Source organism: Lactuca sativa, chromosome 8 (genome assembly GCF_002870075.4).
Source record: "Lactuca sativa cultivar Salinas chromosome 8, Lsat_Salinas_v11, whole genome shotgun sequence".
Taxonomy (NCBI): Eukaryota; Viridiplantae; Streptophyta; class Magnoliopsida; order Asterales; family Asteraceae; genus Lactuca; species Lactuca sativa.
Genome location: NC_056630.2, coordinates 10,489,814 through 10,561,902, shown reverse-complemented (window position 1 = coordinate 10,561,902; position 72,089 = coordinate 10,489,814). Strand labels below are relative to the sequence as shown.

Here is a 72,089-nt window from a genome sequence, read left to right as displayed (position 1 = left end):
CTAAGCAAACTAATCCTCCTCCAATGAACTCTTCTTCTTCAAGATACACTAAACACACACTAAAACACACACAATGATCAAATCTCTCTAAAATGGATTAGGGTTTTGAGACAATGCTTTTAGGGACAATGGGACTGGTAATAAGAGAACCTTGGGGCATAAGGTGCTTAAATAGGATCCCAACCCTAAAATTTAGGGTTTACCCATGGCTTAAGTACGCCCAACGTGCCATATGTACGCCCAACATACTAGGGGGAAATTCATGTGTCCAAGTTTCGCCATGGTACTCCCAACGTTCCATGATTACACCCAACGTACTCGACCTATGCACAAAGTCAATATCCATATAGAATTGAAGGAAATTTACCTAAAGACCAGGTGTTATAGTAGATCATCTACTAAATCTGAATATCGTGCTTTGGGTTCTATTATATCGTGCTTTAGTTATTATGCAGAGTGTATTGTGTATTTATTTCTGGAGCAAGAGCACGAATCCTCCTATCCATGGATCGTTCATGACTCAGTTTATATATTTTGTTTCCAGTCTGTATCGTTCATTATTCTCTCCTAACACTCTTAGTTTTCTCTCAGTTGTAAACACGATGAGGGGTTTCTATTGTAGGACGGGGAGAATGAAACCCTATTTTTCAGGGTTTTGCACCCTATTTAAACACCTTAACCTCCATAGACTGGCCTCATTTACAGCCTCCAAGTCCCAAACCCAAAATCTCGAAACCCTAATGCATTGTGTGAGTTTATGATCCATCCTTGAGAGATTTTTGTGTGTTTAAAGCTTGTAGAAGAAGAAGCTTGAGGACTCAAGAAGGAGTTTGTAGATCCAAAAGCTTCACCCCATCCTCGTCACTTTTTGGTAAGCAAGTATAAAACTTGCCAAATGATTGCTTAGATCTCTTTCTTAACACTTTTATTGGGTTTTTGGTCCAAATATCTTGATCCTTGGGAAATGAACGTCCCAAGTGAATACCCTTTCAGATCTAGGGTCTTGAAGGGCTTTCATGGCATAAAGGTGCAAACTTTATGGCCATAGAAGTCCCATGCAACCTTTAGACTACCATTTTGGCCTTCTAAGCTCCAAAGGGACATGCATAAAGAGAAATTTGAAGGCTTTATGTGTTCATCTAGTCTCTAATGTCCAGATCTCTGTTTGTACACTCTATCTTGAAGTATTGATGGCTTTTGGTTCGATCTATATCTTTTAGAGTTAGGGTTTGAGATAAATATCTTGGGGAAGGGTATTAACGGGAAAAGTTGGAAACTCTACCCTTCTAAGGACATTTCCAGTCTATATCTGAAGTATGGAGCTTAGATCTGAAGATTAGTGACTTAATCCATTAAGAAAGCTTACCAGACTGAAGAAGTCGATGAGTTCATATAGGAACTTGACGAGCTGGGTCGAAGTGTCCCGATTCTGTAAAAGGAAGGACTGGACGAGTTCAAGGCGGACTCAACAAGCTGAGTGGGAAAGTTCCCATTCTGTTGAAAGGAGGAACTCAACAAGTTGTGAAAGAACTGGACGAGTTGGATCGCGATTTCAGGGTTTTCTGATTTATGGAACTCGACGAGTTAATGGGCCAACTTGGCGAGTTGAGTCAACCCAGAAGGTTGACTTTGACCAGGGTGTTGAATTTGACTTTAACTTTGACCAAAGTTGACTCTTAAGGGGTTATGAATATGAAAGGGATATTTGAAGGGAAATCTTTTATGTGTAGGAGTTTGTGTGGGGTTGATTTCAGAGTCGAGAATAGTTTAGCTGCTTTACAACATTTGAGGTGAGTTACATTCTAGTAGAAGTGGGTCGAAGGCACCAATGTCGGCCCACTAGTAGTTGATTATAGTTAAGATGATTGTCTTTGTGATAATGTTTTGTTATGCCACTATCTGTTATGCTTTATGTGCTAGTATGCTATGATAGTATGTGATAGTGGTAGGAAGGGTGAGATAGATCCCGTTACCGATCGAAAGGACCGAAGGGGTAGGCCAGCACCCATATATGCTAGGAATTATGTGACTTTTGTGTTTATGTACTAGGTGATATATGGTAGTGGTAGGGGTGAAATAGTTGATGGGTTTTATACAAACAATCCTATGTGTGCATGCAACCCTAGATTTGGATCTATATTTTCACTATTAGATACACAACATTATGAACACAAGAAGAACCCTAGCATGCATCTAGGTATTTCTAAATTTAGATGGTAGAAAGAATTACATACCTCTTGTTGTTATACTGTAATAACAACTCAAATCTTCAATCTCCTTGTCTATGAAAACAAGTACCACAAGTGTAGTACCTCTAATGGCTCACAAACACCAAGAGCAAATGGAGAGGAGAGAGAGAGAGAGAGAGAGAAAGGAGAGGTAGAAAATCGACTCTAGGTCTTCTAAGGATCAAGTGGCCGATTTCCCTTACCCAAGGGGTCCTTAAATAGGGTGGAGATTAGGGTTTCATTCCTTATCCTTATCTGGTTGCTTGCCCATCAAGTAGTCCATAAGATAAGTCTAGAAGCCTTATCCTTGGACGAATTCTAGGGCCTTATCCCCTTGAATTCGTCCACCCTATCCATAGGGCATCCATTGCCCTAATTTGCAACTATCACATAATTACAATTCAGCCCCTCTAGTTTAATTAATTACTTTTGATCACATAATTAATTCTCAATTAATTATTGACCAATATGAATTAAACAAATATGATTTATCTTTTAATATATCATTCTTATAATATTTTAATAAATCATAATAACCTCTTTCTCTATTATTTCTCCAGTCAAGTTGCGTTGGTGAAGGCAACCCAAAAGGATCATGCACAACTGGGTCAAGTACTTACCAAATATGGTTACGGGCTTAGACACTAATCCAACAATAGTCCCCGTTACCGATCGAAAGGACCGAAGGGGTAGGCCAGCACCTATATATGCTAGACATTTACTGGTTGAAAGAGACCGAAGGGGTAGGCCAGCACCCTGATATGCTAGGCAGTTACCGGTTGAAAGAGACCGAAGGGGTAGGCCAACACCCGGATATGCTAAACAGTATGTTATTGTATGGTATATGGTATGATGGGGGAACTCACTAAGCTTTGTGCTTATGGTTTTTAGTTTTGGTTTCATGTACTTCCTCTTCAAAAGGAAATAAGCCGGCATGATCGCAGCGCATCACACTATATTTTATGCACCGGAGATCTTTGGGATTTATACTCTGATGATGTTTTATAATGCCATGTTTTGACTATCGATACATTGACTTTTGATATGAGTGATACTATGATTGTTTTCAGACAAATGGTTTTATAATTATTTAATTTAAAATGAAATTTTTTGACTTAAATTTTGGGATGTTACAAATCAACTGTTCAGGTTGGGTAATTATCTTGTCTTTTTTACAGGACAAAAATAGGTCGGTTTGGATTGGTTTTGGCTAAAACCAAATTCACCCCACAATCAGTTTTTTCGGCTGCTAAACATGTATGGGTTCGGTTTTCCAGTTTCACTTCACATATTCTAGTTTACACTTAAATATCCAAATGATGTTGTACATGGCTTTTGGGTTGATGGTTCATGGTTTTTGGCCTTGTGGGTTCGTGGTTGGTTTGGGTGTTTGTTTGTTTGTTTTTTTTTTTTTTTTTTTTTTTTTTTTTTTTTTTTTTTTTTTTTTGATTTTATATGAATATTGGGTCTGTTCGGTCTATTTGGATCGACTATTCTTACAAAACCAAACCGAACCGATAAATTTGATTTGAATGAATATTCAAACTGACTTCGTCGATTATTTGTTTGTTTGTTTTTTCGGTTTTTGTTCACGCACAATTTTATACAACTTAAGCAAAATTTTCCTAAAATCGTTAAAATCTATAAATTTAATAGAACATATATTTGATTATGAAAGTTTCATTTTTTCTATTCCATAGGTCAATTCATATCAATTGAATGTAAAATAACATCTCATCATATTTTGTCATATTATAGTTTAATCTATTAAATATTTCAATTAAACTTTTCCTCTTATCCTATCACATCAAACTATACACTCACATTAAAATATACATGTGTAAATATCAATGACACTTATGTTTGGAAAGATGGTCATATAGATTATGTCAACAAAACAAGTAAAAACTATATTTAAAGGATATTCACAAAAAAACACTATTCTTATTTACATTTAATAATTTAGCCACCCCTTTTGGGAAACTATAAATTGACTACAATGTTTGCAATCCGATCAATTACGAGTTAAGAAAGTTTTCCAGACTGAAGAAGCCGACGAGTTCATATAGGAACTCGACGAGTTAGGTCGAAGTGTCTCGATTCTGGAAAAGGAAGGAATCGACGAGTTCAAGGCAGAATCGATGAGCTGAGTGGGAAAGTCCCCATTCTGTTGAAAGGAGGAACTCAACAAGTTGTGAAAGAACTTGACGAGTTGGATCGTGATTTCAGGGTTTTCTGATTTATGGAACTCGACGAGTTAATGGGCCAACTTGGCGAGTTGAGTCAACCCAGAAGGTTGACTTTGACCAGGGTGTTGACTTTGACTTTAAGTTTGACCAAAGTTGACTTTAAAGGGTTATGAATATGAAAGGGATATTTGAAGGGAAATCTTTTATGTGTAGGATTTCGTCTTTTTTTTGCTCGTATTATAAACCAAAAGAAAATATTGGGAATTTGGCCCATTTGACACCATAAGACCATTTTTGAAGACCATTCGATTTGTTCAAACTGTTGATACCATAAAGGTAATTTGGCCCATTTGACACCATAAGACAATTTTTAAGCCGCACAACATTTAGTTTGAAGTTTTACTTCTTTAATATCCCTCTTACCCTCTATAATTTCAGATAGACTCTTATTTGAACAAAGTATCAATCTGTTTCGTTATTTAACTATAAAAAACAAATGTGTTTTATTTTTAAGAATATAAGGAGGAATTTTTGCATACCACATGGACCATTTTAGCAGTTTTATCTATCTTTTATAAACTTTCAAGTATCATATTTGTCCAAATCTTTTTTACAATATTTTTAATAGTTCATAATATTTTTTATATCTTACAAAATTATAATAATTAAAAAATTTAACAATATTTATCACTACATTTATAATAAAATATTTACTTCTAAATTATTATAATATTCGCTTAGCAAACAAAACATTTCAATCTTCAACCCTCTCCATAAATATTTGCTTTAGTTTTTATTATTATTGAATATTTTTCATTTATAAAATGTATATTTGCTTTAGTTTTTATTATTATTGAATATTTTTCATGTTATAGATAAAAAATATTTTCAATATTACTATTAATATTTTGATACTTAAAAATATATATGACATTTTAATTTTGATATTTAAAACATATATAATATTTTGATATATTATATTTTGATATATAAAAAGATCATATATTATATTTTAATATTTAAAAATAATATTATATGATATTTCAAAATTTGATAAAAAATAAATTTAATATTTAAAAATTAAATTAAACAAATATAATATCTTAATGTTTAATAAAAATATATTAAATTAAAAGTTAAGTTTAACATATATCAGATTCTCTTTAAGTTTGGAGGGGAACTACGTCAAGTCCTGTATACATCCTCATAACTAGAAATCAGCCACTCTTCTTGCACATAAGACATCCATACGGCATATTTAGTAACAAAACAAAAAGTAGGAGTTTAGCATATTTAGTAACAAAAAGTAGGATTTAAATTTCTCTTATGGATATTATTAAACACACATACAAATACAGACAAAGTCTTGCGATTATGCATAGACACCATCGATCATTCATACCAACACTCGCCTCGTATAATTATCAACCAACACTTTCTTTTTTCTCAGGTTGCATAAATACAGAAACCCAAAAACTTCGACACGCCCCACTTCATTACCCTATCTTAAAAACCCATTAGCACGAAATTAAACGCAGAAAATATATATATATATATATATATATATATATATATATATATATATATATATATATATATATATATATATATATATATATATATATATATATATATATATATATATATATATATATATATATATATATATATATATATATATCCATTTCAGTTGCTTGAATCATGAAGTCTTCTTTCCCCTTCATCTCTCACTGAAACACACAACATAATTAAAGAAACACTATATCATCAACTCATACCAAAGAAATTAGCATCATTTGCAGCGACAAAAATATAAAAATGAACGATATTAATTTACCATCAGAAGAGGTCTCTTGGGGTGCATTCCCTTTTCCCCGGTGGAAAGCATTTGTTATCACCTCCGATAACACTTTATCTTCATCCCCAGGCCTAAATGTATCCACCAAGTATTCCCTTACCGTAACTTTCTTGCTCTCCGGTGAACTCGACGCCGGAATTCCGCCGTCGTCATCTTCTCCTGACCCTTGGATTTTGGACATTACCGTGCTTTTGACGCTCACCACTTTGTCATAAACCGGAACCAACGTCCCCGTCATTGTATCTGCAACTTTATGAGCGAAATCCGTTGAGAATGATGAATTCTTGTTCGTTTTATTTGATCCAGTAGTAGTCGTCTCGCTTTTGTCTTCACCGGAGAAACCCAGTTTAGAAACGATCGTTTCTTTTGCTGCAGCCGCCTTATCGGCGATAGCCGTAGTGGCTGAAGTTACTTTTTGAGCGTAACTGCTTCTCGGGTTAGACGGGTCTGCGGCGATAGTGTCTAGTGGTGGATTTTGAACCGGTTCCGGAGCAAATTGATCATGGGATCCTGTGTAAACTTTCGGTTCATCTTGATCGGATTTTGAGGATTTGGAGTAGGGTTCGTCGTAGACACCCATTTTGTTAAACGATTTCAAGACATCTGTGATCCCTACTGCTTCCCTTCCACCTGTCAGATCGCCATAAAAAAATTGATCTTTAGCAATTTTACAGAACAGTGTACCTTGTGCTTTGTGGATAGGATACCTACCAGTATTCGTCGGATCAGTCACTTTGGTCTGGTAGTTCGCCGGGGGAACTGTGGTTGTTAGGTCAGGGGCACTTGGATCCTCCTCCATGCCGGTTGATTCTCGAATACCACCCGTTAATTGCTCAATTTGCTCTGTATTCACATCTTGACTATAGACATGATCATGGCCAACCTGAGAGAAATCAGTCAGATGAGTTCCATACATTCCGGTGGAAAGTGGCGGTGGTGCACCATGTCTCTCCTCCTCCTCCCACTGCGCGAACGACCTCACCGGAGGGTCTACAATATCGGAATGAGTAGCATACAGATCCTCTGCTAACACCGGTGTTCCCATAACAGTGGGTTCCATCAGCCCACTTCTAACCGGCGGCGAATCATTTACTACTCATCATACGTAAAACCAGTTAGTTCGATGGGTTTTCGACTTTTAAAGAATATCAATTCAAACAGAAAGAAACTCACCGGATTTTGCTTCATCGTGGTGGCCTTCTCCCTCATGATGGCCATGGCCATGCTTGATTGTATCCTTCAACCTATCCATCTTTTCCTTCACCTTCTTCATCGCAGATTTCGTCTCTCCGTCATGTTCGTGTTCATCATGAACATGAACATCAGTACCTTTAATCGTGCACTTCAAACGTATTAATTAAAAAGAAAAACATTAAACGCTTGTATTGCTATGAAGTATTTACGAAGGTGGATATTGATATTGTTACCGGCGGGGTGGAGGGAGTCGCCGTAGTGACGGCCATAGTCAGTGCGGTGCAACTGTGATTCCATAATGGCAGAAAATGTAGATTGTAGAGGATAGAGGGGGTGTTTTGTATAATATTTTTGTGATGAGAGCAGAGGGAAAAGTGAGGGGTTTTTAAGAAGAAAAAGGAAACGATAAGGATTAAGGATACGCTGTTAAGCCAGCTCGGCTAAGCGCGAGATGAGTAATGAGCCGACACGTATCACATCTTGGACACGTGGCGTGATTCTTTCGTTGATGCGGCTTCATCACCGTATATGCGTAATGCCTTTAGCTGAAAATTGATTGTTTAATTTAACATGTAAGTTTAAATACAATATATGTAGCACATGATTTTTTTTATATTTTTTTATATTTTTTTTCTATTAAGTGATGATTAACTTCGACTTACCCCGGAAAATATAATAAAAATAAATACTTTTTTTTTTTAAATTAATTTATCTTTAATCAGTTGAGTTCTGTATCAAATCTTAGTATTGACTGATATTTTTGAATAGATTTCTCGTACTACTATTGGGCATTGGTTTTTGGTTTTGAATAAGATGTTCTGGTTGAGATGAAATAGGTTTGATACATTGTTGCTTGCTTTTCGATGATGTGGTGGTGGTAGGCTAGTGGCGATAAAGGGGTGTTCAATGAAGAGGGAATATGTAAATCGGGTTATTCGATTATGTAAAATATTAAAACCATTTTGGTTACAAACTAAACAAATAAAGGTATGATTTAGTTTTACATTTTTGGGTTGCATTTGGTTAAAATGAAATGGGTTCCTATAAAGTGATTTCATGAGGTACTTCATTCACCTTCTCTTATGCTTTATATTTGCCTTTTCAAAAAGTACCGAACTTGCCAAATCAATCGAATAGTGCGATAGGGATTTGTAAAATATACGTGATGTCTCGTATTAACGCTATAAATCTATGGAAGAATATTTGTGGAGAGAATAAAAACTACAACATTAGTAGACATCTAATGGACGTATCGAACTGATGTTGGATATACTAACATTTCCCTTCATAGTCGGACGCTTGATGATGATAGACATGGATATTTTGAGTCACGACTACGAGGGGATGTGACGTCGGTTTTGCTACCATATACAATATATGTAGAGTTTCATATTAACTCTTCAAAACAAGCTGATGTGTTTAGTTTAATATATAAAATAAGCTTTAAATAACTTGACAACAAATCTCAGACAACAGCGTCAAAAACTTGATGTGTGTGTGTATATATATATATATATATATATATATATATATATATATATATATATATATATATATATATATATATATATCCCTATCTAATAAAAGAGTAGTTCTTTTGCCATGTGTCACAATGTTAGGCATTGTAATTAATATCATGACACTTGTCAATCTATTAACACTTGTAATTAATATCATGATACTTGTTAATCTATTAATTCTCCATTTCAAATTTCAAATTTCAAAATTTAAATCATATTTTAATTACATTAAATTAATATTAATAATATTAGAATAAAAATAAAATAAAGTTTATACAAATTATAATAAAATAAAATTTATACATATTATAAGATAATATATTTTACGTATTTATTTGAATCAACGATTATAATTTTATATATAACAAAAAAATATACTTTAATTAATAAGTTATTTAAAATTATTAATTAATAGTTTTGAGTTTTTATTTAGAAAGTTTAATTAGTTTTCTAACCGTGGTTCTCACGGGCTATAAACTAGTATATATATATATATATATATATATATATATATATATATATATATATATATATATATATATATATATATATATATATATATATATATATATATGATGTAGATCCGGGTAAGAAACTTTTTTTGGTAGGAAGGTAAGAAGTTTTTTTTTCTACATATTTTTCTGACGAACAAAAGAAATGAATCACTAGATGAATCAAAAATAACATGATTCACCAAAAAAAATCTCCAAAAAACACACCGATGATTCATTTATACAATGATTTCGTTGTTATTCACTAAAATTGTCATAAAAGTGAATTTTTTCTTAATTTACTTAAAAATGAATCATGAAGATGTTTTTTTTTGGAATTTTTTCTTGTGAATCATCTTAGCTTTGAATCATCTAATGATTCATTTTATATGTTCGCTAAAAAAATATGTAGAAAAAATAAACTTCTTACATTCCTACCAAAATTTTCCTTCTTATTTGATCTTGACTATATATATATATATATATATATATATATATATATATATATATATATATATATATATATATATATATATATATATATATATATATATATATTATCAGGTTTTAAATTTATAAATTATAACCTATCGCAGCTAACTAATACACATTACAAGCAATGAAGTTAATCGTGTAGCAATATGGTTTTGATAAGACCAAGTGAACACATGGAGAATGAGAATTCAATTTAGATATATTCAAATCCTAATTAAACTATAAAGAATAAAAGTAAAGGAGGGGGGCTTATTTAATTCAACTAAACTAACATAATTAAAGAATTGATTTAGAAACAAAAGAGATAAATATGTTTTCACATAGATTTTGATTTCCCTTCAAATATGGTGAATTCAAATTAAGTGTAATGAATATTAGTTAAGTTTACCCATTTCTAATATATTAGTTATCTGGGTCGATTAACTAAATTGTATAATTATAAAGATGATTAACACAAGGATCATGCAATTAATTATCCTAAACAATTATAATTAAGTTCGTATTATGAGAGATTTCATCTAGGAATTAATTTCAATAGTCATGAAAGTAAATTATTAGCGTAAGTTGTTCACAAACGCTTTCTTACACATTAAAGTTTACAATTTTATCATTTAACCCTAGGTTTTGGTCAAAATATTAGTCATAATTATTTAATGGTCATAATATAATCATGGTTCAAACTAATAAAACCTAGATTAATCGTCTAAATTCTACCGACTCATTAATAAGTAATAAAAATCAAAATTCTAACACATAAAGACTTTGATCAAACAAACATAATATATTAAGCAAAACCAATATTCAAACAATCGAATCACTTCAAATTATTAAGTTACTTCTAATCTAATGAAAACATTAGATTTTTCCCCCAAATGTTTTTTTAGAAACAATCGGCCATAAAATTAAAAACAAAAAGAAAATGAACTAGCAAGAAGCAAGAACAGAGATTAGAAAGGGTTCAAATGGTATTTAAACCAATTAAGTATATGTATATTACATTTTGTATTTCTATTGGCGTACCAAATAAAAGAGACTTGACGGATAGAATCCACAATGTCGCTTTGTTTGAGAGTGACATCCGAAAAAACTATCATTCTTGAATCTCCAAATATACCAGATGCTTATGCAAAAAACCGCCACCAAACTTTTTTTCTTCGCAGAGATAGGCATTTCATCAATACCCAAAAACAATTCAGTGATCGTACCAACTAGAAAGGGAGAAATATCCAACCATTTAAACATTGCATTCCACGTTCTGGCAGCTACTTCACATTTAAGAAAGAGATTATCTAGCGGTGTTTGGGCTTTCTTTTCAAAACAGCTTATTGGCTTTTTGAAAAGCTAATAAGTCAAAAAAATGTTTGGCAAACTCAAAAGCACTTTTCAGAATAACTTTTCCATTAGCTTCAAAAAACACTTTTTAAAAAGCATATAAAACTTGGCTTTTCGAAACTGCTTTTGGTTTTTTAACCAAAATAACTTCAAAAATCAATTTTTAAGCCAAACGCATTTTAATTTATTGACTTATTGGCTTTTCACCATAAAAGTTAATCCAAACACTTTCTAAAAAACTCATTTTACCACCACTATAAGCTAATAAGCACTTTTATCTAGAAACACTTTTAGAGTTTAAAAAGCACTCCTATACACCCCTAGTTGTCCGACGTCCAAGTCACATGAAGGGCACAAGGTCGATGCAACTTATACCCCCAATTTCGAAGAATTAAAAGAATTTGAGACTCTATCTCTCAATACACGCCAAATCAGAATATTAACCTTCTTAAGGACAGAACATTCCATCTAGTTTCCATACCTAAATTAGGAAGAATAATCTTGTCATTCCATCATCTAGTGGCACTCACTGTGAAGCTACCATCCTCTCCAATCCCCCATATATGTCTATCCCTTTGATCATTAAGATGAACCTCCGATAAGAAATAAATCAATTTCAAATATCTGGTCATTTCAATACCATTTCAAATGGGACGCTTCCAGTTCCAAATCTATGCACCATCACATCTGTGATTGGCAATGGTACAACCTCTATCAACTTCCAACTAAAATAATCTAGGAAAATGATTAGCTAGATTATTTTCACCCACCCAATTTTGCTTCCAAAATAAAGTTTTCATGTTATTCCCAACACTCCTATGAAGAACCGAGTTTAACACAACTCCTTTTTCATTTAACTGAGAAATAGAAGCAACAATTCTAGCCCACAAACTACCCCAAAACGATTATATCTAGTTTGATCAAAACCTCCATTCTCACCATATACTTTCTTGATCACTTGAACCCAAAGCACATTCCCTTCTACATGAAAACGTCAACGCAATTTCTCAAGAACGGAATATTAAGTGAGACCAAGCTACCAATATCCAACCCACCATGAATCTTATCAGCTAACACTTGATCCTAATTGATCCAATGTAATTTTTGATTGTCCTTGGTGCCATCCCAAAAAAGTTGACTTCTAATTCCTTCATAACTTTCATTGGCATTAAAAACAAGGACATAAAATAAGTACCAAGAGAACCCAACATTGATTCCAAGAGTAACTACCTACCCCAAATGGAAAGAGTAGACACTTTCCATTTAAAGAGTTTTTTCTAGAACTTCTCCTTTACCGATTTCCACCCAATAACTCTAGACATGTTTTTCCCCACAGGAAGCCTCAAAATACGTGAAAGGAACTTTATCAACTTTACATCCAACCAGAAAATCAAAATGTTTAACTTCTTCAAAAGGAACAGAGACCTCATCAATATTTGATTTATGCATATTAATATTCAACCCTAAGACTAGATAAAAGCAGTGTAAAATTCTAACAATATTGCATATGTTACTTTTGGCCCAATCACCAAGAAAGATAACATCATCAGCATATAAAAGATGTGTTATGCAAAAATTATCACCTCCAACCTGCACACCAGAAAAAAGACCAACCTCTTTAGTATCTTCCATGGCTATATGAAGGCCTTCCATTACAAGAATGAAAAGAAAAGGAGATAACAAATCTCTTTGTCAAAGACCTCTATACAGTCTAAACTCATCAATAGGGATTCTATTAACAAGAATAGAAGATTTAGTTGAAATTAAACACGCCCTTATCCAGGCACACCATTTATATCCAAAGTTCATAAAATTCATCATAGTATCAAGACAGGACCAGCTCACCGATTCATTTGTTGTTTCAAAATCCATTTTAAGGAGCATCATTTTTCTCTTTTTTTTCTTTGCAACGTCCCATTTTCACAAGAAAAATTTTCATTTTTAAATAAGGTAAAATCATCATTTACATAAAATTCAAGTTATAAAACCTATTTGTTCCAAAATACAGTTGTTTGAAGATTAAAGAAATATATATATATTATTGAGTCTCCATTGGTGCTGATGTATGTGTACAATCACACCTTTGCCTTCCCACGATCACCAATGGTACCTGAAAAACATTTAATTCACAACTGTAAGCCACAACTTAGTGAGTTCCCTCAAAATATCACATACATCACAATATAATAAACAGTTATGGGTTATCAGCAACCGTGGGGACTATCAGCAGCCCTAATGGGCTAACAGCACGCCCTGTGGGTTATCAACAACTCTGGGGAGTATCAGCAATCCCAATAGGCTAACAATATGTCATGTGGGTTATTAGCAACCCTGGGGACTATCAGCAGTCCCAATAGGCTAGCAGCATGCCCTATGGGTTATCAGCAACCCCGGGGACTATCAACAGTCCCAATGAGCTAACAACACACCCTGGAGCTATTAGCAACTCAATAACACATAACAACAATCAACAAATAAGAACATAAACACATGCAACAATACATTAGTCTACTGGAATAACAACTCAATACCACATGTCGGGCCTCACACCATACTCTACATCACCATCAGCACACCACTATTGAATGCATAGTTATATGTAATCATAGGCGAGATAGATAGTCGAACAGGTGATCCCACTCTAGAGCCACAACCAAACAAGGAATGAGTAGAAATCCTAGATTAAGAGTTCTCGGAATATCCTACATGACTACATACAAACCCTAAGGCATTCAACTAGATGATCACTAACCTCCTGGTAGTCTAACCAACATACCACTACCCCTTTGTCAATATAAACATACATGGGTTATCAGCAACCTTGGGGCTATCAGCAGCTCCAGGGACTATCTGCAGTCCTGGAGTTACCAACAACTCGGTAAATACTCATAATAGCCACCTAGTCTAGCATGCACCCTACAATTACATAGGTAATATAGTATGAAAACTCACCTAAATCAGAGAACCAAGGAAACACAGAAACACGCTCACTCCCTACATTGATCGCACCCCCAAATCAACTAGCACCAAAAAAAGGTGGAACCTTAATCAATACCCAAATTCCTTTAAGTTTCACAAAGTCAATATGGTCAAAACGTCAACGGTCAACCCTCACCACGACGTGGAGGACTCTTGGTCACGTCGTGGGAACATGTGGACAAAATAGTCGTGAGGACCTCAATCGTTACGATGTGACAGGCATATCATCACGTTGTGGGAACTGGTTATGGACAACTTAATTGATTAATCCCTTAATCCATTAAGCCACACACTCATCTCCTCCAAAAGGCTTCCTTACACCACAATAGCAATAAAAATCGCTACTTTATAGTCATGCATGCCCTATGCAAGTCTTGTGCTCAAATTGGATCAAAAATGATGAAAAAGAGGTCAAAACCCCATGCATGACTTCAAAACTCCACCAAACTTCAGATCTAGCACATCTAACCACAAAGGGACTCTAATGACCCATAAAGTTTACAACTTTATGGAATCCCAACACTCCAACTAGTCTAAACATGGAGAATGATGCATAAAAGTCTAGATGTAGCAAGAAGGAATCATAAATCTTGGAGCTTGAATACTCACAAATGTCCAAGGTAAGTGCTAGAAGTTGATGATGAGAGTTACAAGCTAGATCTATCCACCAAGGATGCTCTATTCTCCTTCAAGACACAAAAACACCACCAAAAGCTCAAGAACTCAACAATGGATGCTAGGGTTTCGCTAAAAGGGGTTGGAGGCTGAGGAGGATACCCTAAACCTTGATTTTAGGGGCTTCAATATGGAACAAAACCTAAAAGATCATGGGTTTGGGTTATAGATGCAGTCACGTCGTGACCTTCATTTTGTCACGTCGTGACAACCATCCTGGATACGCGTTCATCCAATTGGAATGTCATGTCGTGGTGCTCCATTCATCATGTCGTGACACAAGGTTTTTCCTTAAAACTTTACTTTTGGTCCTTCTAAAACCTCAACCAATCTATTCTGGAAAATGGGTGTTACAATTCTTCTCCATTTGAATTAGATTTTTTCCTCGAAATCTGTTCTCATATTTTGCTCTCGTAACACCCTTCGAACCCCTAGTGGGTTCTCCAAACCTAACTCCTTTCATACAAGTTGAGATCATTTGAATGCCAACATTTGCAATCATAGATGCAAAGGGTTCCAAAACCAGGCTCCTAAGCTAATCCGAGAGAGACTCCAAAAAATCTGAATCACCTCTAATCCAACATCTCTTAAGCAGTCGACCAACATTTGACACTTATGCTAACACCATTCTTAGCAAGAAATTCATGACCTGATGGAGAACGAATCCCAACATAACACCATTAACCAAAAATGAGCATAACTAACTTTTTTTCCTGCAACTTGTAGACCCCGAAGTCATACTTCGCATCTAGAAGTCATACTTAGCATCTAGGTAGACAGAGCCACCTCATACGCCACATATGTTGACCGAAAGCTCACATACCTGATCTGACCAAGACCTCCTAACTTGGTGCCACCTATCGAATAACCAAAGAAGGAATCTACAACCAACACCATAGCCGACAACCTCATGCACCAACATACCAGCGAAAACCCAAAACAAAGCCCATCATACAAAGACTACACTAACCTATACATCAACACTGTCGCCCGAAATCCATAGATTTGATAGGTACAAGATCTTCTTGGCTTCGCGTCGTTCCACTGGTAATCGAAAAATAGAATCCATGACCGACCGCCGTAGTTGATAACCTCACCTATATAAATGTACTAATTAACTTGAACGAAACCAATCGATCGCATATTAAAATATGCCGTATACTCCCTTGGTTCTAACACCCGGATCTGGTATCCAGTGGCAACACTCGGGCTTAAGCCCTACCTGCTAACCACTAATAGCTATCAGGCTCACCCCCAATCTGCTAACCACTAACAGCTCTCGAGTTCACCATTGATCTACTAACCACTAATAGCTCTCGGGCTCAGCCCTGATATGCTAACCACTAACAGCTCTCGGGCTCACCCCCGATCCGCTAACCACTAACATGTAACGAACCAAAAATCATAAGGTAAAAATTCCATTTTATTTCAATATATAAACACCTTTTATTCTTATCAACCATTCAAAAACATGTCAAAGTGAAAACAATTATCAGAGTACACTCCCAAAATCATAAGTGCGAAAACATGGGTGGATGTGCTGCGATCAAGTCTGGCTCTAACTTCTCGAACCGAAAATACCTAAAACCATAAGCACAAAACTTAGTGAGTTACCCAACACACTCATTAGGCCCCACCCGGTACAGATCTATCAGTAACATGCGATGGGCCCCGCCCAACACACTCATCAGGACCTGCCCGGTATAAATACAAACACATACAACACATGCAAGAGTCACACATACAGTTAGCATAAAAATAACAATAATACATGGGCCGACATTGGTGCCTTCGACCCACCAAACACTGGTGGAGACTCACCTCACAGTCAGACGAATTAGTTGCAACCACACGCTACTCCAAATACCAACTCTACGGATCATCTTTACAATAAATAATGACCAAAACTCAGAAAACAACTCAACATACCCAAAATACCCTTAGGTCAACTTAGTCAAAATCTTGGTCAAGTCGAAAGTCAAAAAGTCAAAAGGTCAAAAGTCAGCCGAGTTTACTCAGCTAAGTACACCCATCGTACTTAACTTGTACGCTTGACGTACTCAAGATCCACAATCGGGCCTCTCATCGCGTATGTGCGGCGTACGCCAACGTACGCTGGCTAACTTTACTTTTTTTAAGAGGTTATTCCATTAAGTCTTTTTACCATAAGCAGATCTAGTCCCGAAATAACATCTTAAGTCATAAAGTTTCCAACTTTATGACTTTGCATGGCTAGGAAGTGCTCAATACCAAAAACCCAAACTTCTTAACTCATTAAGACATCCTAGAACATGCATGGAGGAAAACTAAGGACCAAGATTACATTTTTATGGTTCCTAATAACTTTATAATGGATAAAGTTTCCACATTTATCCATTAGAGTGGTCCAAAAAATCATGATATAGTTTTTAAGTCTCAAAGGGACCAAAAGTGCATCTTTTTCAACTCAATCCATTAAGTCCAAGTCTCAAACCTTTTGATCTGAATCAATATTATGTTTAGATGGAAAAAATTTCTAACATTTTCCATAACAAGGTCACAAACTTTCAAGATCTAAACTTTATGCACTAAAATGACCAAAAGCTCATAACATCCCAGACTAGCTAGATCTAACAGATGCATCATCAAGATTCAAGCTTTATACCTCAAGAAGAAAGATCAAGGTTAACGAAGTCTGGATCTACAAGCTCCAATGAAACCAACACTTTTCCAAAGAGCTCGTTCTTCTTCAAGATGCAATAAGAAAACTCCAAGCATTGCATATCAAATTTCGACTTTTAACGGGTTTTTTTCTACTATGTATTTTTGAATTTCGATTCCATTCCTTTTGCTACTGTATTTACTTTATACTTCTACATCTATCATATAATTTGTATATGTGAAGGAACATGTACCAATTTGATACACATATATTTTACAGAGCAATTTATATACCTCGTTATATGATTTGGAAGATGTTTCTTTTCTCCTCTCCCTGTCATATAAAAACTCATTCTCTTTACTTGTGGTTGCGGACATGGAATCATCTTCACCTCCAGAAGTTACATCAAAATCACAACAACATAACACCAGTTAAAAATCTCAAAAACATAACATCGGTTTAGTTAATGACCAAAAGATGAATGGCACAGAAGACAATGTAGAGGAGAATTCCCATTTTGAAAGGAAGAAGGGGGCAAAGGCTTCACCGGTATGGGAAGATTTTAAAGAAGTTATGATATTTGATGGGACTATAAAATCAGAGTGCATACATTTTAAAAGTAGACTCTCTTTACTATCAAGCAAGAGTACCAGTCATTTGGGACGACACTTGAAGAAATGTCTTCCAAAAATACTCCATGACAAGCAACAATAGAAGATCACTTTTCAACCAGTTGATTCGGGTAGTAACTCACAACATTTCACTCCCGCCCTTACTGATGGAAATTTTGATATGATGAAAATGATAAAATCAATTGCCCATTGGATACTAATGCATGAGCATCATTTCATAATTATTGAGGAGGAGGGATTCAACATGATGTAAAGACGAGGAATGCTTGTTGAATGGGAGACTGTCTCACGCATTTCTATCAAAACAGATTGTGAAACAGTTTATGATATAGAAAAGAAGAAATTGAAGGATTTACTAAAATCTATTTCAAAGATTAGTGTGACCACAGATATATGGAAGTCTACCAATAAAATCGAATATCCGGCTCTTACTAGCCATTTTGTCGATTCTAATTAGCATTTGCAGAAGCGTGTTCTTAACTTTGTTCACTTACTGCCTCCTTGTTGTGGTGTTGAGATTGTTGACAACCTTTATAAGTGTTTGAAGGATTGGTGCATCGAGAATAAGGTTTTTACTATTTCAGTAGATAATGCCTCAAATAATGATTCGACTATTAGGATCTTAAGTGAAACTTTCTCAAAGACTAAGAGGTTGCCTTGCGGAGGAAAGATGTTTCATGTAAGTTGTTGTGCACACATCTTAAATCTTATGGTTCAATATGGACTTTATATGATTATCTATATTATTGAGGATATACATGATAGTGCGACGTTTATCAATCAAAATGAATGAAGACTTAACTTTTTTCTGAGATCATAAAACAGTTGCAATTACCACATAGAAAACTTATTCTTGAATGCAAGATAAGATGGAATTCCACATATGAGATGTTGGCTGTTGCAATCAAATTTAAAGATGTGTTTCCAATGTTTAAAGAAAAGGAACCACGCTACCTTAGTTGTACCAGTAATGAAGATTGGTTGAAGGTGGAAAAGTTATATGAAATTTTAGAAGCTTTTAACTCTAAAACTAATATTGTCTTTGGGAGTGAGTATCCGACTTCAAACTTATTTCTTAATGAAGTTTATAGAATCAAAGTTTTATTGGATAAGAGGTTTCAAGATCCCAACGAAGATAAGTTTGTTCATGACATGGTTGGGTGCATGAAACAAAATATTGATAAGTATTGGGGAGAGTGCAACTTGATGATGCCGATTGGTGCCATTTTAGATCGTAGGTGCAAATGAGGGTTATTGAGTTTTGCTTTCCTAGGATGTATCCCAAAAATGAAGCTCGTGAAAATATAGACAAAGTGAAAAAAGCTTTATATGACTTGTATGGAGAATATGTAGATGATTTTTACTCTGAAAATGGTGAAACTGTTGTTGGTTTAGGTGGAAACAATGTCAGCATTCAACCTTCATCTTTCAGTTGGTCCAAGTTTGCTCAATTTGTACGGACAGTTGAAATATTCAACCATAAAAATCATATTTAGATAATTATCTTGAGTAGGGTTGTTATATTAGTGATTTCGGTCCAACACCATTTGATACTTTGCAGTGGTGGCAGTCAGATTCGTTAAAAGATCGTATATTGTCATGCATGGATCGAGATATACTAGTTATCATTATCACTATTGTTGCATCAACAACTACTTTTAGTGCGGGTAGTATAGTTATTGGCTCATATAGAGCATCATTGAGTCCTGAAATAGTAAAAGGCTTGCTTTTATGGATGAGATTGGTGTCGAAGCCTCCATGGATTAAAAAGAAAGAACAAGGCATGATTTATTTGTTTATCATTATTTTTTGAATTTAAATATATTTATTATTTTTGTGTTTATGCATTTCAAAATGAGAATCAACAAATTGAGATCGACCTACCCATTCCTTGATATATGCATGAGAAGTAAGTACTCTTTTAGCATACATTTAAAATGCATGAATATGTTTCTTGCTGTTTTTTTGTTAAAATGTTGCTTTTGTTGTTTTTTGGTGGTGTTTTGAATTTCTATGTTTGTTGTGTCATTTATTGTTGTTTGACAAGTATTGAAGGTTGCTTTAGTGTTATTTTTTTAGCAAGATAGTTTTTTTTGCTGCTATTGAAACATGTTAATGGTTGAATGGATGTTGTGGAACGTGTTTTATTTTTTAGTTGATCTTATTGTGGAAATTGAACGTTTTCCAATTTTTTTGATGTTGGAATGGTATTGTTTTGATGGGTGATTAATTTTTTTTGGGGGGTTTTTTGGCTAGTTTTGGAATATGTAAAAACATGTGAAATGTTTTAAAATTATAGTTAATCCTATTTTTAATGTATTTACATAAATTTGCATATTTTTTTACTTTTTTATATTAAATCGAGTCGAGCTCGATAGTATTGAGTATTTCACGAGCTCGAGTTCGATTTTGAAAATGTAGGCTCCACCAAGTTCGAGTCGAGTTTCAAGCTCGAGTGTTTTTGTCGAATCGAGCTTCGAGCCTGGTACTACTTGGCTCGATTCGGCTCGTTTACACCCCCTAGGTATGGGTTTACTTTCTAAAAAATAAATATGACATTTTTTGTACTTTTAAAAGATTCAAAGTTGTTGTGGAGAACAAGACGAATCTGAAGATAAAATGTCTGAAGTTAGATAATAGGGGTGAATATAGCAGCAAGGAGGTAACCGATTATTGTGCATAATACGGGATCAAAATGCTGAAGACTGTGCCAGAAACACCTCAACACAAAGGTGTTGCGGAGAGGATGAACAGAACATTAAACGAGAGAGTGAAGAGCATGAGGTTACATGCAAGGATGCCAAAAATGTTATGGGAAGACGCAGTGAGCATAATTTCTTACCTTATAAATTGTGGATACTCAATCCCCATTGGGTTTAAAATTCCAGAAGAGGAATGGCAGAAAAGGGAAGTATCTCTCTATCACCTTAAAGTTTATGGTTGTAAAGCTTATGTCTAGGTTAAAAATGCATAAAAAGACAAACTTAAAGCAAAGCTAAGAAGTGTATCTTTACCGGGTACGGGTTGGGCAATATGGGCTATAGATGATGGGATAACCAAACCATGAAAGTGATCATGAGTAGAGATGTCAGTTTTAATGAAGATGCCCTATATAAAGATGATCTGGCTATAGCTCTAAGCAAAAGCAAATGAAGTCAGAAGGCGGTGTTCGAAGAATTAAATGTTGCTGATGTTTTACAACCTGAAACATGTGAAAGCTTAGAAAAAGTGGGAGTGATGGAGAGACAGAAAATACTAAAGTCAATGGGAGTTCTGATGACGATGAAGACTCAGAAACCAAAATCCCAGATCAGTTAAAATACGAAGCTCCAAATCAGACAGATATTGAAACTCTGAATCTCATAAGAACGACCAGAGATCGGAGATCCACTAGAAAATATTCTCCATTGGTTAAATACTTGTTACTGACAGAGAATGGAGAGTCGGAGTCTTAGGATCTTAAGTGAAACTTTCTCAAAGACTAAGGGGTTGCCTTGCGGAGGAAAGATGTTTCATGTATGTTGTTGTGCACACATCTTAAATCTTATGGTTCAATATGGACTTTATATGATTATCTATATTATTGAGGATATACATGATAGTGCGACGTTTATCAATCAAAATGAATGAAGACTTAACTTTTTTCTGAGATCATAAAACAGTTGCAATTACCACATAGAAAACTTATTCTTGAATGCAAGATAAGATGGAATTCCACATATGAGATGTTGGCTGTTGCAATCAAATTTAAAGATGTGTTTCCAATGTTTAAAGAAAAGGAACCACGCTACCTTAGTTGTACCAGTAATGAAGATTGGTTGAAGGTGGAAAAGTTATATGAAATTTTAGAAGCTTTTAACTCTAAAACTAATATTGTCTTTGGGAGTGAGTATCCGACTTCAAACTTATTTCTTAATGAAGTTTATAGAATCAAAGTTTTATTGGATAAGAGGTTTCAAGATCCCAACGAAGATAAGTTTGTTCATGACATGGTTGGGTGCATGAAAAAAAATATTGATAAGTATTGGGGAGAGTGCAACTTGATGATGCCGATTGGTGCCATTTTAGATCCTAGGTGCAAATGAGGGTTATTGAGTTTTGCTTTCCTAGGATGTATCCCAAAAAGGAAGCTCGTGAAAATATAGACAAAGTGAAAAAAGATTTATATGACTTGTATGGAGAATATGTGGATGATTTTTACTCTGAAAATGGTGAAATTGTTGTTGGTTTAGGTGGAAACAATGTCAGCATTCAACCTTCATCTTTCAGTTGGTCCAAGTTTGCTCAATTTGTACGGACAGTTGAAATATTCAACCATAAAAATCAAATTTAGATAATTATCTTGAGTAGGGTTGTTATATTAGTGATTTCGGTCCAACACCATTTGATACTTTACAGTGGTGGCAGTCAGATTCGTTAAAAGATCGTATATTGTCATGCATGGATCGAGATATACTAGTTATCATTATCACTATTGTTGCATCAACAACTACTTTTAGTGCGGGTAGTATAGTTATTGGCTCATATAGAGCATCATTGAGTCCTGAAATAGTAAAAGGCTCGCTTTTATGGATGAGATTGGTGTCGAAGCCTCCATGGATTAAAAAGAAAGAACAAGGCATGATTTATTTGTTTATCATTATTTTTTGAATTTAAATATATTTATTATTTTTGTGTTTATGCATTTCAAAATGAGAATCAACAAATTGAGATCGACCTACCCATTCCTTGATACATGCATGAGAAGTAAGTACTCTTTTAGCATACATTTAAAATGCATGAATATGTTTCTTGCTGTTTTTTTGTTAAAATGTTGCTTTTGTTGTTTTTTGGTGGTGTTTTGAATTTCTATGTTTGTTGTGTCATTTATTGTTGTTTGACAAGTATTGAAGGTTGCTTTGGTGTTATTTTTTTAGCAAGATAGTTTTTTTTGCTGCTATTGAAACATGTTAATGGTTGAATGGATGTTGTGGAACGTGTTTTATTTTTTAGTTGATCTTATTGTGGAAATTGAACGTTTTCCAATTTTTTTGATGTTGGAATGGTATTGTTTTGATGGGTGATTAATTTTTTTTGGGGGGGTTTTTGGCTAGTTTTGGAATATGTAAAAACATGTGAAATGTTTTAAAATTATAGTTAATCCTATTTTTAATGTATTTACATAAATTTGCATATTTTTTTACTTTGTTATATTAAATCGAGTCGAGCTCGATAGTATCGAGTATTTCACGAGCTCGAGTTCGATTTTGAAAATGTAGGCTCCACCAAGTTCGAGTCGAGTTTCAAGCTCGAGTGTTTTTGTCGAATCGAGCTTCGAGCCTGGTACTACTTGGCTCGATTCTGCTCGTTTACACCCCCTAGGTATGGGTTTACTTTCTAAAAAATAAATATGACATTTTTTGTACTTTTAAAAGATTCAAAGTTGTTGTGGAGAACAAGACGAATCTGAAGATAAAATGTCCGAAGTTAGATAATAGGGGTGAATATAGCAGCAAGGAGGTAACCGATTATTGTGCATAATACGGGATCAGAATGCTGAAGACTGTGTCAGAAATACCTCAAAATAAAGGTGTTGCGGAGAGGATGAACAGAACATTAAACGAGAGAGTGAAGAGCATGAGGTTACATGCAAGGATGCCAAAAATGTTATGGGAAGACGCAGTGAGCATAATTTCTTACCTTATAAATTGTGGATACTCAATCCCCATTGGGTTTAAAATTCCAGAAGAGGAATGGCAGAAAAGGGAAGTATCTCTCTATCACCTTAAAGTTTATGGTTGTAAAGCTTATGTCTAGGTGAAAAATGCATAAAAAGACAAACTTAAAGAAAAGCTAAGAAGTGTATCTTTACCGGGTACGGGTTGGGCAATATGGGCTATAGATGATGGGATAACCAAACCATGAAAGTGATCATGAGTAGAGATGTCAGTTTTAATGAAGATGCCCTCTATAAAGATGATCTAGCTATAGCTCTAAGCAAAAGCAAATGAAGTCAGAAGGCGGTGTTCGAAGAATTAAATGTTGCTGATGTTTTACAACCTGAAACATGTGAAAGCTTAGAAAAAGTGGGAGTGATGGAGAGACAGAAAATACTAAAGTCAATGGGAGTTCTGATGACGATGAAGACTCAGAAACCAAAATCCCAGATCAGTTAAAATACGAAGCTCCAAATCAGACAGATATTGAAACTCTGAATCTCATAAGAACGACCAGAGATCGGAGATCCACTAGAAAATATTCTCCATTGGTTAAATACTTGTTACTGACAGAGAATGGAGAGTCGGAGTCTTAGGATCTTAAGTGAAACTTTCTCAAAGACTAAGGGGTTGCCTTGCGGAGGAAAGATGTTTCATGTAAGTTGTTGTGCACACATCTTAAATCTTATGGTTCAATATGGACTTTATATGATTATCTATATTATTGAGGATATACATGATAGTGCGACGTTTATCAATCAAAATGAATGAAGACTTAACTTTTTTCTGAGATCATAAAACAGTTGCAATTACCACATAGAAAACTTATTCTTGAATGCAAGATAAGATGGAATTCCACATATGAGATGTTGGCTGTTGCAATCAAATTTAAAGATTTGTTTCCAATGTTTAAAGAAAAGGAACCACGCTACCTTAGTTGTACCAGTAATGAAGATTGGTTAAAGGTGGAAAAGTTATATGAAATTTTAGAAGCTTTTAACTCTAAAACTAATATTGTCTTTGGGAGTGAGTATCCGACTTCAAACTTATTTCTTAATGAAGTTTATAGAATCAAAGTTTTATTGGATAAGAGGTTTCAAGATCCCAACGAAGATAAGTTTGTTCATGACATGGTTGGGTGCATGAAACAAAATATTGATAAGTATTGGGGAGAGTGCAACTTGATGATGCCGATTGGTGCCATTTTAGATCCTAGGTGCAAATGAGGGTTATTGAGTTTTGCTTTCCTAGGATGCATCCCAAAAATGAAACTCGTGAAAATATAGACAAAGTGAAAAAAGCTTTATATGACTTGTATGGAGAATATGTGGATGATTTTTACTCTGAAAATGGTGAAACTGTTGTTGGTTTAGGTGGAAACAATGTCAGCATTCAACCTTCATCTTTCAGTTGGTCCAAGGTTGCTCAATTTGTACGGACAGTTGAAATATTCAACCATAAAAATCATATTTAGATAATTATCTTGAGTAGGGTTGTTATATTAGTGATTTCGGTCCAACACCATTTGATACTTTACAGTGGTGGCAGTCAGATTCGTTAAAAGATCGTATATTGTCATGCATGGATCGAGATATACTAGTTATCATTATCACTATTGTTGCATCAACAACTACTTTTAGTGCGGGTAGTATAGTTATTGGCTCATATAGAGCATCATTGAGTCCTGAAATAGTAAAAGGCTTGCTTTTATGGATGAGATTGGTGTCGAAGCCTCCATGGATTAAAAAGAAAGAACAAGGCATGATTTATTTGTTTATCATTATTTTTTGAATTTAAATATATTTATTATTTTTGTGTTTATGCATTTCAAAATGAGAATAAAAAAATTGAGATCGACCTACCCATTCCTTGATATATGCATGAGAAGTAAGTACTCTTTTAGCATACATTTAAAATGCATGAATATGTTTCTTGCTGTTTTTTTGTTAAAATGTTGCTTTTGTTGTTTTTTGGTGGTGTTTTGAATTTCTATGTTTGTTGTGTCATTTATTGTTGTTTGACAAGTATTGAAGGTTGCTTTGGTGTTATTTTTTTTAGCAAGATAGTTTTTTTTGCTGCTATTGAAACATGTTAATGGTTGAATGGATGTTGTGGAACGTGTTTTATTTTTTAGTTGATCTTATTGTGGAAATTGAACGTTTTCCAATTTTTTTGATGTTGGAATGGTATTGTTTTGATGGGTGATTAATTTTTTTGGGGGGGTTTTTGGCTAGTTTTGGAATATGTAAAAACATGTGAAATGTTTTAAAATTATAGTTAATCCTATTTTTAATGTATTTACATAAATTTGCATATTTTTTTACTTTGTTATATTAAATCGAGTCGAGCTCGATAGTATCGAGTATTTCACGAGCTCGAGTTCGATTTTGAAAATGTAGGCTCCACCAAGTTCGAGTCGAGTTTCAAGCTCGAGTGTTTTTGTCGAATCGAGCTTCGAGCCTGGTACTACTTGGCTCGATTCGGCTCGTTTACACCCCCTAGGTATGGGTTTACTTTCTAAAAAATAAATATGACATTTTTTGTACTTTTAAAAGATTCAAAGTTGTTGTGGAGAACAAGACGAATCTGAAGATAAAATGTCTGAAGTTAGATAATAGGGGTGAATATAGCAGCAAGGAGGTAACCGATTATTGTGCATAATACGGGATCAGAATGCTGAAGACTGTGCCAGAAACACCTCAACACAAAGGTGTTGCGGAGAGGATGAACAGAACATTAAACGAGAGAGTGAAGAGCATGAGGTTACATGCAAGGATGCCAAAAATGTTATGGGAAGACGCAGTGAGCATAATTTCTTACCTTATAAATTGTGGATACTCAATCCCCATTGGGTTTAAAATTCCAGAAGAGGAATGGCAGAAAAGGGAAGTATCTCTCTATCACCTTAAAGTTTATGGTTGTAAAGCTTATGTCTAGGTTAAAAATGCATAAAAAGACAAACTTAAAGCAAAGCTAAGAAGTGTATCTTTACCGAGTACGGGTTGGGCAATATGGGCTATAGATGATGGGATAACCAAACCATGAAAGTGATCATGAGTAGAGATGTCAGTTTTAATGAAGATGCCCTCTATAAAGATGATCTAGCTATAGCTCTAAGCAAAAGAAAATGAAGTCAGAAGGCGGTGTTCGAAGAATTAAATGTTGCTGATGTTTTACAACCTGAAACATGTGAAAGCTTAGAAAAAGTGGGAGTGATGGAGAGACAGAAAATACTAAAGTCAATGGGAGTTCTGATGACGATGAAGACTCAGAAACCAAAATCCCAGATCAGTTAAAATACGAAGCTCCAAATCAGACAGATATTGAAACTCTGAATCTCATAAGAACGACCAGAGATCGGAGATCCACTAGAAAATATTCTCCATTGGTTAAATACTTGTTACTGACAGAGAATGGAGAGTCGGAGTCTTATCTATAGGTGCTGAAACTGAAAGACTCTATAAAATGGAAGAAAGACATGAAAGAGGAGTTGGATTCACTTGACAAGAACCATATCTAGTCCTTGGTCAAATTACTAACAAGAAAGAGAGATTTGCAAAATAAATGGGTGTTTAGAATCAAGGATGAAGTTGATGGTAGCAAGAGGTATAAATCCAGACTAGTTGTAAAGGGTTTCTCTTCAGTTGTGAAGATGACTACTATTCGGCTGGTCTTGAGTATTGTGGTTGTTGAAGATTTACATATGAAATAGATGGATGTTAAGACTGTATTCTTACACGGTAAAATTGATGAAGATATTTACATGTCCCAACCAGAAGGTTTCTAGGTGAATGGTAAGGAGAATGTGGTGTGTAAACTGAAGAAGAGTTTATATGGACTGAAACAAGCCCCAACGCAGTGGTATTTAAAATTCGACAGCTCCATGCAAAAAAATGGGTACACGAGATATGAGAAGGAACAATGATGTTATCTGAAGAAGTTCAAGTCCTCTTACATTATTCTTTTATTATATGTTGATGATATGTTGGTTGTTGGATCAGACATATAGGAAATCAATAGATTGAAGCGGCATCTCTCCAGAGAGTTCAAGATAAAGGACTTGGGAGCTGCCAAAAAAATTCTTGGGATAGCATTTTCAGAGACAGGGTTGTTGTAACTTTGAAGCTTTCACAACAGAAGTATATCCAGAAGGTTCTAGAGAGGTTCATCATGACTGATGCGAAACAAAGAAGTACACCTTTGGGAAGCCAGATAAAACTTTCCAAGAAACAGACCCCAAAGACGATGAAGACAGAGAAGAAATGGCTAAAATCATGTACACATCAACAATTTGCAGCTTATGTATGCTATAGTGTGCACTAGACCGGACATTGCACATGCAATGAGAGTTGTGAGAAGATTTATGTCAAATCTAGTTAAAGAACATTAGGAAAGGGTCAAGCGGTTGATGCGTTACTTAAAAGGTACTTCTGAAGTCGATCTATGTTTCAACGGTGTAAATTGGCATTGTAAGGATTCGTTGATGTTGATTTAGGTGGATGTGCGGATTCGGGAAAAAACACTACTGGGTATGTTTTCATTATCGGAGGTACAACAGTGAGTTTGATGTCTAGACTTCACAAAAGTGTTGCCCTTTCAACTATGGAGGCAGAATATATGGATATTGCGGAAGCAAGCTAAGAGTTCATATAGTTGAAGATTTTTTTGTGAACTGAGAATAAAACAAGAAGACTGTGTTCTCCACTATGACAATCAAAGTGCAGTACATCTCACGAAAAATCTGGTGTTTCACAGCCGAACGAAACACATAAAGATCTGATATCATTTCATACGAGAATTGATAACTGATGGTACACTAAATCTGAAGAAAATCCTTGGTACAAAAAATCCAGCAAATAGGTTTACTAAGGTGGTACTAACTGATAAGTTGAAGTAGCACATGGCTTCAACTCGGATTCCAGGAATTAAAGAGGATGCGGGGATTAGAGAGGGAGACGAGTGTTATAGAAGATACGAACTTGGATGGAAGTTGAATGATGGTTAAGCCTCCAAACGGGAGATTGTTAGATATGGAGACTTATCATCAGGATTGAAATTTAAAGACTGAATTTTTTTTGGGTGTAGACCACAAGATCTTAGGCGTGAGCTGGGCGGGGCAATTTCTTTTTAGTTTTTTTTTTCAGTCAAGTTTGGCCTTTTAGATGTTTAGGTCAAATTTTCTCGTTTATATACTTATGAACGACCATATCTTTAACATTGCAGCAGAAAAACGTGTGTGGAATAAAATATTTCTCTCTAGTTCGACAGTGGATGTAACCTATCGCAAGATAGTGTGAACCACTTAAATCCCTGTGTTTTGAGTGTTTTGATTTCGTTCTTTTCCTGATTTCTCGTATTCTTTAGATATGTTTCCGTTTATCGTTTGTTCTTTAACTAACATATGTATACAACCATGTTGTATTTTCCTATAGGGTTTACGCCACAAAAGTCATTATATATACAACGATGTTCTGTTTTAACCCCAATTTTAGTTTTTGTTCCTTATATGCCATTATATTTTGAAAAACTTTTCATCTTTAAGTACTTTGGCACAGGTTATGGTGACAAGTTAGCTAATATATTATAAAATGAAGGAATAAACCTAGTGTAAGTCTCGAATCTATGATATCTAATAAATAATGTGACGTGTTAATCTTTGAGTCGATCAAATTTGTTAATTCATTCGTAATTCATTTAAGAAACAATTAGATATATCTGACATAATTGTTAAGAAATTCGTATTTCTTGGTCGTTGTTTTCGGTGCTACTATAAGAGGTGCTGATTCGCGACTTTCCTTAAGAGAGAGAGAGAGAGAGAGAGAGAGAGAGAGAGGGAGAAAGGGTGGGGGGGGGGGGGGGGTTTAGTCGATGAGCCAAAGGTTGTCTTTGTTATGACTTAAAAACTTATTTAGTTGTCATCCCATCATAATTCGAGTCAACAAGTTAAAAATGCATTAATAAATATGCCATTATATATAGCCCGCAATTTAGTTTCTCAACATATATGATCTCATTTCTTTGGTTTTTTAACGAATGTCATTAGAAATAACTAGTTGTTTCTTAGATGAATTACAAATGAATTAACAAATTTGATTGGATAATAGATTAACATGTCATATTGTTTATTAGATGTCACGGATTTAAGATTTACACTAGGTGTTTTTCCTTATTTTAAAATATATGTATACATTAAATACAATAAACACTAGTAATACACGAAAAGAAGAAGCCACTGGTTTATTAGCTAACACGCACTGCCCTTCAATGAGATGTTGCAGTTTCGGCTCTTGCCTTCAACGTCTCTTTCTTTTTCATTTTAAGGGTCAAGGACTAAAAACGAAAAAAAAAAAAAATCCAAAAAATAATGGCAAATGGAGAACATAAAAATGTTGTGGCTAACACAAAGTGATGTGTAAATGTTAGGGTTAAATGTAAACCATGAAAAAAAATTATGTCAACAAAACCGATACATCACCATAATCTGTTCGTGACCAGCCAATCGCCCAAAATAAAAAAAAAAAAATCCAAAATATAATAGCATATAAGCAAAAAAAAACAAAAGTTGTTAATGAGAACATGGTTGTTTACAATGACCTTTGTAACATAAATCTTTTCCTATAAGTACAACTCTTTCTCGTTTACAACTACTCAAATTAACTATATAAATCATTGGTATAAACTACATGTCCTCAGGCTCGAGTGATAGTCAATTACGTTTCAATGCAAGCATAAGAATTTACCAAAATGTCATTCTTGATAAATTTCATATTTCCTTAACCAAGTCAAAAACTAATAAAAATGCATCGTCAATTATAGAATTTAACCCATATTTTCAAGGGAATCATGTTTGTTATATTATTATAAATTAGTTTTAAAAACTAAAACGAGGCCACGATGAGCCTTGATTAGTTGTTGGGTACGATTAAGTAAAAGGTGGAACACTGGAATGAGGGGGCCAACAACTCACCAACCTTTGTATTGAAAACGGACATCTTACTTAGTACAATATATATATATATATATATATATATATATATATATATATATATATATATATATATATATATATATATATATATATATATATATATATATATATATATATATATATATATATATATATATATATATATATATATATATATACTAGTTTAAAACCCGTGGGAAACAAGGTTATAAAATTAATCAAACTTTTATAGTAAAAACTCAAAATTATTAATAAATTATTTTAAATAAATTATTAATTTAAGAGATATTTTTATTATTTATGTGAAATTATAATCATTGATTCAAATAAATATATAAAATTAATTTTTAATATATATTAGATATTTTTTATTTGTGAATTAATGATAACAATAATTTAAAATTTAAAATTTAAAATAGAATCACATTAATGAGGAGGTCTAATAAATTTAAAATGGAAAAGTAATAGATTAACAAGTGACAACACATTAATTAAAATGTCTAATATAATGACAAATGGCAAAAGAACTACTCTTTTATTAGTATACACCTTATATTATAATTTTATAATTATAATATTTACTCTTGTATAATATAAAAAGAATTACGTTTTTAGGAGATCTTTCTTGTTGACATATTTTAGATTCAAACTCTGAACAAGAACAAGATAATAAGAGAAGCAAACAAAAACAGAATTGACATGGTCTGCATGGCAAGTATCGAAAACTATAAAAAATTTATTTGTGACGACACGAATTTATATTCTCGGAGGCATTGACGACGAAATGAGATGACATGAGGTGATAAACAACAGAACAGAGTGTTTATTCGATTTATTCCTCAAACACGATTGGAAGAAAACCGATAAACAAACACATTACACAAGGAACAGTCTGTTAATGGCAGGTGTCACCAGCTCATTCCAAATCCTCCAGTCTATAAATCTTAAACCTCCCACTCCATCAATCCCCACAAACTCATAAACCCTCAATTTTCTACACCTCAACTGTAAATCAACAAAATATGGCTGTTGAAGAAGCAAAGAAGGTAGAGGTCGAACCTGAGTGCCTGGCTGAGCCACCGCCTCCTCCTCCACCCACCGTCGTGGAGAAGACACCTTCCGTTCCTGAGGAAAAACCCACCGATGAAGCCAAAACCGTTTCCGTTGAAGAAAGTAAGTCTCGTTTTATCTGTGTGACATCTACAGCGTAAAGTTGATGCACAGATGCACTCTAACTGTTTGTTTATATGCCAGAGTCAGAGCCTTGCGAGGAGAAACCAACGGAGGGCTCCGTGGACAGAGGTAGCATCATCGTTCATCAATTCTTTGTTTCATTACTCGTAAATCATAATTAATTTGTTTAGAATCAGAATCGAAGCCTGGTTTTGATTTTTGACGTTTCTAAATTATAATCAGATGTTGTCCTCGCTCGAGTCGCAACAGAGAAGAAAGGCGCACTCATCAAAGCATGGGAAGAAAGCGAGAGATCCAAAATCGATAACAAGTAAGAAAATCTACAAACTTATAATATAAAATCAGAAGCTCGATCAAAAAAAAAAAAATTAAACTCTGGAATTGTTGAATAGAGCCGAGAAGAAGCTAGCTGCCATTGGAGCATGGGAGAACAGCAAAAGAGCAGAACTGGAAGCTGAATTGAAAAAGATCGAGGTCAATTGCTCAATTTCAATTCCCAAAACAACGACGTTAACTATCTTCTTCATTTAGTAATATTGATTCTTAAACTTTTTGATAAACAGGAGACTCTAGAGAAGAAGAAGGCTAAATACATAGAGAAGATGAAGAACAAAGTGGCTCTCCTTCACAAAACAGCAGAAGAAAAGAGAGCGAACACAGAAGCCAAACGTGGAGAAGATGTATTGAAAGCAGAAGAGCTTGCAGCTAAGTGTCGTGCTACTGGAGCTACCCCTAAGAAACTACTCAGATGGTTTTCTAAATAATAAGCTTCTTTGCAAATCTTTTAAATTTTTGTTTATTTGTGTATTTGATTTCATGATTTCATGTTTTGATTATTATTATTTTTTGTGTGCATTTTGTACCTAGAACAAAATAAAATATATACATATGTAACAACCAAGTTTCTAAAGTAACATTTCTATCAAGAAGTTTCAGATTCCTAACAAGTCTTGTAGAGTAAATAAGTAGGAAGGATTACCTATTACAAACAACCAAACATTTTCTAAGCCGAATTATCATTTAAATATTCTAGATATTCCCCTTCATTTGGAAAATCAAGCAACAGATCCAACGTTATATCAGATGACTTCTCTGTTTTATAAGAGTTTGGAGAGTAGGAATTACTATTCGTCCCCTCCTCAGCTTGCATTGTAATCACCGATTCCGATTCCACTTTAATCATCGATTCCGATTCCTTTCCTCTTTGAAACGCATCACCACCAACAGAATTCCATGCTTTCATAAAGTAGTCACAATCCCCTCCACCAGTAACAATCGGATCCATCGCCTCCACCCTGGCACTCTCCCATTCTGCCATGTGGCTGGTTGACAGGAGCTTGGGTTTTATATCTTCTGCTGACATGGAATCTGATTTGGCTTGTAAATTTGGGATGCGTTTCCTTAAATGAGAGTTCCAGTAGTTTTTTATCTCGTTGTCTGTTCTTCCTGGCAGCCTTGATGCTATAGCTGCCCACCTGCATATTATATAATTTTTTTTTTTTTGACTTAATGGGTTAAGCACTTATACAGAACTTAATCAGGAGGAAAAAAGAAAATAATTAAATAAAGAGAGTGAAGTGGTTGATTACTTGTTACCAAGCAAGGTATGCAGCTGGAAAATGGTTTGCTCTTCTTCAAAAGTGAAAGCACCACGTTTTATATCAGGACGAAGATAGTTTGTCCATCTCAGCCTACAGCTTTTGCCACATCGCCGGAGACCTGCCGGAAAAAGATAATGATTTGCCATTTCTTAATTAATGGGTGTACCCTATTTATGAGTGTATGTGCATTGGGCAGTGGTCCTATTGATTCAGGGAAAGGCTGTCTACATAGGGACTGATTTGGTATTTATTGTCATGTGTGTATATTCAGAATTTGGTGTCTGATTCTTATTGTTTTTAGGGTTGTCTTCATCTCAATATGTTTTTATTCCATGGGTCATGAATTAAGTAACTTGTACATTCAAGCAATTACTCCGCGGTTCACAACTTTTTTGGCAAAAGAAATATTGAGATGATCAAAGGACAATCCACAATTTCTATAGAGGTAACGTTAGGTCGTGTGTTTGGATAAAGCTTCCATGAACACCATTAGTGGGGACACATACGAGATCTGGATAATAACTTTACCACCATTCTGACCATCGATTCACGAAAGTGAAAATTCGTCTCAACAGCTAGATTTGGGGTCGAATGTGAAAAAGCATAGTGAGAGAGAGAGAGAGAGAGAGAGAGAGAGAGAGAGAGAGAGAGAGAGAGAGAGAGAGAGAGAACCTGCAAGTTTAGGGAAAGAACGCCAAGTGCCATGGCCGTTCTTAGTGATATAATCGAGAAGTATCCTGTCTTCTTCAGGGGTCCAAGCACCTTTTTTCACCTCGCCTTTATCGCAACATGGTAGTCTTCCCATTTTCCCCTCTTTTCCTCCCTTTTTTCTCATTCAACAAATTCGCAGAAACGAACTGAGTGAAGGAATGTGTGTGCTTATGAGAGAGAGAGAGAGTCAAATAATAGACGCAGTCCAAAATGACAGTAAGTCAGTAATGGAAACCAATTATCGATGACCGGACCACGATTTTGAACCTCTGAACTAGCATTAACGCCTATGAAATCGTACTATTTCATCTCTGCAACATTTTCCAGTACAATTCATTAGAAATGCCCCAAATAATTGCACAATTTGAACATTTAAAAGGTAAAAACGTGTCTTCATCACACACACAACAATGAATAAAAAGTTGTTTCGAACGATTAAACAGCCAAAGCTGCAATAACAGCACAATTAAACGTCTTCAATATAGGTGGCTGTCACTGTTACCAAAGCTAGAAAAGTTTTTTTTTTTTTTTCTTCATAAAAACATACAAATCCGCACACACAAATGCATGCGAAAGAAACAAATTGAGGAAGGTGATGAATGGGAACCTGAGTAAGCAGGAGATTTGACAGAATAATGGAGTTTATGGAGTGCAAGAAGGTGCAAATGGGGGATGAAAGTAGGGTTTTTTTTGGGTGTTTATGAAGAGAAATGAAGTCTTCTACTGCATATGTCCATCTCTGTGTTCTTTGCGTTTCTTAATGCGTGAGCTCGTGGAGAACATGACAAAAAGAGTGTGACCTTTTTATTTGTTTATTTTATATTTAAATTTAAATTTTGGAAAAAGTTGGGTTTTGATAAACTGACTTGCAGTTGATTTGTATTTTCCATGCACCTGAACCACGTGTTATGGAGTGTTTTATTATTTTTTGATTTTTTTATGTACATGAAAAAAATGCAACTTTACAATATCTCTAGATACATGAAAAAAATGCAACCACTAGTCAATTTATATAGTATATTAATATATTAGTTTTGCAATTCTAAAATAAAACAACGTATTACGTTTTTTTGTGGAGCGGAAACTTTTATAAGAAACTAGCAAGAAGAAAGAAACATTACACCATAATAAAAGTTAAAGCAGGATTATGGAGTCAAGCAGTCCAAACAAGCTTAGTTTTTCTACATCTATTAGAAATCCAAAAAAAATGCTCTTTCAACAATATCATCAAAAATAAGAGATTTCCTAGGCAACACTGTTCCAAAAATGATGGAATTTCGAAAATTCTAAAGGCACCAAAAGGCTAATATCACAACCGCATTGTCACACCCCCAAATCAGAACGACGGAAATGTCTGAGGGCGGATGGAGTGACTTCATGTACAGTATCATAACAATTGGATTGTAATGAAACATAGCAACATAAACATTCATACATTGAGAATTCAAGTATTACATTGTTTACAAAAACTCTGTTTGTTCAAGAGTTGAATACAAATAACTGAAAAGTATAAAAACATGAGACGATGTCACACCCCCAAACCAGAACGGAGGAAACGTTCGGGGGCGGAGGACGTCATGTAGAGTATCATAACATTGCACAATAGTAAAACAAACAACAACATCCATTGCATTAATAAAATAGTTAATACATGTGTGTTCTGTGAATAGTTGTATAACACCAAAAATCTATATTTAACAAAATTTAAGACGAGTATTGAACATGCTCTGTTTTCTCAAAAACCTGATCTAGTGTACCTGTCTACTGGTGACCTGAGAATACAAGTTATTTTGAAAGAGAGTATCAACATAAAACTTGAGTGAGTGCATAAGTATTGTTGTGTCAAGTGTTTGCATTTGTTTCATGAAAATGTTTGTATATGTATAATGAAAATGTTTGTATAATTTCCAGAAAATCCTATATTTTCTTCTAAAATGAAAAGTAGTCTTCTACCAAGACTCAATTGTTTGTATGCTCTGTTCTCTTGAATAAAGTGTAAAATGTATGTTTGTACTTGAAATAGTATAAATGTATTGAAATAGTATAAATGTATGTTTGTACTTGAAATAGTATAAATGTATGTTTTTCCATATAGGTAACTATCTTTACTTGAAAAATAGTATGCATTTCTCATGTGAGGATATCACTGTATGAATGTAAATGGAAAATGAAGATTTACAGTAGTGTTATATAAAATACACTACTAATGCATTAACTACCTTGTAACCAAACTGGTTAATTTAAGGTTAAAATGTGATTAAGGTTATAACCATGCTTGATTGACTAGTATAAAATACGACGTTCTTCAGGCGTCGAAAATGATATGACATTTGTCACCCGTAGACTTGCATGTCCTACTGTAGCTAGCAGCAAGGTGTAGGATTGTCAATCCAGTATAGATCTATACACAAACTCACGCTCTCCCTCCAGGAGACTCTGGTTATAAAATGTGACATAGCAAGGATATTGCCATGCCATGAAATAACATCTCACATTTTAGTTATCTTGTTTTTGTTATAGTATGTATGTTCCTTATGGTTCTTGTTATAGTATGTATATTCCTTCTGGTTCTTGTTATAGTATATATATTCCTTCTTGTTCTTGTTATAGTATGTATATTCCTTCCAGTTCTTGTTATAGTATGTATGTACTGACTCATGTATGTTTCTCTGATCTAGAAATAGTATGTAGAAATTCTCTAAACTATACCTATTATAGTTTACTAGTATGTTTGTTTGAACTGTTACTAATTTGTAGAAAAGACTCAATTGTTCAACATAAGAAACTGAGTTAGTATGTTCCTTAAAAATGGGTTTAATATTCATGTATGTATTCAATGAGTATAACTATGATTTAGCCGACAGTCGGACTAGTGATCCTACCCTTAGCCCACAACCAAACAAGGAACATGAGTCAAGGTATTTAGGAATAGTCCTAAGTCCGTTAAAGCATACTTATACATAAATAGATACATGAATATGATTTTGATATAAACGGAAATCTAAGAATAGTTTTAAAATGGTTTGAACAAGTGTTTGAGTATAAGAAATCCTTTTGTTTGATGTTTTCACATGTAAGTGGTTAACACAATTATATCATGTTCTACTTGTATTCTCCCATTTAAAAGCATTTAAAAAGCATTTAAAAGCATATAACACTGTAATTTGTAGGGGATTGTGACAACCCGAAATTTCTATTATGTACAACATTTCACTTCAATAGAAGTCAAACTATTTCTGCTAACTTTCAAGCTTTTTTGAAATAAGTTTGAGTATTTTAAGGTTAGTACTTTAGGAGATATCAGGAGAGAGGATGCCCTAGGGTTTATTGTGCAACAATAATGTCCCAAAACTCCAAGAGTTTGGAGTTTACGGCCTAAACATGGTGTTTACGGCCATAAACCCTAAAGGGGGTATAAATATGACACTTAGTCATTATTTACCACTTTTTCACATTTTCAAGATCCAAACTCAAATCCTCTCAAGTATCATCCGACCTTTCTTCTTGATCTTCAACTTTGTAAGTGTTTCTTACCCTAATAAGTTGATATCTACCTTAATCTAGTGATCTTACATGATTCCATCCGTGAAATCATTCCATATGTGTAGATCTTCAAGTTTCACCAAGAACACCAAGAACACACACTAGTGTTCTTGGACTTTTAGCACCTTTTCAAGCTTCTACCTAGTAAGTACTCCTACCCTAGTGTATTATAAGGCTTGTTACACATCATAATCATTTATAAAACACCATGGAACAGAAGATCAAAGGTGTTTACGGTCCAAGAACACCTTGGACCGTAAACCCTAACAAAGGGGCCAAAGTGGCCCTAGTCCCTTACCAAGCCTTGGAAACTATCCTAGACCCCTTCCTTGATGTGCTTGGTACTTGAAAACATCAAAAAGACCATAAACCATTTGGGTTTATGGCCGTAAACCAAAGACAAATGGTCCAAGGACTGTAAACTCCACAAAGGAGTGAAATGGTGCCCTAATCTCTTCCTAAGGCTTAAACATGAAGTAGGAATGCTTCTTATGATCTTTAAAGCTTCAAAACACAAAATGGTCAAAGTACCATGAGTTTACGGCCGTAAACTCATGGGTTTACGACCATAAACTCAAGGGTTGATGGTCACAAAACTGTAAACTCCAAAGGAGTTTACCCTTGAACCCTAAACTCAAATGCAAGGTCCTACCACCCTTAGATGCAATCCTTTGGACTTATAGCACTTAAATCAAGTGTTTTACATGTCTTAGGATGTCTTAACATGGTTAATTAGTTATTTAAATGACTAATTGGATACATATATGTGTGATTATATGTTAACTAGGATCCTTGTGTGTGCTTAAGTCTTCACTTGACACTTAGCATCCTATACTATCCATTCATCTAAACCACCCACTACAGGTGAGTTCATACCCCTTAATCAATCTTTTAAATGATTTTAAATGCTTTTATGGGGGGAATACAAGTAGAAAATATGAAGTTATAGAATCAATCACATGTGATTTATAACTATATTTCCAACCAACTGATTTCACATGCTTCAAAATGTGTTCAATACAATAGTTTTCAGTTATTTTATACTTTGTTATCAAATCAACTACTTTTGAATCGTTTTATAAACTGACATCAAGTCATTATTATTTATTGTTCAAAACTCTGAAAGGTATTACGAAACCTCTTTCAACTTATTGTTAAAAACCATATCTATACACTTATGTTTCATGTATATATGTATTGATATAAGAACTTTCATTTCTTATTCAGTTCCAACACTCTTGGGTAGCAAGGGTGTATAAACCTACTTGGACATTCAGTCTATGTCACACCCCAAAACCGAGAACGGCGGAATACGTTTTGGGGTGGAGGACGTCATGTACAGTATCATAACAATGCATAATAGTAAAGACAAGCAACAACATCCATTGCATTAAGATAATAATTGTAATACAAGCATGTTCTGTACAGTTTGTTAGACACCAAAAGTATAATCAAAATAAAAGATGAGTCTTATATGGGCTCCATCTTCTCAAAATCTGCATCTGTACCTGTCTACTGATGACCTGAGAATACAAGTTATTTTGAAAGAGTTTATCAGCATAAAGTTGGTGAGTTCATAAGTATTTAGTGCCATTGCTTGTATAAAAATGTTTACAACAATATAATGCAATAGCTGATTTCGATGTTTGAAAATAGTATACTCCCTAGAAAATCCTATATTTTCCAGTAAAAGTAGTCTTCTACCAAGAGCCGGTTGTTTGCATGTTTGATCTTTTGAAAAAGTTTTCCCAGTATTACTATCATTATAAAAATATTGTTTTAGTCTTCATTCATGTAAAGTAATTGGGAAAATAATGTTTTACCCGGCAGTGTCACTGCCGGCTGAATGTAATGAAATGCAGATTCCATGTAGTATTAAATGTACAATACACCTCGGGGAGTCTGTTTTGCCTTTAAGACTATGTTTGGCGCGCCACAGCTAGCTGATAAGCTAGCTTATTTTTTAAGCTTTTTTATATTGTCGTGTTTGGTAAGCCGAAAAATAACTTACAAGCTGGCATATTGAAAAGCTGCTTGGACAAGCTTTTTAGGAGCTTTTTTAAAATTTTCTAAATACACCCCTTGATTAATTATAGAAACACATATTCTTACATGTCATTTTATGTAATTTTATATATTTCAGCTAGCTTTTCAGCTAGTTTTACCAAACGTTATTTTTTATCAGCTAGCTTTTCAGCTATCAGCTAACTTTTTATTTAACAGCTAGCTTTTCAGCTAATAGCCATCTTTTCAGCTAATACGCCAAACATAGCCTAATTCTTAATGTGTTAATTAATGGTCTGAATGTGAACTCGTATGTAACCATGCTGATTGACGATCGAATAACTGATGACCCTCCAGGTCACACGTAGTAGGGTGACATTTTGTCACCCCTGGGCCTAATCTGCTCGGACTGTAGCTAGCAGTCGGGATGTGAGAGTGTATGTCCTGTATAGATCTATACACATAATGCCCGCTCTCCCTCCAGGAGACTCTGGTTACACGGTGATAGCACGATGAAGTGTCGTATCGAGAAGTAGTATGTCACATTCTGTTTTAGTATATTCTCTTGTATATTGTATAATGTACTTTCTGGTATAATGTATAGAGTGTTCCCTTGTATAGTATATAGTATTTTCTTTGTATAGTATCTAGTATGTATTGACTCATGACTGTACTAACTCTGGTAGGTGTCATTTTATTAGTAGTAATGAGTAGTAATCCTTAACTATACCTATTATAGTTAAATAGTAATGTTGGTTGCATGCCTTTGTTACACAAAGGTATTGAACTGAAGTGAAGACTTTTATATCTAACACAAATATATATGATATATAACTAAGAATTTAACGACAGTCAGACAAATAACAAGATACCCTAAGTCCACAACCAAACAAGGAACAGGAAATAAGGTGAGCTATCAGTCCTAAGTCCTTCAAGTCTTACTTATATAAATATATTAGTATAGATATGGATTTGAGAATAAATCAAGTTAAAAAGAGTTTGAAAATAGTTTTGGCATTAAAAGAGTTTGATAAAAGGTTTGAAACACTTGAAAATCCAAGGTTTGATGGTAATTTGAAAGCAGTAGCAATTCTTGTAGTCTGTTCTAGTTATTAATCACATGTGATTGATTCAATAACTATAACAGTTCAACTTGTGTTCCCCCTCATAAAAGCATTTAAAAATCATTTCAAAGGTTGATTTAGGGGTACGAACTCACCTGTAGTGAGTGGATTCGATGGAAGTGCCGGGTAGAATGATAGGTGTCAAGTGAGGACTTGAACATACACACGGATCCTATGTAATATGTAGTGGTACATAAATGTATCTAATTAGTTAATTAATCACTAATTAAGTAAGTAAAGACACTCTAATGCATGAAAACACTTTGTTTCAAGTGCTAGGAGTGCTAAGGGTTGCTTCTAAGGAGTGTATGGCCTCACTATGGAGTTTACACTTCAAATGGTCACCCTATATGTGTTTACGGTTGGTGGACCATTCCCCCCATGAGTTTACGGCCGTAAACTCATGGGAATGGTGCATTTGAGTGTTTTAAGGTGTCATGTTTCACAAAGAAGTGTCCTAGGGTTGAATCAAAGGCTTAGGAAGTGGTTAGGGTTCGAAATGGCACTCCCTTGGAGTTTACGGTCCTTGGACCACTCCTTGGGAGTTTACGGTCGTAAACCCTAGAGTTTACAGCCGTAAACCCTTGGCCACTTCATCCTTTTCGTGTTTTGTGGTTCTTAGTTCATGCATGCAAGTTTCTAGCCTCTTGTCCAAGCATTAGAAGGTGTTAGGGGCATCAAAATACCCTTTAGGGGTGTTTACGGTTTTGGGAGATCCCCAAACTGTAAACACATGTTCTTGGGGATTTTTGGTGTTCATTCCATGGATTAGAAAGCACACCAAGCAAATAACTAGTTAGGAAGAGTATACTTACTTATAGGAAGCTTGTAAGAGTGTTTAGGACCCAAGAACACTAGTGTGTGTTCTTGGTGTTTTGAAGAACACTTGCAGATCTATGTAAAAATCGAAAATCCATGGATGAAATGATGTATAAACACTAGATTAAGTGTTGTATGAACGAATCTAGGAAGGAAAAATTACATTTTTGGCGGATTTGGGAGAAGTGTGTGATGATACTTGAGAGAAAAAGCTTGATGCTCTTGAGGTGGAAAGTGTGAAGTAAGGGAAAAGGTGTGTAAACTCATGCTATATGCATGAGTCTTGGGAAAATGGTGTTTACGGCCCAAACACCACTTGTTTGGCCGTAAACACCTAGCTAAGGTGTTGGATTGTTTTGCTCGTTACACCTCACTCGTAACGTCACTTCCTTTTATTAGATCGTTTGACGAAAATAAAATAAAACACTCAAACGCACTTAAAACCAGCCAAAAATGTACTGAAATGTTTTGACTAATATTTGAAGTGTTTGACTGTGGAAATTATACAAATGAAAATTTCGGGTTGTCACATCATCCCCCCGTTAGAGGGAACTTCGTCCCGAAATTAGAGTTCATGCAACTATGTTATTACACAATAACTAAGTAAAAAGATGAGGATATTTAAGTTTCATTTGATCCTCGCGCTCCCAAGTGAACTCCGGTCCTCGCTTGGCGTTCCAGCGAACCTTCACAATTGGGATGCAGCTTTGTATCGTTCGTTTGACCTCTCGGTCCATAATTTCTACATGTTCTTCCACGAAGTTGAGGCTCTCGTTGATCTCGATCTCGTCGAGTGGAATTACAAGAGTCTAGTCGGATAGGTACTTTTTCAAGTTCAAGACATGGAAGGTAGGATGTGCGTTACTAAGCTCACGGGGTAGATTGAGTTTGTAAGCTACAGGGCCGATTCTAGCAAGAATCTCAAAAGGCCCTATGTACCTTGGATTTAGCTTTCCACACTTTCCGAAGCGTATCAAGCCCTTCCAGGGTGAGACTTTTAAAAGGACTCGGTCTCCCACCTGAAATTCCAAAGGTTTCCTTCGTTTGTCTGCGTAGCTTTTCTGTCGGTCTCTAGAGGCCTTCAATCGTTCACGAATCTGAACGATTTTCTCTGTCGTTTGCATCACAGAGGGGATCTGCACTTTCGGTCGTAGAGGGCTTCGAATGGAGCAGCTTTGATGCTCATGTGATAACTATTGTTATAGGAAAACTCGACTAGGGGTAAGTGGGTATCCCATGCCTTACCAAAGTCGACCACGCATATCTTCCAGAGTTTGGATAGTTCTCTCACTTTGTCCGTCGGTCTGTGGATGGTAGGCTGTACTCATGTCCATCCTCGTTCCTAAGGAATGGTGTAATGACTGCCAGAACCTCGAAGTGAATCTACTATCTTTATCGGAGATAATAAATATAGGAACACCATGCAGTCGTACGATCTCCCTAATGTAGGTTCTAGTGAGCTTCTCCATCTTGTTTGTTTCTTTGATGGGCAGGAAGTACGCGGACTTGGTCAATCTGTCGATGGTGACCCATATGGTATCAAGTCCACCCGTTGTTTTGGGTAACTTGGTTATGAAGTCCATAGTGATCCGCTCCCACTTCCACTCAGGTATCTCCGGTTGCTGGAGTAGACCTGATGGTTTCTGGTATTCGACCTTGACCTTGGCGCAAGTAAGGCATTTACTCATGAAGGTCGCGATCTCCCCTTTCATGTTAGGCCACTAGTATGATTTCTTGAGATCCAGATACATCTTATCTGAACCTGGGTGGACGGAGTATTGAGTGTTGTGCGCTTCCTTCATGACCAAGTCTCTGAAGCCACCGTGCTTCGGTGTCCAAATCTGGTCCATGAGATATTATGCTCCGTCACCCTTGGCTTCCAGGTTCTTATCCATTCCTCACAGGGATTCTCCCGCTACATTTTCAGGTCTCAAAGCTTCGAGCTGAGCTTCCTTAATTTGTGCGGATAGATGCGAATGGATAGTCATTGTTAGTGACTTGACTCTTCGACCATAGTATTGTTTCTGACTTAGGGTGTCACACCCCAAAACCGGAACGACGGAAACGTTTTGGGGTGGATGACGCCATGTCAAGTATCACAACATATGCAGTATAGTAATCAAAGTACAACAACCATTGCATTAATAGTAATAATTTTACATAGGTTACATTTCATAGCAACATCAAAATAAATACAAAACATAACATAGATGCAGCTCGGTTCTAGGCTAACTTCGCAAAAGCTCCTGGGGTGTACCTGTCTATTAATGACCTGAGAATACAAGTTATTTTGAAAGCGAGTATCAGCATTTTTATAATGCTGGTGAATCTATAAGTATTTAGTGTCATTTGTATAAATACACATTTTTATTCGAAATAACTTTATGATAGATAGTAGTTTAGAATCTACGGTGTATTAGCGCTCTTTCTAGAAAATCCTATTTTTTTTCTAAATAATAGCATTCTTTGACCAAGACTTGACAGATTTATGTTTTAAGGAGTAATTTCCCCAAAATACTATCATTACCAAAGTGTAGTTTTAACTTTAAAGGAATTATGAGAAAATCACAAGTAAAAATACTAGGGGAAAATAACATATACTTCAGCAGTAATACTTCTGACTAAAGCAAATGAAAACATAGACTCGAGGAGAGTATCGAATGAATGATACACCTGGCTCAGTCTAACACAAGGAAGCACAGACTCCAGACAGTATCGAATGAACGATACAGCTAGAAAAGTCTAAAAGAAGGAAATACAGACTCCAGACAGTATCGAATGAACAATACAGCTAGCAAAGTCTAAAACAAGGAAATACAGAATCCAGACAGTATCGAATGAACGATACAGCTAGCAAAGTCTAAAATATCCGGTAATCCTAAGTGGGTTGGTTTAAAGGTTTATAACGTGACCTAGTATATAACTAGGATAATAGGTTAAGATGGTTTCAAAAATACCGTGATAATTCTTGTTACCTTAAAGCCATGAATTATAAGGTAAACATAAAGATAGTCGTAACCATACTGATTGACAATCGAATACTTGACGACCTGCTGGCGTCAAAATGAATGTGACATTTGTCACCCCTTGGCTTGGTCGGCTGGGACTATAGCTAGCAGTCAGGGTGTGGGAGTGTCTGTCCCGTATAGATCTATACACACAATGCCCGCTCTCCCTCCAGGAGACTTTGGTTACCAACTTGAAAATGGTGGAATTCGTGTCCCGAGGATGTATCTCGTATTTCGAATTCTATTATAAGTATTGGAATAATGATATAGACTCACGAATGAACTGACTCCTTTGGAATTCTCCGTACTGGAAAGAGTAAATATAAATCTCCTAACTATTCCTATAATAATTACTAATGTTTCAGGTATATGATTGTTGAATGGAAGGATGCCCTTGCTACCCAAGGGAAACAAACTGGTTGATGGAAACCTTTATGTCTATACATGTATACATGATATATAATTAATATTTAAACGACCTTCGGACGGATGACCGATACCCACCAGACCACATCCCAACGAGGAAGAGGAAATAGGGCGAACTAGCCGTTCTAAGTCCTTTAAACATTATTTATATAACTATACAAATATAGGCATGCATTTAACGAAATAAAAGCATAGAAGAAAACATTGGTAAAACCTTTGGAAAATCTTTACAAATAAGAATTTACGACTTGATGTCATTTTATAAGACAAGTTTTGAAAACCTTTGAAAAACCTTTGGAAAACCTTTCGAATACTTTTGATAATCTAAAAGAGAAATTCATACTTTAACAAGATTTGAAAATTGAGATTGGAAAACCTTTTGTTAAATGAAGCAGTTTAACATGTAAAAATCCATTTGCTATACAGTTGTTAATCACATGTGATTTATCTAATAACTGTATAGTTCAACTTGTATTCCCCCCTATAAAAGCAGTTAGAATCATGTAAAAGGTTGTTTCATGGGTATGAACTCACCTGACGTGGGCGATTCGGATGAATGGACGGTATAGGACGCTAGGTGTCAAGTGAGGACTTGAACACACACTCGGATCCTATTTAACATGTAATGATACATTTAAGTATCTAATTAGTCATTTAATAACTAATTAAGCAAGTAAGGATGTCCTACTACATGAAAACACCTTGCTACAAGTGCTAGGAGTACCAAGGGTTGCATATGAAGAGTGTATGGACTCACATTGGAGTTTACTCTTCAAATGATGGCCCTTAGGGGTTTTTTCGGTTCCTGGATTATAACCCCCATGAGTTTACGGCCGTAAACTCATGGTAGTGGTGCCATGGGTTGTTTAAAGGTCTTATACCACTCAAGGAATTTAGCTAGACTCGAATTTAGGGCATAGGAAGTGATTTGGGGCTCCAAATGGACCTTTGGAGGAGTTCATGGTCATAAACACATGAGTTTACAGCCGTAAACTCATGTTTGCCCATTCATTTTATGTTTTGGTGTTCCTAGATTAAGCATGCAAGGTTCTAGTCAATTATACAAGCCATAGGGGAGGGTTAGGGGCACCATATGACCCCTTTATGGAGTTTACGGCCCAAGGACCAATTCCTTAGGGGTTTACGGCCGTAAACCCTATGAGGACATGGTTTCATTGATGATTTATGTCTCTGGTTCAATGGTGGTTGGTTCTAGACTAAGTTCTGATCATAAGGAAGGAAGGAAAGGCACCTTTTCACCCTAAAAGGGAGTTTACGGCCCAAGAACATCCCTTGGTCGTAAACTCTCATTCATCCTTGTTTCTTGATGATTTCCATGCTCTAAACATGTTAAACCCATTGTACAATGAGTTAGGATAAGAGTACTTACGATCTAGGAGCTCGAATGGTCGTTTTTGGCCAAGAACACTAGTGTGTGTTCTTGGTGTTCTTGGTGAAACTAAAAACACTTGAAGATCCACTCAACAGGAATGATTTCATGGATGGAAAGATGTAAGATCACTAGATTAAGTAGTATATCAACTATTTGGGACAAGAAACTTACGAGTTTTGAAGATCGGGGACGAAGAACGGGATGACAGTTGAGAGGATTTGAGCCAAAGGAAAGGATGGAATGAGCAAATGGCCAACATTTCTCCATATAAAGTGGAGTTTACGGCCCACATGGGGTTTACAGCCGTAAACTCCCATGTGGTGGCCGTGAACTCCAGGTCGAGGTGGTTAAGGCTCGTTGGTCGTACTATTGTTGCAGCAGATAAACCCCAACACTTATTCCCTAAGTGTACCAGGCTCAGAACGCTCGAACAGACTCTAAATTGTGCTAAATGATAGCAGGAATAAGTCTGACATTTATTTGGGTTAAATGGTTGTGCTTTCAAGGCAACATAAAATTTCGGGTTGTCACATAGGGCGTTTGCTACTATATTGGCTTGGATGATAACGAATTTCACAGTCGTAGTCATTGAGTAGATCGACCCACCATCGTTGTCTCATGTTGAGCTCTTTCTGTTTGAAGATGTGTTGGAGGCTTTTGTGATTGGTAAAGATAGTGCTCTTCGTACCATACAGGTAGTGTCTCCAGATCTTTAGGGCGAACACAACCGCTCCTAACTCGAGGTCGTGTGTGGTGTAGTTGACCTCATGTGTCTTCAGCTGTCTTGAGGCGTAGGCGATGACCTTACCTCGTTGCATCAGCACACAACCGAGCCCCTAATTGGATGCATCGCAATATACTACGAAGGCTTCTATCCCTTCGGGGAGGGATAGTATCGGTGCGGTGCATAAGGCTCGTTTCAGGGTTTGGAATGCCTTCTCTTGTTTCTCTTCCTACTCAAAGGCTACGCCTTTCTGGGTCAATGTCGTAAGGGGTTTCGCGATTCGAGAGAAGTTTTGTATGAACCCGCGGGAGTAGCCAACAAGGCCTAGAAATTGGCGAATTTCTATAGGCGTCTTCGGTGCTGACTAGTTCTCAATAGCTTTAATCTTGGATGGGTCCACGTGGATTCCTTCTTCGCTAACCACGTGTCCTAAGAATTCGACTCTTCGGATCTAAAATTCGCACTTAGAGAATTTCGCGTATAGCTTCTTCGATCGTAGGGTTTCCAGGACTTGTCGTAGATGATTGTTATGCTCTTCCTTACTTCGAGAGTAGATAAGTATGTCATCAATGAAGACGATGACAAACTGATCCAAGTAAGGATGGCACACCCTATTCATTAAATCCATGAATACCGCGGGCGCATTGGTCAGTCCGAACAACATCACTACGAACTCGTAGTGTCCGTAACGAGTTCGAAAGGCAGTTTTCGGAACATCCTCCTCAAGTACTCGTAACTGGTGATACCCGGATCTCAGGTCAATCTTGGGAAAGTAACTCGCCCCTTGCAGTTGGTCGAATAAGTCGTCTATACGAGGAAGAGGGTAACGATTTTTGACCGTCAGCTTATTGAGTTCCCTGTAATCGATGCACATACGGAACGATCCATCTTTCTTCTTCACAAACAAGACCGATGCTCCCCAGGGTGAGAAGCTTGGTCTTATGAAGCCCTTGCTGAGCAGTTCGTTAAGTTGACCGGATAGTTCTTGCATCTCGATAGGCGCTAGACGATAGGGTGACTTGGCTATGAGGGTCGCTCCCGGAATTACGTCGATTCGGAACTCAACTTGACGTTGCGGGGGCAATCAGGAAAATCGCGTACTACGGGGAGATCTTTTAGGTCTTTTGTTTTCTGGCTTGAGTCGACGACGTGTGCAAGGAATGCACGATATTCCTTACGCAAGTACTTCTGGGCTTGAATACTTGAGATGATACGAAGGCTCGTACTGGGTTTGTCTCCGTAGATCAACAAGGTTTCGTTATTCGGTAGGTTTAGACGGATGGCTTTGTCGAAACACAGGATATCGGTACGATGGAGACTCAACCAGTCCATGCCTATGATGACATCGAAGCTCTTGATTTCTACTGGTATGAGGTCGATAGGAAATGAGTGATTATCTAGCGTGAGGGTACAACCTATGTAGATCTCATTAGAACTCTCTGTCTTTCCGTTAGCCATTTCTACGACGAAGGTTTCTTTTAGTGGTTGCGATGATTGTTTAAGCAAGTGCTTAAAGTTTTGGTTTACGAAACTCCTCTCTGCCCTACTATCAAATAGGATACAAGCATAAGAGTTATCGAGAAGGAACGTACCCATGACTACCGTGGGGTCTGCTACTGCTTCATTGTGACCAATAGCAAGTAGTCTTCCTGCTCCACCCGCGTTCCCAGCCTTCAGACAGTTTCTTATTAAATTCCCTACCTCGCCATAGCCATAGCAGGCCTGGCTTACTCCTGAACTAGGGACCTGGGAAATGGGTTTGGGTGGTGTTCGGCAAAACCGGGTGGTGTGGCCCTTCCGGTCACAGTTAGTGCAGTGCGTTTCCCGGAAAGGGCCGTTGTGATGGAAAGAGCACTTGGCGCACTTGGGTAGACTCCCTGCATATGTTTTGGCTGGTACAGGGGCAACAGGAGTAGTGGCAGCAGGAGTAGTGGCAGCATGGACATCCACCATCTGTTGGTTCTTGGAAGTGGATTGATTTGATTTGCCCTTCCTTCGGTCTCCACATTTCCTTTTGTTGTAAGATGTCTTGGTTGATGCGAGGGTAGTGGTGTTGGTTGTTGTTGGATTAGAAGGAACCTCATGATCGATGAGTCTTTGGGCCAATTATTTGGCACTATCAAAGGTCGCAGGGTGTGAGGCTAGAACGTTCCCTCGATATGGGGGTACCAAACCCCAGATGTACCTTTCGATCTTTTTGGTTTCGGTGGGGACTATGTTAGGACACAGAGCCACCAGGTCGCAGAACCTGGCTGTATAAGCTACTATGTCGGAACCTTGCATTTTAAGGTTCCAGAGTTCATCCTCGAGCTTCTGAATTTCACCGCTCGGGCAGTACTCCCTCATCATGAGATCCTTCAGTATGTCCCAACCCATGGTGTTGGCTGTTACCAAGGAGAGTGATTTGACATGGCCATTCCACCATGTCAGGGCCCTTTTGGTGAAGGTGCAAGCAGCAAATTTTATCTTGCTTCCTTCAGGGCATGAGCACATCTCAAAGATTGCTTCTGTTCTTTCGATCCATTGGGACAGTGCAAGGATCCCTCCGGTTCCGTTGAAGTATGTAGGTTTGTAGCTGATGAAGTCTTTATAGGTGCACTCCCGTGCACGTGGGTGGGTTTCACCATGGCTAGAGATAGTGCCCATTCCACCTCCACTGGCTCCACCAGAATTTACTTGAGCCATGGAGGCTGTCACAGTCGTGGTCACAGCTGCCTGAAACATCACCGCATCAAACTGCTGCTGCGGAGGTGGTGGTGGTGGAGCTTGAGTTGCGGGTCTGCTCCTGGTCGGATGAGGACGAGGCGGCATCTTTTACTGAAAATTCATAAAAATGATGATAATAATAAGAATCGATTTTAAGTATGATGAGAGTGTTTCATGGACTAAATCTCCATAGTCCAACTATCAGATAAAGTCATAACAATAGAGTAGGGAAACATAGAAGTATAAACTTCCCCATAGCATGGAAAACTGCCAATATTACTGGTATTAATGATGTAAAATGAGTTCGGGAAAAATGACCTAACAGTAGGCCTTACATCAAACCATAATGGAAAATGTTGGCAGCTTAGAAGTCTAGTTAGAGTACTTTCAAAGTTAGGAATGTTTACAGACAAGTGCTCTACAGAGCATAGAAAAGAAAAGGTTATTCCTTAATCAAAAGAGAAGGATGAATTGACATCTTCTACTGGCGACGGGTATCCCTTGGGCGAACCCTCAGGTCTGCCAGTTGGCGTACAACTTCCTGAAGATGTCGTTCATGAGCCCTCTGACGCACTCGGAGTTCCATGACTTCAGCTCGGGATGCAGCTAGTTGTTGCTGTAGAGCCTCATTGGTCCTCCTAGTCCTATCCATAGTTTCTTCGAGTTGACGAATGCAGACTATGTTAAGGCCAGAGTTGGCGTCAATTTCCACTACTCAGTCGATGGCTGCATGACCTTGCTCTACGCTCCTAGCAATCCTACGGACCATGATGGGCAGGACTCGGTCAGCTGAACCACCCTCGCTTATGTTGTAAAAGCTTCGGTCTCCGTTGAAAGGTAAGGGCTGACCCTGCTCATCACTCCATTGATTCAAGGTTGTTGCCCACACGGGAGTGGGACCTTGAAATGTCGGACGACGGTTAGGGTTTGGAGCTACTGGGGGTAGGTTGTTGACTTTTGGTTCGGAGTCGGAGCTATCCAAAAAGCCTTCTGCACGGTGATCATCCAAAGGGATCGGGTGATCATCTTCTGGCTCTTCATCAAGCCATCCTCCAATGCCTTGATTTGGATAGTACGGATCGCCGGGAAGGTGGAAGTCAGCCATGCTATCTACACGAGAATGGGGAAAGAATAGTTAATAGACGTTCCAATATAAGATACTTATAAGATGATCTTTACCAGTTACTTCGATACTTGCATAGTGCATACCAATTACATGTAATCTAGACAAGATAGACCTTCGAATAAGTGACCCTAACCCTAAATCCACAACCAAACACGGAACAGGAAGTAAAGCAAAGGTCACAGATTCTGAGTCTATAGCGTCTTAGTTGCATGTAACCTTAGCGTATCCACTTAGCAACTATCACCCTACTAGGAAAGACCCTTTTAGTTATCACATATGTAAATTACAGCAATGCAGAATACTCCTATAGTATTCTTGTTCTGATGTTCTTGTAGTAGTGTTGGTAAGTTTTTAGACTTGTTGCAACACCACAATCATTCTTAGGCACATGCTAGTCACTCCTTGGGAAATGTAGTTGATCAGGCTACATCCACCCAGACTTGACTATATGTCTCTAAGCCTAATTGTGTTGTTCAACAATCTTAATACTTTTGTTCTGTTCTAGTATGATACTGACCCTTTGTATGAATGGATGTATATATACTTAGTTAAATATTTTATTATTTGGAAGTATATATTCTTGGTCAGATTGTTTTAATCCCGATGTGTTTATAGTTCGTATATCTTTTATGGGTTGATATACTTGATTCACTATAAATAATGCTCTGATACCAATCTGTCACACCCCAAAACCGAGAACAGCGGAATACGTTATGGGGTGGAGGACGTCATGTACAGTATCATAACAATGCATAATAGTAAAGACAAGCAACAACATCCATTGCATTAAGATAATAATTGTAATACAAGCGTGTTCTGTATAGTTTGTTAGACACCAAAAGTATAATCAAAATAAAAGATGAGTCTTGTATGGGCTCCATCTTCTTAAAAGTTGCATCTGTACATGTCTACTGATGACCTGAGAATACAAGTTATTTTGAAAGAGTTTACCAGCATAAAGTTGGTGAGTTCATAAGTATTTAGTGTCATTGCTTGTATAAAAATGTTTACAACAATATAATGCAATAGCTGATTTCGATGTTTGAAAATAGTATACTCCCTAGAAAATCCTATATTTTCCAGTAAAAGTAGTCTTCTATCAAGACTCGGTTGTTTGCATATTTGATCCTTTGAAAAAGTTTTCCCAGTAAAACTATCAATATAAAAATATAGTTTTAGTCTTCATTCATGTAAAGTAATTGGGAAAATAATCTTTTACCCGACAGTGTCACTGCCGGTTAATGTAATGAAAATGCAGACTCCAGGTAGTATTAAATGTATAATACACCTCGGGGAGTCTGTTTTGCCTTTAATTCTTAATGTGTTAATTAAAGGTCTGAATGTGAACTCGTATGTAACCATGCTGATTGACGATCGAATAACTGATGAGCCTCCAGGTCACACGTAGTAGGGTGACATTTTGTCACCCATAGGCCTAATCGGCTCGGACTGTAGCTAGCAGTCGGGATGTGAGAGTGTCTGTCCCGTATAGATCTATACACATAATGCCCGCTCTCCCTCCAGGAGACTCTGGTTACACGATGATAGCACAATGAAGTGTCGTATCGAGAAGTAGTATGTCACATTCTGTTTTAGTATATTCTCTTGTATATTGTATAATGTACTTTCTGGTATAATGTATAGAGTGTTCCCTTGTATAGTATATAGTATTCTCTTTGTATAGTATCTAGTATGTATTGACTCATGACTGTACCAAATCTGGTAGGAATCATTGTATTAGTAGTAATTGATGAGTTTTAGACATAAGAACAATCCTATGTGCTCATACAAACCCTAATGCTTGGATCTAGGTTTCTTTATTGTACATGCAATGAATCCAAGACCAATAAACTTAGATCTAACATATTATAAACTGAATTAGGGTTTAGAGAATTACCTTTGATTGTTATATAGCAATAACAATCAATTCCTTGCTTGGATTGGCTTCAAAATCTTAGTGCCTCAAGTGCCGCACCTCTAATGGAGTCACAAACACCATATACAACTTGGATGAAGAGGAGAAGAAAGGAGGCTGCCAAAAATGGCTAGAAACCCTAGAGAATCAGTTGCTCACGTTTTTGGGGCATAGGGGCCCTTTATATACATGTAGGCTATTAGGGTTTACAACTAGGAAACCCTAATCTGGTTGCTTAAGCCCTAAGCAGCCCATGGACTCCTTTAACATATCCCTTGGACGATTTCTAATGGGCTTCCCATAGAATTCTTCCAACCTATATATTATTAGGTGATCCATAGCCTAATTAAAATTATCTTATAATTACAACTCCAGTCCCCTAAGTTTAATTAATCTCTTTTAGCCACAAAATTAATTATCAATTAATTCTTGACTAATATTAATTAAACAATATGATTTCTCCTTTAATATATTATTCTCATAATATATTAATAAATCATATTTAAACCTTTCTCTCCTTAAATCATCCTACATATTGCTATGGTGAAGGCAACCCAAAAGGACCATGCTCATAATCGGGTCAAGTACATACCAAAATAGTTATGGACTTAGACACTAATCCAACAGTCTCCCACTTGGATAAGTCTAATAACTATTTTCCGTATGACTTCAGAACCTGATCAGCAATCGTAGCTTTCAAAAGCCGTTGTCAACTCTGATCTTATCAGATAGCGTGTCCTCTAGATAAGGGATTATATATTCCTCCATTCTCAAGATATTGTATAGACATAAGACATGAATTTGAATCATTCTCTCTATACTGTTTCCCGACTTCCGATTTATGACGACTGATAACAGACTACAATTGAGCACATCAACTTAGTCCCGGCTTGGCCAAGCGCTTAGGTGTCATCACTAAATCATCGAGAGGCCCACATATATCGTTTTTATCCCACTTTGGATAAAAGGAATGGATAAACTTCAACTCAAATGCTCGCTTGCATTTACTGATCGAATCACACACAACAATAAGTTTTATTACACCAAGTTACTAGTGCGTTTACTTATTATCAATGTGCAACCGACCAACAAATAACAACTCACATGTCTCGGTTTCAAGAATATACAATATTATCGTCTCACTAATCACTCGTGACAAAACCATGAAGTGATCCAAGTGAGCGTGGGTTTAATCCAATACTCTAATCTTATCAAAGCACTCATGAACTCTGCAGCAAACTTGTGCCATGTCTAAACACTTCAGACAATCTACAGACAAATTCATGACAGTCTTTATTCATACCTACTCCCAATGTATGACCGACTGTGGATGTTTGAATAACCTAGTTATTCTGGAAGTCAAAACATGCAAATTGAAACATAACAATAATACTTAATCCTATATAGCCTCAAACTTGTGAGAGTAAATAAAACACTTCTATTTAACCACCATATTGATTACTCATTATTATCATTTACTATTTCAGAAAATCAACTTATTACTCAAATTACAACAATAGATATCCCATGCATAAAGCATGCACACTATGCTTCCTATGGTCCTTACTTTGTGAAATAGATTAATTGAAAAACCTTTTCAATGATGCTCATTTCACAATTCCCAATCCTTACCATTAGTGTAAGAACGCAAGGTTCTTTGCTACTATTAGAATATGCTAGAATCTAACATCTTATGCAACGATCCTTTCGTAAAGTCATAGCACAAAAGTCACCAAGACTTAGCTAATGAAATTATGAAGTACTCTATCGGAAATTGTTACAAGACAATTTCATAGACGTGAAGTCTCACATTCAAAGTACATTCATTTGAAAATCCTTCCTGCATAAAAGTTTCTAATCTAGGCATAGACTCTCAACATCTAACTCCTAATATGGAAACATTTCCACATTTGCCATATGATAACTCATTCTTAATAGAATCTTATCTATTCATAATAATGTCGATATGGTCCATCCAATACCATACTTCCAACTACTCACAAGCGATCAATCCGCAGCGAACTTTGGTCGTCCTTTGATAGTTGTTTAATTATTTTAGTCAAAACCAATTCTAGTCCTTTTTCCCTCTTAATGCGCTATACATTTAGAAAATTTTAGAATGGTAAAATATTATAGCATTTGCAACCGATCCTATACCCTAAGCGTATGCGACACAATGCATAATGTCTTACATAAAGATATGATACTTTACCAATCTTTTTCCATAATATTTTATGTGTCATGTTCTCACAATTCGAACTATAAAGAGGGATGTCGTAATCATAATCGAAATTTAAGAACACACAATGTATCCTTTGACTGAAGATATTAAAATTTCTCAAGCTAAGCTTTAGATTTTGAAACGAAGTATAATATTCTCTCCCTTAATTATATCAAAACAACTTTTCAACCCATGCAACTTTGCAAATTGAATCTTTGTTTTTCTATAATTAATATTGCTAACTTGTAATACTCGCCATAATAATCATACAATCATAACACTTATGCTCCCACTATCATGATGATTATTATCATATAAGCATAACACTTATGCTCCCACTAGCTTTGACATGTATTCAGAAAACAAATGAACTTCCAGAAAAACAATGCCTATTGAATTTCTGAAATTCGTATTTTTAATACCAGATGCTTCGATAAGCCTTTATCTAAGCTTGTTAAACTTATACACATTTGCCTTAGATAGCTCATATGTGTGTTTAAACAATTTAGAACTTATGTTACTAAGTTCCAAATGTTCAAACTAATTGCCAAATCTCACAATTCGAACTATGGAAAGGGATGTCGTAACCATAATCGAATTTGAGAATACAATTTTCACAATTGCTATCTTCTTAAATCTCTTTTAGTGAAAGCATTTCCTCATAGTCATTTTCATGCAGGAGGGAATCTTATGACACTTAGATTTTATGGTGTATGAATTCCTATCCATGTGAATTTTCCAAAACCAAGGTTTGCGACAAATCCAAACTCATATGGACTAAACTTTCTTAATCTTGATTTCTTGCCCTATAGTAACACGAGTGCCCACCATGTTTTCCAAGTAGTTTAGTAACTTGTCCTTACATATTAATGTACTTTCCATCGACTAAGGCTCTAGTATGCATTCAAATGAGAACTCATAGAACTCACATACACAATTAACTCAATTGGAATGGCACAGAAACAAAATAATGTCAGCACGATAGGTTGTAAACCTCAAGTCGTGTGCTAGTGATGATCGATAAGGTTTATTCTTGATTTGTTTTCAAAACCTTTTCAAAAACATTAAGACTCCCACTGACTCCTTGACATATAAGATTCTCTTGTCAAGAAACATTTCTTGACAAAGCAAATATTCAAGAGTCAGTGTAGTTCTTATCAAGACAAAACACTTCACATAATTGGTCCTAGTTGGTCTTTGTCTTATCCAAGACAGCACAACTTACCAATTTCAAATGTGCAAGAATAAGAAATTTTTTCCAAATTCCACATTTGATGAGTGTTATAAATTTACTTAAGACTTGATATTGGAACGAAGTATGATTGACTTCTTGATTTACCCATTTCTATAATTCTCGATTCCTCTTCTTAGACATACAATTGCACTAAGACTCACTTAGAGGATCAATTGAGACATGGTTCTTAATCATTAAGACTTATCATAAAACACAATAAAAGGTACTCTCCCTTCTTCTTAGAATAGAGAAACTTTTATCTTTCTGCCTACTTGATTCTTCTTTATTCGTTCTACTATTCATTGAAACTCTTTCAATCAACTCAGAATTACACTTAATCTTATAAGTATAATCATATTTACTAAACTTTAGTAAATCATGACGGATATCTTTGTCACTCTTGTGGTGGACTTGATCAACGCACAACCTGGTGTACTTGATCTCCTAGTCCTTCAATTTACACTTTGTCAAAGAATTAGTCTAAGTTTCCAAAATGTGAAAGTTTTTCATTCATCATACAATACACATTGCAAGATTCCAAGTTTCTGTCCAATTGAAACTTGGGCGATGAGAAACTCTCCCTATTTGGTAAACTTTTGACATTTCCACAAATAACATAATTAAGAATCAAATCCATTATTGCTAATAATAGAAACATTCAAACATCAATTTTTCATGCATGTCATTGCAAGGATAAATAAATAAGATAAAATCAAAATTCATTTTATTGCGGAAAATTTGTCATTGCAATGCAATTCAATTGAAAAACTATGTTATTACATATTTCTTAACAATCTATTCTAACTCCAAGTAGTAGCTCAAGAATCCATTCTTCAATTAATGCGATCGAAATCCATTTCTTCACGATTAGATTCAGCTCATTTCTTCCCTTAAGCTTCCTCTCTTTTCTTCGATCCTACAAAACATCAAAATGTAATGTATTAAGAATCTAGAATAGGAACTTAAAAGAGTTAGATAATGGATTTTACCTGAAGTAGAGTCATACGTCTTGACTCTCCCATCTCTTAGATCTCTCAAGTAGTTAGGGCAGCTTCGTCTCCAATGCCCCTTCTCTTGGCAATAAAACCAAATGGACTCCTTTGGCACAGCACATCGGACAATCACATACTTAGTTCTTTCTGGACTTCCAATGTTGCCAGTGTCCATTGAAGTTTGGGAGTTTGATTCAGCAGACAAATTTGCTTGACCAGCACGCCAAATCATTGCTGATTCAGCAGCTATAAGCAAATAGGTCAGATTAATGAGGGTCACGTCGTGATCCATCATATAGTACTCTGTAATGAACTCACTATATGATTCAGGAAGTGACTGAAGAACCCAGTCAACAGCCAACTCACTTGAAATCTCGACACCCAACATGCTTAACCTATCAATGTCTGACTTGATCTCTAAGACGTGTGCACACACAGGTTTCCCATCTTCGTGTTTACCTGCCAAAAGGGCTTGAGTGAGCTTGAACTTTTCAAGCCTTTGAACTTATGGGTCAGGGAGAACAATTGGAGGAGGTGGAGGAAGTGAAGCATGACTCTCATTTCCTTGATCGTATCTCAGAACGTCATCTTCATTTGGAAAACTTATTCCATGGGATTTGGAAAGACCATGATTGTCAGAACTAGACATCTACAAAACGGGAGAAAATTCAAGTTAAGTTGATTAGAATTCTTGATGCAACACCCAAATGAAACATCAAGCTAGGATCCAACACAATACTCTACAACCTAGAAAAGGGAAGCAGTAATCTAGTTGCAGAATATTTGAAGGTAGGTAAATGACGATTTACCAATTTCCACCATGAAAGACGAAAAGGAAGATTAAGTTTTAAATGAATTGAAACTCCTAGATCTTTTGAGATTCATTGAACTTTTCAATGGCATGTTTAATCTCGATTATGCTCTTCTATTTATGACTGGTGCACCCAATGCTACTATCACCTAATCAATGTGCCGGTTAGCCACACACGCTCCATTGATCTATGACAAACATCGAGTCACCCTTTGCTACCAATGTCATCCCAAATTAGTGTGCCGGTTAACCACACACGCTCCACTAACGTTTGACAAGGGTACAAAGTGTAATTATATGGATTAGCATACAATTTCACATTTTTCCTAAAGTAACTATGATTTAAGAATTTGAAAAAACATTTAGTTACTTTGTACTTCATTATACTTATAATGGAAGGTTTCTGTCCTATCCTACCCGTTCGGCTAACGACCCTCCACTAGTCAAGAGTGCGGTGGGTAAGAGTGGATACCCATTCAATCGCCATTTTATAGGCAATTTCCTTAAACACCCCTTATAGACCAACTTCGTGAATGAGGCCTACTAACGGTAAGACTGACTTTTTACTCATACATATATATATATATATATATATATATATATATGTATGTATATATATATATATATATATATATATATATATATAATATTAGACTTTTAATGTTATATATAGCATAGGGTGTATTTTACACTTTTAAAATACTAGGTAGTTTAACTTAGTCAATTATACCTTTAATTTAATTAAATGTAAACCAAAACTTTATGGGTTTATTAATTCACTTTTAATTATACACTTTCATTAATTAATAAACCATAAGGGTGTGATTTGAACTTTTCAAATTACTAGGGTTTTAGAATTTAACATTTCAAAATTAAACTTTTAATCAACTTTTAAATTCCAAAACTTGAGGGCATGTTTTGAAACATTTCAAAACATTAGGGTTTAATTTATTTAAATTTCATAAACAAAACTTTTAAGTTCAAATTTAAACTATAAAAACTAAAGGGTGCAATTGAAACTTTTTCACATCACAAAGGATCAAATAACAAATAATTTAGTCATTATCTATATTTGACCTAATCTTATTTTAGTCACTAGATAATTACCAAATAATTTGAAATAATCTATATTTATCATATAAACAACCAATATTTAAAAGATTTGAAATTATCTATAGTTTTGGCAAGGATAATCACTAATTTAAGATAAAAATCGGATTTTAACTTCAAAAAACGAATTAGGCATCAAATCCAAGTCAAAACAGCAGCTAAATCCCGAAATACCCTCTGTCTGGCGCACAAACTCGCCGAGTCAGACCTGGACTCGCCGAGTCCAGATACTGACTCACCGAGTTGTGTTGGGTAGAGGCAAAAAACTCGATTTTTAGCAAACAAAACAGTTAGGCATCACATACAACTGAAACCAATCAAGGCTCTGATACCACTGATGGGTTTTAGACATAAGAACAATCCTATGTGCTCATACAAACCCTAATGCTTGGATCTAGGTTTCTCTATTGTACATGCAATGAATCCAAGACTAATAAACTTAGATCTAACATATTATAAACTGAATTAAGGTTTAGAGAATTACCTTTGATTGTTATATAGCAATAACAATCAATTCCTTACTTGGATTGGCTTCAAAAGCTTAGTGCCTCAAGTGATGCACCTCTAATGGAGTCACAAACACCATATACAACTTGGATGAAGAGGAGAAGAAAGGAGGCTGCCAAAAAACGGCTAGAAACCCTAGAGAATCAGTTGCTCACGTTTTTGGGGCATAGGGGCCCTTTATATACATGTAGGCTATTAGGGTTTACAACTAGGAAACCCTAATCTGGTTGCTTAAGCCCTAAGCAGCCCATGGACTCCTTTAACATATCCCTTGGATGATTTCTAATGGGCTTCCCATAGAATTCGTCCAACCTATATATTATTAGGTGACCCATAGCCCAATTATAATTATCTTATAATTACAACTCCAGTCCCCTAAGTTTAATTAATCTCTTTTAGCCACAAAATTAATTATCAATTAATTCTTGACTAATATTAATTAAACAATATGATTTCTCCTTTAATATATTATTCTCATAATATATTAATAAATCATATTTAAACCTTTCTCTCCTTAAATCATCCTACATATTGCTATGGTGAAGGCAACCCAAAAGGACCATGCTCATAATCGGGTCAAGTACATACCAAAATAGATATGGACTTAGACACTAATCCAACAGTAATGAGTAGTAATCCTTAACTATACCTATTATAGTTAAATAGTAATGTTGGTTGCATGCCTTTGTTACACAAAGGTATTGAACTGAAGTGAAGAATTTTATATCTAACACAAATATATATGATATATAACTAAGAATTCAATGACAGTCAGACAAATAACAAGATACCCTAAGTCCACAACCAAACAAGGAACAAGAAATAAGGTGAGCTATCAGTCCTAAGTCCTTCAAGTCTTACTTATATAAATATATTAGTATAGATATGGATTTGAGAATAAATCAAGTTAAAAAGAGTTCGAAAATAGTTTTGGCATTAAAAGAGTTTGATAAAAGGTTTGAAACACTTGAAAATCCAAGGTTTGATGGTAATTTGAAAGCAGTAGCAATTCTTGTAGTCTGTTCTAGTTATTAATCACATGTGATTGATTCAATAACTATAACAGTTCAACTTGTGTTCCCCCTCATAAAAGCATTTAAAAATCATTTCAAAGGTTGATTTAGGGGTACGAACTCACCTGTAGTGAGTGGATTCGATGGAAGTGCCGGGTAGAATGATAGGTGTCAAGTGAGGACTTGAACATACACACGGATCCTATGTAATATGTAGTGGTACATAAATGTATCTAATTAGTTAATTAATCACTAATTAAGTAAGTAAAGACACTCTAATGCATGAAAACACTTTGTTTCAAGTGCTAGGAGTGCTAAGGGTTGCTTCTAAGGAGTGTATGGACTCACTATGGAGTTTACACTTCAAATGGTCACCTTATATGTGTTTACGGTTGGTGGACCATTCCCCCCATGAGTTTACGGCCGTAAACTCATGGGAATGGTGCATTTGAGTGTTTCAAGGTGTCATGTTTCACAAAGAAGTGTCCTAGGGTTGAATCAAAGGCTTAGGAAGTGGTTAGGGTTCGAAATGGCACTCCCTTGGAGTTTACGGTCCTTGGACCACTCCTTGGGAGTTTACGGTCGTAAACCCTAGAGTTTTTACGGCCGTAAAACCTTGGCCACTTCATCCTTTTCATGTTTTGTGGTTCTTAGTTCATGCATGCAAGTTTCTAGCCTCTTGTCCAAGCATTAGAAGGTGTTAGGGGCATCAAAACACCCTTTGGGGCTGTTTACGGTTTTGGGAGATCCCCAAACCGTAAACACATGTTCTTGGGGATTTTTGGTGTTCATTCCATGGATTAGCAAGCACACCAAGCAAATAACTAGTTAGGAAGAGTATACTTACTTATAGGAAGCTTGTAAGAGTGTTTAGGACCCAAGAACACTAGTGTGTGTTCTTGGTGTTTTGAAGAACACTTGAAGATCTATGTAAAAATCGAAAATCCAAAACTAAAAGAAAACTTAGCACACAAATTAAAACAGAAACAAAAATATTTTTTTTGTTTTTTTTAAAATTTTTCTGAACAAGAAATAAAACATAAAACAAAAATATTTTTTTTGTTTTTTTTTTAATTTTTAATTCTCCCATAATATTTAAATTAGAAGAAACTATGACAAATTTAACAAAAATAAGATTGATATCTAACTTTAAGAGTGATTTGGGATCAAAGTTTTTAGACAGCCTTTATCCACTTGTCGGTACCTTTCATATTCACATCTTTGTCTGGTCGATCGTCGGTATTGTTGTCCACTTAAACATGAAAAATTGTGACAAATTTAGGACATACTATTTGTTACAAGATAGGTGAACTTAAGTTCCTAGATATTATATCTGATCCTAAGTTCCTAGATACTATATCTTAAGGACTATTCATCTGACGACAATCAGGGATATTGTGATCCACCTAAATTGAGCAGCGAGATCTACAGACAATCAGTATGTGTTCAATTTTAAGTGTACTAGAACGTATTTCCCGCTTCCTGATATGGCCCAGCCATCAGGAACTTCCAGAGTACTCCTTACACCGGGTGAGCAGACAACCATTCAGAGAGAGGATAGATTCATAATTCTATTACTTATTACTTTAGAGGGGTTGAGAAGTAGAAGGTTGCATATGCTGTGTACCAGGTCGGATTAGAAGTCACGCAAAGGAGACAACATATGGTTAACAGATAAGAAGTATTTCACATATATAACATGCAGAGAAATAAAGTTGCATATGTTGTGTACCAGGTCGGATTGGAAGTCACGCAAAGGAGACAACATATGACTAACAGACGGAATGAAAGAAAATGATATTCTACATACCTAATTTATTGGAATTTACCAGTCGCCTCATCCAACCGGAATTAAGGACAAAATCCGCACATCGAGGAAAAGTTAAACCACGGTTCCAAGTACGAGTTCAATTAATGTGACGAGTAGATTCCCATATATATCTCCCAACTCAACCTATCCGAGCGTCGTATTGTCAGGCTGAATGGATCTAACCAGGTCAAGATTTGTCAAGTCTATAAATTTCCTAAGATCAACTCTGCCTAGTCATGTCAATTTTAAAATTTTTCATGCCTACCGACACATCAAACTAGAGTATAGACCCTTCAACTTTGGGTACGTTACGCAGACTCAGATTGCCTGTTATCACTTGCTAATATCACTTCCCAAAACATCTCCCTCAAGCACATTTCATAACCAACATATATTTTTTTTATTTTTTGATTTTCTAATGTTTTTGGATTTTTGAAACTTTTCTAATTTTTGTTTTGTTTTTATTTCTCCCCCTAAATTTGTGCATAGGAGAGAAACGAAAGTAAATGCGCAAATTTAAACTATCTTAAAACAAAAATTAGTCTTTAAAGCGAATCAGCTTAAGAAAAAATCAGGAGTATAGAGAAGAAGACGCAAACCGTAATTCACCGATTGAATCTGCATTCAGAAGGTCTGAGAACAGCAAGCATAATCTCAGAACAGATCCGGAAATTCTTCATATTATTAAGCACTAACCTCATTTGTGATCTCTTCCTTTCTTCCTTTCCCGCAAAAGGACACATACTCTCAAACAAAGGTCTGAATGTTGTATAGTTGAGAGATGTCCCCTATCATGTGCCTGGAACAGCCACTACCAACAAACCAAAGTCTGATGATATGCCTCCATAGCTGCTCCGACACAGAGCAGGATTAATTGGTCTTTGGAACCCAGTCCATTTTGAAATTGGGTCGACCTTTGTCATCAACGCACGATACTCTCTCCCATGACATATCCTTTGGTACCCATCTATATTCGGGTTTAACCCATTTCTTGTTCGATCCGATGGGTGCCTCGGCACTTGCTTTGGAACTTGAAGTCGATCTTCGAGATGATTTTGACTTAGCCGGTCTTTGTTTCACTGGAGCATCTCTTGGATTGGGCTTCTTGGCCGACACTCCCTTCTTGGCCTTGTAGGTTTGATTCTTGGCCTTGTAGGTTTGATTCTTGGCCTTGTTGGTTTGATTTTTGGCCTTCTGCGCATTCCAGTCACCATAATCTAAACGTAACCTTGAGTGAGTTCCTTTTGAAAATCTCCCACTTGATGCGTTCTGCCATCCTTGTGCGCAGTAGGGAACGTATGCACGATTTGGATAGTTTTTGGCAATGTGTCCAGGTGTTCCACAGTGAAAACAAGTCTTTTTCTTTACTGTGAAATTATTTATTCCTGCCCCTGGTGGCGTATCCTTGCCTTGTCTCTTGTTGTTCCCACATGCACACTTGCCACAAGAACTCTGTGGCGTTGGAATTGGTGGCCTGTATTTCTCAACGGCAGGTTGATCAGAAGCAGTTGAGTTCGAAGCAATAGATTCAGTGTTCAAGGAGATGTTGGTTTGTTCAATTGTTTTCTCCTTGTTCTCATCTTCTGCTACTTTACCTGCACATGAAGTAGCAACATTAGTATCTTCAATATTAATAACTCCTCCTGACACAAATCCCGCTGGTTTGCCATAAATCATTAATGGTTTGTTGGCAATCTCCTCTTTGGTCAACAGGTGATACTGATATACATGATTGAAAGGAGGAGGTACATTATCGTATCCTAAACCCTTTTGTTGGTTTTGTTTGAACTTTAATTGGGTTTCAAATAACGACTCGACTGTCTGACTTGATGCAGTATAATTTTTGAAACTAACGTCTGTTTTTTCACACTTAATTTTCAAAGAGTCAAGTTCTTCAGTTATAGCAGTAAGTTGTATTTATAGCTTTTAAACTTACGTTATCAAAATGTATTATGAAATTCGACTAAAAGCGTCTATAAAAACCTTTTAATTGGCTATATAGAATTAGAACGTGATAATGTTGATATAAAGTTGCTAATTTAATCAAATGAATTATATTTGGTGACACTTCTCAATTCAAATTAGGCAAGTCGAACTTTATTGCATCTATACTTATGTTATTTTTAAAGAGAAATATAGAATGAATTTCATCCAAAAGCGTCTACAAAAAACTGTTAGTTAGTTATAAATAATGAAAACGTAATAAAGTTGATAAAAAGTTACTAATATAATCAAATAAATTGTATTTGGTTCCACTTTTGAATTCTAAATTGGGGAAGTCGAATTTATAGCCTCCAAACTTACTTTATCGAAATGTATAATGAAATTCGACCAAAAGCGTCTATAAAAACTTTTTAATTGGCTATATAGAATGAGAACGTAATAATGTTGGTATAAAGTTGCCAATTTAATCAACTGAATTATATTTGGTGACACTTCTCAATTCAAATTGGGCAAGTGAAACTTTATTGCATCTAAACTTATGTTATCTTTAAATAGAAATATAGAATGAATTTCATCCAAAAGCGTGTAGAAAAAACTGTTAGTCAGTTATAAATAATGCAAACGTAATAAAGTTGATAAAAAGTTTCTAATATAATCAAATAAATTATATTTGGTGCCACTTTTGATTTCAAAATTGGGGAAGTCGAATTTATAGCCTTTAAACTTACGTTATCGAAATGTATAATGAAATTCGATCAAAAGCGTCTATAAAAACCTTTGAATTGGCTATATAGAATGAGAATGTAATAATGTTGGTATAAAGTTGCTAATTTAATCAAATGAATTATATTTGGTGACACTTCTCAATTCAAATTGGGCAAGTGGAAATTTATTGCATCTAAACTTATGTTATTTTTAAATAGAAAGACAGAATGAATTTCATCCAAAAGCGTGTAGAAAAAACTGTTAGTTAGTTATAAATAATGAAAACGTAATAAAGTTGATAAAAAGATGCTAATATAATCAAATAAATTATATTTGGTGCCACTTTTGAATTCAAAATTGGGGAAGTCGAATTTATAGCTTTTAAACTTACGTTATCGAAATGTATTATGAAATTCAAACAAAAGTGTCTATAAAAACCTTTTAATTGGCTATATAGAATTAGAACGTGATAATGTTGATATAAAGTTGCTAATTTAATCAAATGAATTATATTTGGAGACACTTCTCAATTCAAATTGGGCAAGTCGAACTTTATTGCATCTATACTTATGTTATTTTTAAAGAGAAATATAGAATGAATTTCATCCAAAATCATCTACAAAATACTGTTAGTTAGTTATAAATAATGAAAACGTAATAAAGTTGATAAAGAGTTGCTAATATAATCAAATAAATTGTATTTGGTGCCACTTTTGAATTCTAAATTGGGGAAGTCGAATTTATAGCCTCTAAACTTACGTTATTGAAATATATAATGAAATTCGACCAAAAGCGTCTATAAAAACCTTTTAATTGGCTATATAGAATGTGAATGTAATAATGTTGGTATAAAGTTGCTAATTTAATCAAATCAATTATATTTGGTGACACTTCTCAATTCAAATTGGGCATGTGAAATTTATTGCATCTAAACTTATGTTATTTTTAAATAGAAATATAGAATAAATTTCATCCAAAAGCGTGTAGAAAAAACTGGTAGTTAGTTATAAATAATGAAAACATAATAAAGTAGATAAAAATTTGCTAATATAATCAAATAAATTATATTTAGTGCCACTTTTGAATTCAAAATTGGGGAAGTAGAATTTATAGCCTTTAAACTTACATTATCGAAATGTATAATAAAATTCGATCAGAAGCGTCTATAAAAATCTTTTAATTGGCTATATAGAATGAGAACATGATAATGTTGATATAAAGTTGTTAATTTAATCAAATGAATTATATTTGGTGACACTTCTCAATTCAAATTGGGCAAGTCGAACTTTATTGCATCTATACTTATGTTATTTTTAAAGAGAAATATAGAATGAATTTCATCCAAAAGCATCTAGAAAAAACTGTTAGTTAGTTATAAATAATGAAAACGTAATAAAGTTGATAAAAAGTTGCTAATATAATCAAATAAATTGTATTTGGTGCCACTTTTGAATTCGAAATTGGGGAAGTCGAATTTATAGCCTCCAAACTTACGTTATCGAAATGTATAATGAAATTCAACCAAAAGCGTCTATAAAAACCTTTTAATTGGCTATATAGAATGAGAACGTCATAATGTTGGTATAAATTTACTAATTTAATCAAATGAATTATATTTGGTGACACTTCTCAATTCAAATTGGGCAAGTGGAACTTTATTGCATCTAAACTTATGTTATTTTTAAATAGAAATATAGAATGAATTTCATCCAAAAGCATGTAGAAAAAACTGTTAGTTATAAATAATGAAAACGTAATAAAGTTGATAAAAAGTTGCTAATATAATCAAATAAATTATATTTGGTGCCACATTTGAATTCAACACTTGGGAAGTCGAATTTATAGCCTTTAAACTTATGTTATTGAAATGTATAATGAAATTCGATCAAAAGCATCTATAAAAACCTTTTAATTGGCTATATAGAATGAGAACGTAATAATGTTGGTATAAAGTGGCTAATTTAATCAAATGAATGATATTTGGTGACACTTCTCAATTCAAATTAGGCAAGTGGAACTTTATTGCATCTATACTTATTTATTTTTAAAGAGAAATATAGAATGAATTTCATCCAAAAGCGTCAAGAAAAAACTGTTAGTTAGTTATAAATAATGAAAATGTAATAAAGTTGATAAAAATTTGCTAATATAATCAAATAAATTGTATTTCGTGCCACTTTTGAATTCAAAATTGGGGAAGTCGAATTTATAGCCTCCAAACTTACGTTATCGAAATGTATAATGAAATTCGACCAAAAGCGTCTATAATAACCTTTTAATTGGCTATATAGAATGAGAACGTGATAATGTTGGTATAAAGTTGTTAATTTAATCAAATTAATTATATTTGGTGACACTTCTCAATTCAAATTGGGCAAGTCGAACTTTATTGCATCTAAACATATGTTATTTTAAAATAGAAATATAGAATAAATTTCATCCAAAAGCGTCTAGAAAAAACTGTAGTTAGTTATAAATAATGAAAACGTAATAAAGTTGATAAAAAGTTGAAAATATAATCAAATAAATTATATTTGGTGCCACTTTTGAATTCAAAATTGGGGAAGTCGAATTCATAGCCTTTAAACTTACGTTATCGAAATGTATAATGAAATTTGATCAAAAGCGTCTATAAAAACCTTTTAATTGGCTATATAGAATGAGAATGTAATAATGTTGGTATAAAGTTGCTAATTTAATCAAATGAATTATATTTGGTAACACTTCTCAATTCAAATTGGGCAAGTCGAACTTTATTGCATCTATACTTATGTTATTTTTAAAGAGAAATATAGAATGAATTTCATCCAAAAGCGTCTAGAAAAAACTGTTAGTTAGTTATAAATAATGAAAACGTAATAAAATTGATAAAAAGTTGCTAATATAATCAAATAAATTGTATTTGGTGCCACTTTTGAATTCTAAATTGGGGAAGTCGAATTTATAGCCTCCAAACTTACGTTATCGAAATGTATAATGAAATTCAACCAAAAGCGTCTATAAAACCTTTTAATTGGCTATATAGAATGAGAACGTCATAATGTTGGTATAAATTTACTAATTTAATCAAATGAATTATATTTGGTGAAACTTCTCAATTCAAATTGGGCAAGTGGAACTTTATTGCATCTAAACTTATGTTATTTTTAAATAGAAATACAGAATGAATTTCATCCAAAAGCGTGTACAAAAAACTATTAGTTAGTTATAAATAATGAAAACGTAATAAAGTTGATAAAAAGTTGCTAATATAATCAAATAAATTATATTTGGTGTCATTTTTTAATTCAAAATTGGGGAAGTAGAATTTATAGCCTTTAAACTTACGTTATCGAAATGTATAATGAAATTCGATCAAAAGCGTATATAAAAACCTTTTAATTGGCTATATAGAATGAGAACGTAATAATGTTGGTATAAAGTTGCTAATTTAATCAAATGAATTAAATTTGGTGACACTTCTCAATTCAAATTGGGCAAGTGGAACTTTATTGCATCTAAACTCATGTTATTTTTAAATAGATATACAGAATGAATTTTATCCAAAAGCGTGTAGAAAAAACTGTTAGTTAGTTATAAATAATGAAAACGTAATAAAGTTGATAAAAATTTGCTATTATAATCAAATAAATTATATTTGGTGCGACTTTTGAATTCAAAATTGGGGAAGTCGAATTTATAGCCTCCAAACTTACGTTATCGAAATGTATTACGAAATTCGACCAAAAGCGTCTATAAAGACCTTTTAATTGGCTATATAGAATTAGAACGTGATAATGTTGATATAAAGTTGCTAATTTAATCAAATGAATTTTATTTGGTGACACTTCTCAATTCAAATTGGGCAAGTCGAACTTTATTGCATCTATACTTATGTTATTTTTAAAGAGAAATATAGAATAAATTTAATTCAAAAGCGTCTAGAAAAAACTTTTAGTTATGATAAATAATGAAAACGTAATAAAGTTTATAAAAAGTAGCTAATATAACCAAATAAATTATATTTGGTGCCACTTTTGAATTCAAAATTGAGGAAGTCGAATTTATATCCTTTAAACTTACGTTATCGAAATGTATAATGAAATTCGATCAAAAGCGTCTATAAAAACCATTTAATTGGCTATATAGAATGAGAACGTAATAATGTTGGTATAAAGTTGCTAATTTAATCAAATGAATTATATTTGGTGACATTTCTCAATTCAAATTGGGCAAGTGGAACTTTATTGCATCTAAACTTATGTTATTTTTAAGTAGAAATACAGAATGAATTTCATCCAAAAGCATGTACAAAAAACTGTTAGTTAGTTATAAATAATGAAAACGTAATAAAGTTTATAAAAAGTTGCTATTATAATCAAATAAATTATATTTGGTGCCACTTTTGAATTCAAAATTTGGGAAGTCGAATTTATAGATTTTAAATGTACGTTATCGAAATGTATTATGAATATCGACCAAAAGCGTCTATAAAAACCTATTAATTGGCTATAGATAATTAGAACGTGATAATGTTGATATAATGTTGCTAATTTAATCAAATGAATTTTATTTGGTGACACTTCTCAATTCAAATTGGGCAAGTCGAACTTTATTGCATCTATACTTATGTTATTTTTAAAGAGAAATATAGAATGAATTTCATCCAAAAGCGTCTAGAAAAAACGGTTAGTTAGTGATAAATAATGAAACGTAATAAAGTTGATAAAAAGTTGATAATATAATCAAATAAATTATATTTGGTGCCACTTTTGAATTCAAAATTGGGAAAGTCGAATTTATAGCCTTTAAACTTACGTTATCGAAATATATAATGAAATTCGATCAAAAGCGTCTATAAAAACCTTTTAATTGGCTATATAGAATGAGAACGTAATAATGTTGGTATAAAGTTTCTAATTTAATGAAATGAATTATATTTGGTGACACTTCTCAATTCAAATTGGGCAAGTGGAATTTTATTGCATTTAAACTTATGTTATTTTTAAATAGAAATACATAATGAATTTCATCCAAAAGCGTGTAGAAAAAACTGTTAGTTAGTTATAAATAAAGAAAACATAATAAAGTTGATAAAAAGTTGCTAATATAATGAAATTAATTATACTTGGTGCCACTTTTGAATTCAAAATTGGGGAAGTCGAATTTATATCCTATAAACTTACGTTATCGAAATGTATAATGAAATTAGATCAAAAGCATCTCTCAAAACCTTTTAATTGGCTATATAGTATAAGAACGTAATAATGTTGGTATAAAGTTGCTAATTTAATCAAATGAATTAAATTTGGTGACACTTCTCAATTCAAATTGGGCAAGTGGAACTTTATTGCATCTAAACTCCTGTTATTTTTAAATAGATATATAGAATGAATTTCATCCAAAAGCGTGTAGAAAAAACTGTTAGTTAGTTATAAATAATGAAAACATAATAAAGTTGATAAAAATTTGCTATTATAATCAAATAAATTATATTTGGTGCCACTTTTGAATTCAAAATTGGGGAAGTCGAATTTATAGCCTCCAAACTTACGTTATCGAAATGTATAATGAAATTCGACCAAAAGCGTCTATAATAACCTTTTTATTGGCTATATAGAATGAGAACGTGATAATGTTGGTATAAAGTTGCTAATTTAATCAAATTAGTTATATTTGGTGACACTTCTCAATTCAAATTGGGCAAGTCGAACTTTATTGCATCTAAACATATGTTATTTTTAAATAGAAATATAGAATAAATTTAATCCAAAAGCGTCTAGAAAAAACTGTAGTTAGTTATAAATAATGAAAACGTAATAAAGTTAATAAAAAGTTGAAAATATAATCAAATAAATTATATTTGGTGCCACTTTTGAATTCAAAATTGGGGAAGTCGAATTCATAGCCTTTAAACTTACGTTATCGAAATGTATAATGAAATTTGATCAAAAGCGTCTATAAAAACCTTTTAATTGGCTATATAGAATGAGAATGTAATAATGTTGGTATAAAGTTGCTAATTTAATCAAATGAATTATATTTGGTGACACTTCTCAATTCAAATTGGGCAAGTCGAACTTTATTGCATCTATACTTATGTTATTTTTAAAGAGAAATATAGAATGAATTTCATCCAAAAACGTCTAGAAAAAAACTGTTAGTTAGTTATAAATAATGAAAACGTAATAAAGTTGATAAAAAGTTGCTAATATAATCAAATAAATTGTATTTGGTGCCACTTTTGAATTCTAAATTGGGGAAGTCGAATTTATAGCCTCCAAACTTACGTTATCGAAATGTATAATGAAATTCAACCAAAAGCGTCTATAAAAACCTTTTAATTGGCTATATAGAATGAGAACGTCATAATGTTGGTATAAATTTACTAATTTAATCAAATGAATTATATTTGGTGAAACTTCTCAATTCAAATTGGGTAAGTGGAACTTTCTTGCATCTAAACTTATGTTATTTTTAAATAGAAATACAGAATGAATTTCATCCAAAAGCGTGTACAAAAAACTATTAGTTAGTTATAAATAATGAAACCGTAATAAATTGATAAAAAG

The 72,089-nt window shown here is 34.9% G+C and overlaps 3 protein-coding genes across 3 annotated transcripts; 1 reads left to right on the top strand and 2 right to left on the bottom strand.

Annotated features, from left to right (window-relative positions):
• Positions 1 to 5,835: 5,835 nt before the first annotated feature.
• Positions 5,836 to 7,856, bottom strand: LOC111900787 (low-temperature-induced 65 kDa protein). The gene is made up of 5 exons (XM_052767091.1): positions 7,703 to 7,856; positions 7,449 to 7,604; positions 6,987 to 7,367; positions 6,255 to 6,905; positions 5,836 to 6,147 (listed from the first exon to the last, which is right to left on the bottom strand). Exons 1-5 carry the CDS (start codon positions 7,764 to 7,766, stop codon positions 6,104 to 6,106), a joined length of 1,296 nt encoding a protein of 431 aa, XP_052623051.1. The 5' UTR covers positions 7,767 to 7,856; the 3' UTR covers positions 5,836 to 6,103.
• Positions 7,857 to 31,612: 23,756 nt separating this feature from the next.
• LOC111900790 (remorin) lies at positions 31,613 to 33,031 on the top strand. Its single transcript, XM_023896672.3, has 5 exons — positions 31,613 to 32,070; positions 32,152 to 32,199; positions 32,314 to 32,401; positions 32,484 to 32,565; positions 32,655 to 33,031. Exons 1-5 carry the CDS (start codon positions 31,920 to 31,922, stop codon positions 32,853 to 32,855), a joined length of 570 nt encoding a protein of 189 aa, XP_023752440.1. The 5' UTR covers positions 31,613 to 31,919; the 3' UTR covers positions 32,856 to 33,031.
• LOC111900789 (transcription factor MYB17) lies at positions 32,983 to 35,180 on the bottom strand. The gene is made up of 4 exons (XM_052766824.1): positions 35,011 to 35,180; positions 34,365 to 34,714; positions 33,681 to 33,810; positions 32,983 to 33,566 (listed from the first exon to the last, which is right to left on the bottom strand). Exons 2-4 carry the CDS (start codon positions 34,525 to 34,527, stop codon positions 33,095 to 33,097), a joined length of 765 nt encoding a protein of 254 aa, XP_052622784.1. The 5' UTR covers positions 34,528 to 34,714; positions 35,011 to 35,180; the 3' UTR covers positions 32,983 to 33,094.
• Positions 35,181 to 72,089: the final 36,909 nt, after the last annotated feature.

Bases quoted from the DNA above. Each gene is read 5' to 3' on its own strand.
- LOC111900787 (XM_052767091.1), bottom strand. From the start codon at position 7,766: ATGGAATCACAGTTGCACCGCACTGACTATGGCCGTCACTACGGCGAC. The intron at 7,368-7,448 runs GTGAGTTTCTTT...TATGATGAGTAG, and splicing joins CCACGATGAAGCAAAATCCG to TAAATGATTCGCCGCCGGTT. The intron at 6,148-6,254 runs GTAAATTAATAT...TGTGTGTTTCAG, and splicing joins CCAAGAGACCTCTTCTGATG to TGAGAGATGAAGGGGAAAGA.
- LOC111900790 (XM_023896672.3), top strand. From the start codon at position 31,920: ATGGCTGTTGAAGAAGCAAAGAAGGTAGAGGTCGAACCTGAGTGCCTG. The intron at 32,071-32,151 runs GTAAGTCTCGTT...TTTATATGCCAG, and splicing joins AACCGTTTCCGTTGAAGAAA to AGTCAGAGCCTTGCGAGGAG. The intron at 32,566-32,654 runs GTCAATTGCTCA...TTTGATAAACAG, and splicing joins CTGAATTGAAAAAGATCGAG to GAGACTCTAGAGAAGAAGAA.
- LOC111900789 (XM_052766824.1), bottom strand. From the start codon at position 34,527: ATGAGAAAAAAGGGAGGAAAAGAGGGGAAAATGGGAAGACTACCATGT. The intron at 33,811-34,364 runs GTTCTCTCTCTC...TTTTTCCGGCAG, and splicing joins TTCTTTCCCTAAACTTGCAG to GTCTCCGGCGATGTGGCAAA. The intron at 33,567-33,680 runs GTAATCAACCAC...TATAATATGCAG, and splicing joins CATACCTTGCTTGGTAACAA to GTGGGCAGCTATAGCATCAA.